This window comes from Neopelma chrysocephalum, unplaced genomic scaffold, assembly GCF_003984885.1.
Source record: "Neopelma chrysocephalum unplaced genomic scaffold, ASM398488v2 Primary Assembly neopelma1_22, whole genome shotgun sequence".
Taxonomy (NCBI): Eukaryota; Metazoa; Chordata; class Aves; order Passeriformes; family Pipridae; genus Neopelma; species Neopelma chrysocephalum.
In genome coordinates this window covers 7,954,895-8,026,983 of record NW_020897689.1, presented here as the reverse complement: position 1 = coordinate 8,026,983, position 72,089 = coordinate 7,954,895, and the positions used below count along the sequence as shown (strand labels likewise).

General features: G+C 37.8%; 1 protein-coding gene across 1 annotated transcript; it reads left to right on the top strand.

Annotated features, from left to right (window-relative positions):
* The first annotated feature begins 41,002 nt into the window (after positions 1–41,002).
* Positions 41,003–61,966, top strand: PI15 (peptidase inhibitor 15). Its single transcript, XM_027681328.1, has 5 exons — positions 41,003–41,275; positions 57,342–57,460; positions 57,652–57,784; positions 57,944–58,059; positions 61,831–61,966. Exons 1-5 carry the CDS (start codon positions 41,003–41,005, stop codon positions 61,964–61,966), a joined length of 777 nt encoding a protein of 258 aa, XP_027537129.1.
* The last annotated feature ends 10,123 nt before the right edge of the window (positions 61,967–72,089 follow it).

Sequence of the window (72,089 nt, the reverse complement as noted above, 5' to 3'; positions counted from 1 at the left end):
TAATGTCAGCTCATGATGTCACTTGTGGCACTAGTTAAATACATGAATAACCACTCTTTGATAGTAATTTATGGGGGTCAGTTGTTTCTTCGATTTTTGTTGTTTTGTCCCTTCCTTTTGGGTACAGTTCCTGCTTTGCTATTCCATGTTTCCTGGCACCTCTTTTGAAATACTCTTTTGACAGTTGCTTACTCATTGCCATACAGAGTTGTACTGTTCTGATTCTTAAATCTGTACTTTAAGTTGAAACTTTTACTTTAGGTCCAGTAAAAGCTTCTGAGCCTCTTGTTGATTTGTATTGTTTCATCAACCTTACCTTTGGAGGTAAATATAAATGTATGGCTCTGATATAGTTAAGCTAGATCTATCTTTACTAAAGGTTTTTTACTTTCTGCTTAGTAATAATTTAAAATTAATGTTCCAATATCAAAACATTTCTTGTATGCTCCTGTGTTTTCTATTCCACCTTGTCAGCATTTTTGTTAGCCTTGTAAACCCAAGTCCCAAATAATAATGGAGTTTAATTTTGCTATAAACCATACAAATGCATTCAGAGGGTTTACAAATTATCCCTTCTGCTGCTTTACAACAAGATCATTTTTTAAAATGGATGTATAAAGCTCTCCACTGCCTTTTTTTTTGGAAAGAACATCTGGGCTGTTGTACAACTTTTAAGAGCAAAGTTAAACAAAAACTGGGCCCAATGCCCAGAGAAACCAACTCAAATAAAACTTGGGCAAAATAAGCTATCCCAAAAAGGAAGAGCTAGATAGAGGCACAAATAATGTATGTGGAACTGCCCAATGATGCAGAAAATGGAGTAGAATAATTTTGCAAAGTTGCCATACATCAGATACCTTCAGCGTAAGAATGAAAAGACGCCTGTAGAAAGGGATGTTAGTGGATTGGGTCCCAATACTTCAAGGCCTGCCTTAAATCAGATTCAACTGCAACAAGAATATTCTCACAGAAACACATGATGTAGACCCTGAAAGCATATTGCTTCAATCCCCAGAGTTCTGGACAGTCTTTCAGTTCACCAGCAAGAGCAGCTTAGGTGAAATGTAGGCTCTTTCTCTTAGGTGAAAGATGTGGGATTAGATTTTTGTCTTTTGTTTTTTACCAACTAAGCAACTGGAAATTGCTTACACAAGGAACTGACACATCAGGCATGACAGCTTTAACCTTTGGAATACACTATGATCCAGATATCATGAGACTGACTTAGAAGAATGAGATTATAATAGCAATATTTTTTAGTTCTTTTCACTAGAAACCTGAACTTTTAAGGTGTCATAGCCTGTTTTATAATATATCCTACATCCTTGAGGCAGGTAAGCTACATTTAAAAGAAATTGAAACCCCAAATTCTCATGGACTAATATGTACATAAATGCCAGGTTTTGCAAAAATTCAGTTGCAAATTCTGGAATCAGCCTTGCTTGAGACTTGATGTGCATGAATAGTATCCATTTTCTGAAGTTCGTAGATGATTTGTGGCTTAATTTACTTGAAAGCCCATTAGATTACTGTCAAAGACATTAAATTGGTGGCATTTTTGTAAAAGTGGTGATGTATTGTCTGAACCTGTAGAATTGTTGTGTCTTTATTGTTGGGTTAAAGAAAAGCCTTGTGACTAGCTACCAGTTTATCATTTTATAATTTTTCATAGGATTGTGGATGAACATAATAGCTAGCAAGTAAAAGCAGAAGGTGCCTCTCCAGTCTCCCTGACACAAGCTAAAGGTTGGGCCCTTCTTCCTGTAGGTTTTCACAATAATTTTTTTGTTTTGTGTCACAAGCATCAATCTCACATGGTACGCCTTCAGCATACAGTTGTTCTACATCTGAGGCAGCTTCCCCTTCCCGCTTTCAGTTGCACCCCTGCATCCTCCTTCCACAATCTCCATTACACCCTCACTCCCTTTGCATCCCATAATTCCCTCTTTCCATCACTTTCCTCTAATTTATATAAATTTGTACTTAGAAGAGGACAGATTATCTGAGTTCCAGTAACTAAAATGACCAGTTGATCATATATTACCAAATTTTCTCTCAGTCTTAATTTTCATTTCATCATCTTTCATGAGGTCCTAGCTATATATGGAGAACATTTATTTGCCCTGTGCTAAGTTTTATCTATGTTTATAGGACACAAAGTGTACTTTTCAGAAGTAACCTCAATTTCCTTGACAGACCGTACTTGTTCTTTTTCTGTATGTCTATTTGTTACACAATGCTTTTCTGTTATACCTTGTTTGTGTGAGTAGTATTCTTTGGGTTTCAAACTGAAATAAGTGAGAATATATAGTAATTTGTATTACTATTTCACTAAGTCAACAGAACTCTATGTATTTGTGATAGATTTCTTTTTTGTAAAATTTTATTAAGTAGCACAAAAATTAATCATAAAACTCCAAACCCTCCATTTCTTGTTACATTTGTTTTATCCAGCAGGCAAACCAAACCATTAATCATTTGGATTTGTATGTGCTGCAAGATCAGGTCCTGGCAACCATGACCTTACGCCTGGACAGTGTTTAAGTGTGTGATTAACTTTGAGCAGATGCTTAGCTCCTATTTTTGACAGTGGAATGTAAGCACATCTGCTTCTTAAGGAGTCTAATTTCTACTGAAGTTAATGCAAGGTTTTCTTTGACTCCAAAATGACCTGGATCAGACTTTAGTTTCCTAAAGATACTAAAGAGTCCTGGAACTCTGTAAAAAATGCTTTTAAAAGAGTTTAATTAGGATGAAAATGACTGATCTTCTCAAAACAGTTATCTAGTTATTTATGTCTCATTTACATCATAGGCCTTAGCATGAATTTGGTTAAGCTCCACAGCTTCAGGGACATTCCATGCTGTGATTTAAGTTGCCATTCAAGTGGGCCTTTAAACTGATGCTTAGTTTCCCCTCACTTCATGTGTTTAATTCAAACATGATCAAAATACTTCTGGAGGATTTTGCTCAATGCCTACGTGTCCTCTTAGAAGTGTTGTGCACATAGAGTTCAATTACTTGGGAGAATTTTTAGACCATCACAAAAGAACATGGTTTCTTCTGAAAAGAACACCTTCTTAGAAGTATAGCATATTTTATTTGTAAACACAGTGTTTTCGGTAAAGTATTTTTTAAAGCAGGTATCTAATAAACCTTCATTTACTGAACAGATAGCAACAAATTTTACTTTTAAAAATAAGGCAAATACACCTGGAATAATAGTTTAAAAATCTATAAGTTCAAGAAAATATTAATTTTTTTCAGCTAAAGGGAAATGTATCATAATGTTGTCTTCATTTCACTCCTAATAAGTAATTAGTAACAGAGCAAACAGAAGTGTATTAATTTTGGGTATTTTCAGTTTAGATTCAGGAGAAAAAGAAGGCCAAATTATTTTTAAATGTTGAGCTGTTTTTTCTTTCCTGGGAGTTGCTATACAATGCAATAATATGCACTTACCTTAAGGTTATTATAAAGCACTTATACACTTTTTTATATATGCTATCATCTGGAACATTGACTTATGTACATTGTCTTACCAGTGGTTATTGCCAGTGAGTACTATAATTTTTTCTTTTTAACTTATGAGCATGCTGGTCTGAGGTCTGACCCTGTTCTTACTAATCCAGGAGTGCAATAAGGGAAAGCAATAAAAATTCCAATTTCAAATATGATTTGGCAAGCTGTTCTTGTTTTAAATAGAATATATTCATGGACTATCCCTTTCAAATTTCTGCTTTTTTAAAGGCCATCTTAAAATGCAACATCCATAATGATTTATCAATCCTAGGAAGCACCTGTTGTCTATATTATGTGGGCAATATTATCTGGATTTGTGTTCTGATATTTGACTTCATATTATGTGGTGAAATATACATATATTCCAGCACGGAAGGTGATAAAACTCCTACACTAATAGGTTTTTTAAAAGCTTAGAGTCATAGAATCATAAGAATATCCTGAGGGAGTCACAAGGATCATTGAGTCCAATTTTGGGCCCCCCATAGGACAATTCCAAGCATCACACCATGTACCTGAGAGTATTGTCCAAATACTTCTTGAACTCTATTAGGTTTGGTGCTGTGACCACTTCCCTGTGGAACCTGTTCCAGTGCCCAACCACCCTCCGGGTGAAGAACCTTTTCCTAATATCCACCCTAAACCTCTTCTGACACAGGACCATGCTTCTTGTCCATCTTGTAAATTGGGATCATGTTCTCTAGTTTCCAGGTAATTGGAACCTCTCCATATTCCCAAGACAATTCAAAAATCATTGAGCGGCCTCAAGGTGACATTTAGGCATCAACATCAACCAGCTCTTTGAGTATTCTTGGATGAATACCATCAGGCCCCATAAATGTATAGGGATCCAACTGGAGCAGCAAATCATGCAAAAGTTCAGGGTTGACGTGGATTTTATCATTCTCACAGTCATAGTCCTTCAGGTTAGAGCTCTGAGATCCCAGAGCCTATCATCAGTTTTGAAGACTGAAGTGAAAAAAGCATTAAACATCTCTGGTTTGTCTTTGGCCATGTTTGTGAGGCAACTGTGTTAATCACATAATGGGCCAATATTATTTCTGGACTTTCTTTTGCTATTAACATATTTAAATAGCTCTTTTTATTGCCCCTCAGAGTACTGGTCAGCCTCAATTGCAGCTGAGCTTCGGTCACACAAATTTTCTCCCTACAATGGTGACTAGCATCTCTGCATTCCTCCCATTTCCCCCACCCTTGCTTTTACCCCAGCCTTACTTTCACTGGGCATATACTTTCTTTTTTTTTTTTTTTTTTTGCCTTAGTTCCAGAAGATTCCTGCTCAACCAAGCTGGTCTTCTGCCTCATCTGCTTGACTTCGGACGTTTTGGAATTGCCTGATCCTGTAGTCGCAGAAGATGGTGGTTAAAAAGTGACTAGCAAGATGGACCCCAGCACCTTCAAAAGCTTTTTCCCAGGGGACCTTACTCACTAGTTCTCTGAGCATTCTGAAGTCTGGTCTCCTCATATTCAGAGTTGATGTTTTGCTAGCACTTTTCCTCCTGACACTAGAGATTTTAAACTCAACTGGATAGTCACTCTGGCCAAGACAGCCACAAATCTTCACTCGCAAGACCCTCTCTCTTAACAAGCAACAAATCAAGGAGGACATCTTTCCTATTTAAATCCCTTAATACCTGAAGTTACCATCCAGGTGTTTTAGGAGTCATCAGGACCTTTTTGTGCGAGCTGTATTGTACAAATATGTTTCCTGTATAGCCTTACCATACAATCTCCTTTTTCAGGAGTTTACTCTTCTTTTTTTTACTATTATTATTTTTCTTCTCAATATGATTTTACTGTAATTTGATGCTGGAACTAAACAGGTTTCTGCCTCCAAAGATTCACAGAAGGAAAATGCATCAGAGTCAGCCATTCTAGGTTGCAGCACTGAAGTCACACAATGAGTGGAGTAGCCAGAACCACTAGAGAGAGCTCTCGTAACAAAACACTGCTCCCCCATGAAGATCACCGCAGTCAGCCCAGGCATTTCGTTGAGTTCCAGCAAGATCTTGCCACTTACCTGTAGCTAGATCCCAAGTTATATATAGTTTTATACAAGGCTTAATCCTGAATTGGCATAAAGCAGACAAAAAGATTATAGACCCATGACCTATTAGCAGTCTGGATTTATGAAGTGAAAACTGCGCAGTACAAATGTTGATTATTTTTTGTGGAACAGTTACAAAAGCAATTGAGAAAGGAAAGAGGATATCATCTGGGGTTTGGTATAGCATTCAATACAATGTCTGACGAAATCTTACTTTTCAAATGAATTCCAATAGGCTTGGATATGAGCTCCATCACATGGACTGAAAACTGACACACAGAACACAAAAAATATTATAATAAACAATAACATATTGAGCTGTATAAGCTGACTATAGGGGTGTCACAAGGCTCTGTTTAAGGTGCTGTCTTCTTTAAAATTCATATAAATGATCTGGAATTGAAACACAACCATAATAATGACATTCACAGATGATGTTAGATTACCGGTTGTGCCAGCAGGAGTCAAGCCAGGCAAACAATAGAGGGTCCTAGAAAAAAATAGAAACATGGGCTGAGAATAACAGAATGAGAGTCAACTTGGAAAACTCAAAATACAACTGCAGAAAATTAATTCAAAACAGCCACTCCACAACAAGGCTAAATCTGAAAAGCAATGATGCTGAAGTATATTCCTGAGGTGACAGAGGATGATCAGTGAGATAATGTGTGAGTCTGCAGTGTAGCAAAAAAGAGTCAATGGGATTTGGAGCAGCCAGTGCAAAACATCTCCTTCTCACAGAGTTGAAAGGACAGTATCTTGAATATTCTGGTTACTACTAGACATTTTACAATCACAAAATGCAAAGTAAAATCTTTATTTTAAAGGAGAATGTCAATTTAGAAGTTGTGTCTAGTCTAGTAAAATTTTCTCATTTCCCTTTATATTCCAGGAAGAGGAAAAAAAAGAGAAAGGAGACAGAAAGCAAGTGACTTACAGAATAGTTCATTTGACTCATCTTAAAAACCTACCTGCTATGGGATAAACATTCATCTCTCTATGATTGCAGAACTTGAACTCTGAGACAATGAACTGCCTGACCTTGAGTAAGTGTAATTATATTTATATTTACTTTATTGTACCAACTCCAGTCCCTTATGTTAGGATTATTCATGCCTTTACACCACTGGATAAAATTGTAGAAGTAATTCAGGTGGAAAGAGCTTCATATGAGTTCTTGCTTCTAAACTACCTAGCCACCAGACATCTTATACCTGAGATCTTGTTGGCCTAGCTACAGGGGTCTGCTACTCTTCCTCATTCCAGTCAAATGGTATGTTTTTTGGATGTAGCAAATAGGAATTTGAATTTGAATCCTGGTCAGACTGCAAAGCTGTAGAAACCAGGTCTCCATTTTCAGTGCACATTCTGCAGCCAAAGGTCCTACTATTGGCTGTGTTCTTGACTGGAAGATGTTGACACTGTGGTACAGCCTCTGGATATCAGAAGTGCTCATGTGCTAGGTTGGAAGGGACCCACAAGGACCATCACATCCAATTCTTGGCCCTGCTCAGGACCATCCCCAAAATTCACACCACGTGCCTGAGAGAATCATCCAAATGCTTCTTAACTCTGTCAGGTTTGGCGCTGTGATCTCTTCCTTGGAGAGCCTGTTCCAGTAGACAACCACCCTCTGGGTGAAGAACTTTTTCTAATATCCAAAGTCATTCCCTAGTCTGTATGTACATCCAGGGCTGCCCCATCCCAGGTGTAGAATTTGGCACTTTCCCTTGTTGTACTTCAAATGGTTGGTGATTGCCCAGTCCTCTAAATTGTCAAGGTCTCTCTGCAGGGCCTCCCTACCTTGAAGGACACTGCCCTGAGTGCACAGATCTGCTTGGAAAATGATTCCTTCAGTACTGAAGAATCTATTCTTTAGTGATGCTCTTCTTTCCATTTCTATATGTAGATTCATTGGATTTTTTAAAATGTGCCTAGAGATCTGCATCCATCCTTGATGGCAAACAACTCAGGATATTAGTGTAAAGTGTTAACTTTTAAATTCTTTGCTTGAAAAATAAATAAATAAAAATAAAAGTCGCACAATTCTTTATGTAAAAGCCTAAGCTCCTATTTTCCCTACCTAGTATTACCATTTATATCTGGGGTCAGTCATTTTAAGTAAATCATGGGGTTTTGTTGGTTTTATTTTACTTTAACTTTCTATGGTTCTAGTTCTCTAGCTTGTCAGATTAAAGCATATTTTCTTGATTGATTTTGTGAGTTTAATATCACTCTAAGAACTCCTATTTAATGAAAGAACAAGATCAAAGCCTTCCTTTTGATCAATGCAAATTTGGCATATGTATGAACTCTGGATATGCAAGACTAAGCCTGGAAGAGAGACTGAGATCACCATAGTGCTGGCAATCTGGCTGCATCAAATGCCTTCCTTGAGGAACAGTCAAATTATAGACTCATAGAATCGCAGAGATGTTGGTTTAAAGTGTTCTAGTCCAACTCCTGCTTGAAACAGGGCTATTACCAACATCAGACTAAGCATTCTTGTTTTGAAAATCTCCAAGGTCAGAGTCCATAACCTTCCTGGACAACCTGTTCCAGTGCTGCACTGGCCCCAGTGAATGTTTTTGACTTGATGTCTAACCACCTCCAGCCACACTTAAAGGAAAGTTTGGTTTCTTCGTCTCTGTCACACCACTTCAAGTAGCTGTATTATCAGATAACCATGTAGCCTCTTTTTTACAAGGCTAAACCAGGGCAGCTCTGAGTCTTTCCTCCTATGTCCTGTGCTCCAGGTTGCTGATGACCATGTTGAATGATATGGGTCCATGTATCCACTGCTGGTGTATTGTACCTGCTGGCCAATTGCTGACCAGAGGCACCATCCATCCAGTGAATTTTCAGTCAATGTAAAAAGGTGCTCTTTCAGGCCACATGTCCTTAGCTTCTAGGCATAATAACAGATAATGTCAAAAGCATTACGAAAGGCAAATTTGTTATTACCCTACCTTTCCAGTTGATTGATAACCTACTCATTTTCCTATTAGAAGGAAAAGTAAAAGTCAAAGGCACATTTTGTCTTGAGGAACCTAAAAAAATTGCCATATTGTTCTCTAGGTGGTGTTGAAAATGAGTATCTTGAAAATGTTTATATTGTCTGCTTTCACTTTTTCAGTCCATTCCTTTTTTTTTTTACATTGACACTTCCTTCAACTTTATGCATGTCGTGTCAGAGAAAACCATATGAAAATATCTGGTAATGATTATGAAATAACCTTATATTTTCAGTGCTGAATAGAAACTTTCACAATAATTACAGTTAAAATGACAAAAAATCAAGTAGCAACTTCAACACTGTGAAAACTGGAAAATAATAAACTGCCCAGCTTAATGTAGAACTGTATTGGTAGATGGTCATTTTATTTCCCAGAATTTTTTGGGCTGGAAAAAATTGGTTATCTGTTCCACTCCTTCATCTCAAATCACATCATAACAGCCAATTCCTTTTATGTAGACACATCTGTTTTTTTTGATCACTAATATCTCCACCATTCAGATCCAGTAAGACATCTTGACAATTTTTATAACTTCCTTGTTGCTTCCTAGTTCCTATAATAAATTATTGATCTTACAATTTCTCTTCTAGCCTGTGAAAACCAGAATTTTTAATACCACATGCTGAATTAGAGAATAAAGCCTTGCATTCCGAATTACTCTGAGTCCTTTTATTTTGCCTTCTGACACCTGCTTTTATAACATTAAGTTGTATTTCTGTAATCTTCTGGAGTTAGCAAAAAGGATCTGGGAAAATAGTATTTTAGGCTCTTCATATGTGCCTTTAAAAGCAGTTCTTTATGTGTTGTGTAGTCCATGTGGAGTAGGTGCTCAAAAGGCTACTCTATAGGTGACGGTAGAATGAGCTAAGCTTCTTCCTATGATTCAAAGGGCAAGTGGCATGGCATAGCTTCCATTCATGTGGTCAGCCTCTCTTCCCCCAAAACAGTATGGTCCTATCCACACTGCCTGTTGGTACAGCTGCAGGTTTCTGCTGCCCTATAAATCATGTCCATGCTTAGTTTGTTTGAGATGTACTTGTGATAAATCCAACTAAGTGTGAGTGTATTAGAAACCTAACAGTGCGGAGGAGTTTAGGTCAGAGCTCAAGCCTGTGCCTGGGTCATCTTTAACAGACTAATGTAGATGGGAGCAGGTGCAGGGTACTAACATTCGCCAGAATGGTTACTGAGACTGATGGTCAGTGCATTGATGTAATCTAGAAAGGAGGCACCAAACACCCATGTAATAAAAAGCCCTTCTGCCTAAATTACAAGTATAGGATAGCCTAAAATATATCTCGAATTCAGACATGGGAAGCTAAATTAGTCATAGATAAGCATTGATATGTAATGAAAAGAAAGATATAAGGGCTCAGGACTTTGTAGAGCTCAGTGCTACAAAGTACAAACCTTTTTAGAAAATAAAAGCACCTTCCAGGATCTGTCATTATGTTGCAGTCTAACCCCAGGGGGCAGCTCAGCCCCACACAGCAACTCCCTCTCCCACAGTGAATGGAGGAGAGAACAAGAGGGCCAAAGTGAGAAAAATCGTGGGTTCAGGTAAAGCAAAAGCTGCATGTGCAAGCAAAGCAAAGTGATCTTGGAGAGACTGGAAGGGTATTATTCCAAGTGTGCATTTGGTAAGAAGGAAAAAGAAGATGGAAGAGAAACACACTAAGCGCCATGCATTTTGACTTGCCTCTCTTTCATGAAATCATAAACTGTAACTCTAAAATGTACCCTTTGATTATATAATATCACCTTCTGTACATTAGAAAACACAGTTATCAATAGCTATCCTGTGTTTTCCTGTGATCTGCATTTCTTTAAAACATATCTTTTAAACCAGTATTTGAATAAATCAAAGGATGCACAATTCTCCATTCTTTGCTTGTTTACTGTATTTTTTTAAAAAAAGCTTTATTGCAAATTAAACATCTCTTATAAAATTACTTTAATTACCTTATGCTGATAGAGCCATCCTGTCAGATTGTCAGATAAAAGGTTGCTAAGAACTATTGCAACATTACAATTCATTTTACTTTTTCTGACAATCTCAGTGTATAAGATATATAAAAGTAAAACAGAAACCTTTGTTCTGTCTTCTTCTACTCTAGAAAAGATTCAGCTCCAGATTCCCTCTGCTACAGCCTTGGGGCGAAAGTCCAAGTCATTTGTTATTTTGCCTGAATATGACTGTCTGTCTCTAGTTAGCTACCACAGAAGCTGCCAGCAAATTCTGCATAGGGTAGGAAGCAAGTAGGTAAAAAAAAATCTGTAAAACAAGTATGGAAGAATTTGAGAAGAAAAAATATCATATAGGGTATAAAGTAGATCCTAAGAAAACCAACCAACTAAACTGTAATAGGAATCTTTTAATTTGAGGTCAGACAGAAATGTTGGGGGAAGTGGAAAAAACTGAACTCAAATTAAGATCCATAACTTGGCACTGCTGCTCTTAATGCAGATGAAAACCTTGTGTAGTAGTGGGCAGCATTTTAATTGTAAACTACACAATTATTACAATTCTGGTCACAAGTAATTTGAGTAACAGCACTTATAAATAATAGTGCTTTGTTGTAATTACCGGTAACATCCTTACACAAATGCACTTATCCTTATTGTTTGTAAAATATTTAAACAGTCATGCTCTTATATGGGAATGGGGGATTAAAGGGAATGCAGATGAAGCTTTGGAGGGTTCATTTCTATCGCAGTTACATCGAGTTTCTCTCAGCAACATCCATAGTAACACTCTTAGTTTTACTGGTTATTAGCATGAATTTAAGGCATGATAATGTAAGAGAGATCTCATCTTGCATCACTGTGCTTTTTCAGAACCTTGTAGAAACTAGTCATTAAGAAGTAGCAGAACTTGGATCTTAGGTTTAAGACCCACTGAAATATAGATTTATAATTTGATCCTTTGAGAGGTGACTAAAAGTATTATAGGAATAATCAGATCTTGCCTAATGGCTTTATATATTTTTTCTACATTCTCACCGGAATAATTATCAGAAAAAATAATGAAAGTCTGGATATCTTGTGTCAGAAAAGACAGATTGGAAGGGAGCAGCTATGGGAATTATCATCCCCTCATCTGCACTTTCTCCATTATTTCTGGCTTCTGATTATACGGTTTGTATACTTCTTGTTAGTCAGAGGACAGGCTGTAGACATCTTTAACACCATGCTTATTTATACAAAGCTTCTTTTGCTACCAGATGATTATCAGTCATTTTCAGAGACTATTGTTTTATTTTAATTTTTTTTGAACTTTTTTTCCACACGTGATAAAAGCTACTAAGACATAAGTGTAAATCAGTACAAAATTCTTTCTAGAAGTCTTCAGAAAAGCTACAGACTCTGCTGAAAAGCTTTTTCTCCCTACTTTATTTGGCTAGAAAGAGAGCTATGTGTAGTTTACTATAAGTCATTCTCACTCAACAGTTCAACACTTTAGGGTCAAAAGTTTGCAAATTTTGCGTATGGTGCCCTGAAAATAGTTTTTAATACTTTTTTTTTTTTATTTAAGAAAAACAAAACACAAAGCAAAACAGAAAGGGCTATGGAAATTTGGAGCCTATAAATTGTGTTTGCAGCAAATGGTTTATCCAGAAACTTCTCCGAGTACATAGGGAGAGTAACAAAAGTATTCTGCATGTTGAATGGATGTAGTAGGGATGTTGCAAGTAGCTAGAATGTGTATTACTATGAATATGAAAAAGACCAACAGAAGACTTAGAGTAAAACTAATGTAAATGTAATGATTAAGAAAAACTCTTACAAAATCAATATATGTGCTTCATAATTATTTCCCCTCTGTGATATGATTTACAATTAGTCTATATTAATTATATTTAGTTTTGAAAAGAGTTCATCTTCTCTGCACATTGCTAAGAAATACATCAATTTGTTCAAAGTTTGATGCTGAAATTTAATAGTAAGAGCATTCCTTAGACAATGCAAGGAATTTCATTTTTGCCTAAGGTTTTGATTTTCCATGGCAACAGCCACCCTCAAAACCAGGGTGAACTGTGAACCACAACAGTGAAATTAGACATTATAATAGCAATGACCAGATTTCCACAAGCATCATTTAAGAACAAAGTCTGATGGGTCAGTTACTTGCTCATTTAGAAAATCCTACTCTAAAGCAAAACAGTGATGATGCTTCAGGAAAAAATGTTCTTCAATGTGTTCAAACACAAAAGTGGGAGATATGAAAATAAAAATCAGGTATTCTGGCAAATATGCATGAGAACCAGATGACAGCCTGGAATACACTTCAAGTTATTGTATGCTTCCATAACTCTGATATTTTCTACATAAAGTTTCTGCAACTGATTTTGCTAAGTTTAACTGGTCAAATTATTTGGTTATCCTTGCTCAGTATAGGTTCCATGATCCATCAGCTTTTGCATCTCTTCTGATTTTAATTTTTGTAGATGCAGACAACTAGACTTTTTTTTAGCATTCCATAAAAGAGGATTATAGGTAACATTATTTCCCTGCTGTCTGATTACTACTTTACTTCCTATATTTCTTCTTCATGATCATGTCTGAAAGCAGTTTCTCCTTAGCATTGTTTTCAGTAACTTGGTACTGGACGTTCTGCAATTTTCTTTGGCCTATTGAATTTTTTTCTTTTCTCCAGTTCTCAAAGTCATCCAATTTTTCATCAGCAACAACATGGCATTACCACACATTTCTTTTTTTCTATCAAGAGCATAAATGAATCAGTCTTGTCCCAACAGCAATCTTTGGGAAAGACTATAATTATTCTGAACTGTCTATTATAGATATTTTCAGTAATTTTAGATATTTTCACTATTTATTTTCTATACTTGATCTTCTCTTTAGTCAAAAATCTTGCCTTCTCTAGTTGTTCAGCAACTTCATTTCAGCTCATAATTTCCTATAAGACATTATATTATATAATTTATGCAAGCATAGTTATGTTTGAGCTACAGTATGTGTTTCATTAAGAATGCAACTTACACCAGCAAAGAAAGATAACAGGAGAATTTATCAAAACATAACTTTCATAAGGTCAATTTTACTTTTTGACCTGAACATATTATTCTATTGTACTTCTGCTTTCCTCTAAACAAATTGACTAATTCCTTACAAAATAATAAAGTTTGACTTACGTGTAGTTGCCTGGATAACACCCTTTTCCCTACCATTCATACAGCTGTGACATTTTCTGTTCTCCATTCTTATGATTTCATTTGCAATCTCATTATTTTGAAATTTCTACACTGCCTAAAATTTTTGAAATGGATGAGTAACCAATTATCTTTTCTTAACTACATTAAGATGTCTGATTTCTAAGTCATGTTCTATTCCAATAATTTTTTATCTTGATTTCTGTTATTCAGTTTGCTTTTTCCATTTTATAGTGAAATAATTATTCTTACAGAAAGCTGAGGCAAACTATTCATTTAGTATGGGGGTCATATCTAGATTATCTTTAATCTCAACCTCGGTCTTCTTCTTTCTTTTTATTTATTCTGTTTTTATTTATATTCACAGAGTGCTTTTCTTTCCTATTTATTTTCATATCCTTTAAAGGTCTAACTCAGCTTGACTTTTCACTATTCTCATTTCATCCTGAACCTTCTTGACCTCTAAGAGATGATTTCTTGGCTGTTCAGTCCTTTTTTCCATTCCTTACAGCTCTCTGCTTACTTCTAATATCTTATTTGTTTATTCATTCAGCTAGGTCTGATGCTCTTCCTTGCACGTTTTTCTTTTCAAATGTTCTAGATAGTTTATGAAACTTTGCCTAAAGCCTTCTTCTATATAAAAGTCTTGAGTTCAGGCCAGATGAGTTAATTAACTAGAATTTCCCTTTTAGTAATGGAGAAATAGAGGTTGCAGGTTTGGGGTTTTTTTTCCACATATTTTAAACTGAATCTGTCAATGAACACACCGTGGTAGGGTTATTTTCTTATTCCATTACATCTAAATGTCTTCAGACTAGGTAGTATGATTTTTAGTTGTCTCAGTAATTACACGCAAACTATCACATTTTTAATGTCTCGTAACGAGTAACAATATTTGTCTTCCAACCCGTATCTGTGAAAGCAAAGTCTCCCACATTATTAGAGCTTACAGAGCCATTGCTCTGTAATAATACTCTAATGATTCCTCTCCATAGCATCCTTCCCTGTTGGCTTCTAAATTTCTATGAGCTTGAAACCAGCAAAACTCCTTTTTCTTCCTCTCTCACTCTCTTTTTTTTTTTTTTTGGTGTTTCTGTTAGTCCCTTTCCAATCCCATTCCATAACTCTGCTCCCTTTATTTTGTTTTCCAAATTGCTTGAACATGTATATAAAATGTTTCTTTTTGTTTCTCTGTGCCACTAATCAGATCAAGTTGCCTACACAGACAACACACAGTCATTGCTTCAGAAGTGAGACAATTTCAACTATTGTTAGTGTTAGTATTTTCTTTCTTAGGTTTACCTATCCTAGAACCAGTGAAACTCCTTTCTCCTTTGCCATATCTTTAAAAATTGATTTTATTACCTCTCTCTAGGAAAACCTAATGCATAGGTTTCATAAATTTCTCAATATGTCTCTTCTCATTGTAAAGATCTTTCAATTTCACCAACTTCAATTCGAAAAAGGGTCTATCCGTATACCCTCAGAAATGTCCTTTTCCTTTCTCCAGCTTTTTTTCTGTTCTCCCTTCAGCAAATAATTTTTCCTGCCTACAGTATCCTTACTTATTGGTTTTCTCACCCATATTTCTTACCCTGCAAATTCTTCACTCCCATTCTCAGACAGATGGGAATGATTATGTTTTGCTGTAGACTTGTTCCAAGTTCACCCACCTAAAACTCCCAGATTTTCTTTACCGTCTCTCTGAATAGAATTCTAGTTCTTTGGCCTAAGTGTGGTAACTTATGTCTTTTGGCAGTATTTCTGAATTTTCTCATGCTATTATATTCTTGTTGTAGACCCTGGCATGAGTAACAGGTCTGGGCTTCAGGCATCCTCCAAGGTGTTCAAGCAGGCAGATGTAATATAAAATTTATAGGCCAAATATAGTACACACAGCTACTCATCTGGCTTCCCAGGGCTAAAAGGCAGGATGAGAAGTTTTTTCCTAATTATTTTTCCTTCCGAGGCAATGACTGAATAATCATAGAATCATAGAGAAGAGGTAGCAGAGGTGCTCCAGCCCTCTGATAATCATCGTGGCCTCCTCTGGACTTGCTGCAATAGCTCCATGTCTTTCTCATGCTGAGGATCCCAGGGCTAGATGCAGTACTCCAAGTGAGGTGTCATGAGACACTTCCTTTCATGCAGTCAAAATCTTCAAACGTCTTGAGTCATCAGGATCTATCGGAAGACATACACTGATGGGTCAAAAAGTACTGGGTCTCTGTGGTACCTCACTGCAATGTTTTACCAAAAAATCAAAGGGAAAACAATGACGAAGGTAAAGTGTGCATACATGGCATTTGTAGACACTGTCCAGCTTTAACTAAACAAGGATTAAAACCGCAGCACCTAGTGGCCTCACCAGCAGTCTGTGCAGTACCAATAAAAAAATCTCAAGTCATGTTTTGTGCCTTTGGGTTGACTTTGCAGGTGATTTTCTAAAGAACCCATCTAACTCCCCATCACAACAATTGGCACGTAAAATGTGCCCTGAGTTGCAGGAACTGTCTCAAATAATCCTTGTTTGTTTAGGGAGGATTCCTTTTCAAAAAATATTTCTTCCACAAAGGGGGGTGATGTGTATTTTTATAAACTTTAAGCAAAAGATATGTTCTGAAAATACATTTTCAATAAAAATAGTTTATTTTGGACTGATACAGCAGTAATGTTTTTTAGCACATTAACGAAATGATCTAGTATTTCTGAGTCCTTGAGTATCCATCTGTTGTTATGTTTTTTCCATTGAAGAGAACATATTAAGTCAAGACCACTAAAAAATACATTTAAGTGACCTGATTGTGAGAAGAATTCATCTCCATGCCCTTATTTTCACTCACAACTCCTTTTTCATTCTCCTCTCCCAAACCAGGAGACACTGGGTCTATGTGATGGCCAATCCACCAGCCCTCTGCATCTTGTTCCCTTACCTACCCCAGGTGGTCCTTTTCACTAGTCCTGAGCCAAAAGTCTATGTCCAGAAATGGCCATCTTCCTGCAGGACTTGGAGAAATGGAAGAGTCACTTGCATATATTACAGCAAGTATAGAATCATAGGATGGTTTGGGTTGGAAGGGACTTCTAAGATCATCTAGTGAGACGCTCAGGGACATCTTCAACTAGAAGATGCTCAGAACCTAACCTTAAAAGTTTCCAGGGATGGGGCATCCATCACCTCTTTGGGAAACCTGTCCCAGTGCTTTAGCACCCTCATTTAAAAAATTTCTTTCTTCTGTCTAATCTAAATTGATTCTTCTTCAGTTACCCCTTGTTCTATTGCAACAGGTTCTGCTAAAAAGATTTTCCCCATTTTTCTTATAGACCCCTTCAAGTACCTGAAAGGCTGCTATAAGGTCTCCCCACAGCCTTCTCTTCTCTAGGCTGAATAACTCCAGCTCTCTCAGCCTTTCCTCAAAGAAGAGGTGTTCCATTCCTCTAATAATCTTCCTGTCCCTCCTCTGGACCATCTTCAACAGGTCTATGTTCTTCCTGTGCTGTATGAGCAATGTAGCACATTTGAGACCTTACACAGAAGTAAAGACACTGCTGCTGACACTGCAGTGAACACCTAGGGCTTCGAAACCTGTGGTTCCTTTGTGGTAAGTGTAACAAAGCTCAAGAAAGAAAGTATAAAGCTCTAGTCTGAAAGCTCAGCTACACTAACTGCTCTGGACACAGGAATACCAATTGCACTGTGAGGAAGTAAGAATGTGATTGGAATAGCAAAAAAATATATACAGATATCAAGATGTTTAATGTTATATTTTGAGGGCATTTATTTTCTTCCAAAGCATTTCCTGAAAACAAAATTAGGCTCTGTTGCAGCCGGCATATTTCTATAATCTATTTTTATCACTGTAGACACTGGGGAAACAGTAAAGCTGTCTGACATTCCCTGCTCTATTGACTTAGCCTGAGCCTTTTGGAACCACTTTATAGACTCATGCAATGGGTGATGCTTGATTTGATGCAATGTTTCTTTTGACCAAGAAATCAGAGATCTAAATCTTGGCTACAGAAAGCAACATGAGCTGTTACTGTTGAGGGCTCAGTTCCTGACCAACAACAGGCCAGGTTGTTTTCTGTGTGAGATATAAAGAGTTTTCTGTGTAACTGAGACATAAACAGTCTATCATGTGGAGCGCATTACATGACTGGTATGTAGGCACTAACTTACCTTCCTGCAAGGTAAGATTTGCTTGATTAATTCTCAGGACTTACTGTATGCCTTAATAAATAAAGCATTTTGAAATTGTCACATAAGATTCATGCATATTTTTTGGGGGGGGTTGGCTTTTTTTTTTTTTGGGGGTGTGTTTGTTTGGTTGGTTTTTTTTATTTTTACAGAGCAGCAATAATTAGTTACAGAACTGTATCAGCAACATTTGAGCACTGATTACTCCCACAATTTATCAGTTTTTACCTGGTAAATTGAGAATGTATTGACAATAAATAAAACACTGAAGCCAATATTTTTTTAACATACATCCTGTGTAGTATTTTGGCAAATACAACCAACCTATTTTATCACATAAAAGGAAGTGCAAAGTATAAAAAGTATAAAAGTAGTTCATTACAGTTTATTTAGCTGCACATTTTTCCTGGGTCTGGTAGTTTTTACAAATGGCATATTCTCATTATTAGATTCTCTTTCATTTGCTTTGGTTTGAAACAGCATATGAACAAAATGGCAGTGTGAGTTAATTAGGCAGGCTTTGTTTCATCAAGCTAAGTCATACATGTGAACTCAAAGAAAGAAAGAAGGCAGGTTCTCCCATTCCCAGTATTGCATGCTTTCATAAGCAAAACTTTGGGAGATGTAATAAAATAAACAGATTGTTTTTTAACAGATGTTCTTGTGCTGGTCTGCATGGGAACAGCTGATATATGAGGAAATAGTCTAAGACACATTACAAAAATAATATTTAAATTGGAACAAGCGCTCTTGTGATTTACACCTAACGTTGCTCTCACTCTGACGGACAGCCAAATGTTACAGAGAAAATATTCAATGCGTGTTCTCATTTTGAAGCAGCACAGAAGATTTGTAGAGAGCAATGCATGAAGGGTGCATGAAACCTTCTAGAGTTAGCTTTAAGGTGCAGTTAAATGAGTTGGATGTAACAGGCATGTTGATTGCAACTTGTAAAAACAGTTACTCTCAAACTTTTTAAAAACCGTATATATTTTTAGTAACTAGTCTGGCTTTAAGACTAGGTATTTCAAAGGTGTCTAGGAGAGATAAATATTTGAGTTTGACTCCTGAGTTACCATTCAAAAAACCCGATCCTGGGAGCTCAGAGCACAGAGCACATTGCTGTACCAAATTTTATATCAGCTTCTAAATGCCTCCCATACTATGCTAACGACTAAAGCTGCACTCCAACAAGAGATCACCTTATCTGCTAAAAGCACTCTTTGAGTGCTCAAAGAGAAAAATTACAATCTACTAGATGGGAAATCAGTGTGGAGGATGTCCCATGGAGTGGTGATAGGGAACACCAGGAACGTGAGAAAAGCTTATCTCACAGAGGACAGAAGCGCAGGTGAGCACAGGATGGGTATGGAACTTTAGAGTGAAAGTAGGATAGCTGTTCCTGTGGGTCTTCTGTTAAACTGGAGGAAGAAAATGTGCTCCAGACAGGGCCATGCTAAATGGAGGGACACACCAGTTCCCCACTGGCTTCAGCCTGTAATGCTGTGGGGCTGACAGTCAGCATGCAGACAACCTTATTCCAGGTAGAAAGTGTGATTTGGCAGAATTATTCAGTCTGGTTCAAAGTGCAGGGGAGTAGGTAGTCAGGAGCTAGTTTCCCCAAAGAGAGTTTCAGTAAGGAATGATCTATAAAATCCCACCCTACAGTTCGTCATTAGAGTACTAGTAAATAAATTAAGGTGTAAGCATGTAAGTATTTATAGATTTTATTTCATTTCAGAAGACCATTTCATATGCCATATGGTACACATGCTCTGTTCATATGTGAGCTCAAGTTTCATGTGATGGGTGGTAATATGAAGGCCTAGAATAAAAAATACAAGAAAAAGTTAAAAATGGTCTGTATTGAAGCAAAGGAAAAGACATCTCAGCTATAGTTTATGAACTCATACATTTCTTAGAGCTCTGCAAGGAGCTTTTGCAGAGGTTGACTTAGAGATCAGGTCTAGTGGCAGGTCCTAGCTGCTGCCAAATCTCTCAGTGGGTCACACAGTACAGTGATGGCTACCCTGGACTCTAAGGAAAATTTTTAATAATACCTCTGGAGTGGCTAGTGCAGTGTATGACGAAAATGCCTGTGCCCCTGCCGGTATGGAGCCAAAACAAATATACACAAGCCTGGGATACCCTAGAGTTGATTTTATGACCAAACTTCCAAATAAAACTCAAAATATAACTACTTACTTTTCCCTTACTTTTTAAAACACTTGAATGAACTTTTTAGAAGAGAGAGGGGAAAATTATAAGTGGAGAAAAAATGTTGTATGATCCCTTAGCTAGAGGTCTGGAAATCAGTCAGCCCTTGAGACAATCTTGGGCTAGAGATCTGATTCCTTTATCTTCTTTATCCACAAGTCTAGTTCATATAAATACAAATCAAAACTCAAACTCTACCTTTGAAGACACAGAAATATATTCCAAATATTTTCTATTGCCTTTGTTGTTTGGCAGGACATGACAACCTTGGATGAATTTATCTTTCCAGCCTGCACTAGTCTGCAGTTCACAACAAAACTGATTTTTGTTTGTTTAGTTTTTCTTTTTAAAGGAGGGATTTCTCTGGAACGTTGGTGATTTAAATGGCAAAACATTTGGGCACATTTTGCTTCCTACTTTTTCCTCCTTAGCCTATAATTCCATAAGATTACCACCAGATGACCAAAGCATCCAAGTGCTCTCTGGATACAGTTCTCCAAAGCCCACTCAAGAATGAGAGAAAAGGTAGAATTTGCCATTTGATCTCTGTCTCATAGGCTTTCTCATAATCTAGGGTAAGATACAGGAGATTTGTCATAATTCTAGCACTCTGGATTTATATGGATTTGTATAATTATTCCATTTCTGAACAGCGAGGACAAAAATGTTAGTAAAGAACTGTATGTTTTCCATATAGACATAATTTTTCCACACTATCCAGAGGACACAAATATGCTACCAACTTCTTATATTTGTTCCCAGTTCTTTCTTTGGCCTAATGTTGTAATCCAAGTGTTGATTGTCATCTCAGGTCAATTAATTTTACATTATTTAACATATTAGGAGGGCTGGTGGGCTTCTGAGTCTCATCCTCAGCTGGGATCAGCAGAAGAACAGAATATGAGTGCTGGGTCACTTGTATTATCACTGGGTGAAAGGCCCATTAAGCGAAGCTTGAAAAAATCTATGTTTCCCTACTGAATATCCTGGGAGACTCAGGAGACTGAGGAGAAAGGGAATTTCCCATAGGTTCCCTCTCAAATTACTTGTGATAAACTAGATTCCTCTTTTGAAAGGCTACTGTCTTTCCATTGACTAGCAATGGAAGACAAGGCAAAGAGCCTGCTATATCCTTCTACATAAACACTGAAATTGGGTCATATAACCACCCCATGTGGATATGCTGATCTGTTGATACATGATATCCTTTCTCATTCTCATTCATCCTTCCCTCACAGTTAAACAATATTTAGAGCTCTATGTTTTCAAGGGCAAAGAGATGTGTCTTGTTCTCCTGAAAGAATTTAGCAAGATGAGTAAAAGACGGTGATGATAAGGTTAGTTCTCAGAGGACTTTTACTCTCATGTTTTACTATTCCCCAAAGAAAACATGGCATCCGGTGCAGATGAAAAATAGCAATGAAGTTTCAATTATAATAATATCTTTCTTTGACTTTAAAAATTGTGCCTTAGTCATAGGTCTGATTCCTGTGTTTGCATTTTGAATCATTTCTACTTGGGTTATTGACAACAATAACATTTTGCTACATTTTATTTTCTCAGAAAAATATGAAAGATAGAACTGCATATTCAGTACCACCTTTTCCTTTCCAAATTTGAGATTGTGAGGAAACTATTTTGTGTCATTATAATAAGCAGGAGTTTTGACATTATTTAAAGACAATCTGAGGTTTTTGCCCCTTGCGTTTCTACAACAAAATTTGAAGTGGTCTCTGGTCACTTAATTTCACATAAGAAGTTTCAATAACAGTGATGATGCTGCAAAAAACCCAGCATAAATTGAAGATACTAGAAGCTAGGGAGTACAAGAGTACCAGATACACTAGAAACAATATTTCTGCTTAGGAAAGTAGTATGCTTGCTTCAGAAGAAATTGATTTTTAATAAGCATGAAGATTCATACTGTTTTTTGCAGCAAAGTTATACCTTAAAAATTGGGAATAATATAATTTTTACTAGAGCGTTTTCTGTTAGGCTGTATAAATGCAACATTTCTGCTACATAGACATAATTCATTACAAATATGATCACTTTTCTGTTCCTCTATGCTTTTTTCTTAAGTTTAAATGACTCAAATCTTTAGGTCCCAAGAAATAGATTTTCATCTGAAGAGAAAAATTAAGAAATTAATATAAGCAGCATAAATCCTAGGGATTTGTGAACCTTCTCTTTGTTGTTCTTCAAAAAGCTTCTCAAAGTCTGGATTTTCCTTACAATTTCAGAAAGCAATAATATCAAAACATTTCAACTGAAATCACTGCAAAGAGCAAAATGTTGAGGAAAACATTCTTGAAATGAAAACACAAAGTGCAGAAAGAATCCTTAGAAATAGGTCTTAGGTTGACTCAGAAGATTAACAAACTGTTTGGTAAATACAATCCCAATTTGAGGATGCATTTCCCACAGGGTATAAAGATCATGCAATGGTGGCTTTTCACAGCTCTGGCTACAATTATCTGTTACATGTATACTCTAAGATGTAGAATAGCAACAAAATTCACCTGAGCTGTATACAGACTTTGACAGTGGTAGTGGTACCCAGTAGTTTCTTCTGTATGGAGCTAACATAACTTTATGTTAGGATGTAGAAATTTTGGGATGACTTCATAATACTAGATGAAAAACCAAAAAGACTGACCGGTTAAATATATACACATGTGGATGAGAGATGTTTCTTCTTTCATAATTCCCTGGGGTTTAATAGGTAATTTTAAATAAGGAACTTCAGACTCCTTTTGCCACTCAGATTCTCCCTGAGGATGGAGTTGGAACATATCAAATTTCCTTCCAGTTGTTACTTGGCAATGTTAGTGTAGTACCATCATTTTTAAATTATTTACTCTACTTAATGTGGGTTTAGTTTACATCTGAATATGGCCTCGAGTATCGGTATTAGTTTGGGATAATTGGATTTTTCAGATTTTAACAAATACATGTGCTAAGTTCATTGCAGAGTGTGTTTGAACTATCTTGTCAAGTAATTTTCAGCTTTTGTAGTGGCGAAGTTGAAATTAAGTACCAAAATAAGAGCAAAACCACCTGTTTCTTACTGGTGCTGCCACAGGTGTGAGAGCAACAGCACTAAACTTCAATAAGGTACACTGATGAGTGGTGAAAGACAGGTTTCCTCTGGTTCAGAGATGAAAACATGAAAGAACAGAAGAAATAATTTTTAGTGCAAACTTTGCTGTGACATAAATTATATTTATCTCTTTTTCCAATTCACTAATACTCTTTTATTGTTTTAAATTACCTATTTAGAAACATTTTAGAATGAAATGACAAGGAGTATTTCCAGTTAATCTTAGTAAAAGGTTGGTGCTTCTTGTTAAGCCAGTTCATGCGTCATATTGCTTTCATTTGTCCAGCTGCTAATATAAATGATGATCTGTTGAAGTGCATCTCTCTTGGCAAGATATAAAACTGGCAAGGATTTCTGGACAGTTGCATGCATTTACTTTACGAACAAATACACCATTCTGTGTACCAGCACTCACTGCATTGCATTAAATGGTCCTGCGAATATAATATGACTTTCTGAGAGATTTAACTAACAAATCTTTTGTTGAGGGGATATAAGATTTACAGTGATTGTGGCTTCTGTTTTGTCAGGGTGCATAAGTTTCTTTAAAAATTTTGAGAGAGAGAAATCAAGCTAATTTGAGCATGAAGAAGGGAATGAGGGGCCTCCACCTCCTTTGCCCTGTACCATATCTAAACTTAGTGCAAACATCTGAAGCAAAATTATGGTCACATTTAAGAACAGACATCTTTCGACTTCAATGTATCCCAGAAGGCATCATTAACATATGGTCTCCTCTGTTCTTAGAGAAAAATTCTGCTAGCACTAGTTATGCTGAGTTAGTAACTAATTTCAGGATAATTTCTTGTGAATATGGCTGGGGGTCAGCAATATATTTTTTGTGGAAAATCTTTTGGAACTACTAATTTACTCTGGCTGATAATTTGCCCCACAGGGTGGAGGTCGATGCAAGATCAGATCCTGACTGACAAAGATTGAGGCCTGTATAAGGGAGAGACTATTTCTATGTGGTTTGTTGTACCTTGCTTTTACTCTGTCTTTTTAATCTTTGTGTTGACTGAAGACTATTCTTAGAAAATTGGACCTTTTTCACGTCTTGGGAGATAAAATGTTACAGCATATATTGGATCAGTCTGTGTTTACTTGTACAGATTATTTTGTTATGGAGAACACTAAAACTGCAAAGAAGGAAAATGCAAAAACTTACTTTTGTGTTCTCAGTGCAGAATTGTCTGCATTGTTTTCAGCATATCCTTTTCTGCACCTAGGCTTCAGCATTTTTACTTTTATAGCTTTAAATAATCATGCTGTACATCTAGGAATTCTTTTTGGGATATGTACATTATTTCAAATGATGCTTTGGAGTGGAAAAGTTTGCAAGAAAAATACTCATAAAATCTCATTTTGTGTGCCACTATATTTATGGCACCACAATTCACTGACGGCACAGTACAGTGATTATAAACACAGCAGTGAGAGCTTCATCATTCCCATCAGCAGTGATTTCACTCATCCTCACATGTCCTCAAATGTACCATATTTAAGCTGACACAGCACAATCTACCAGTGTTGAGAAATTAGGCTCTTGACTCTAAAATGGGCTGCTTGGCAACTTGTAACCCTAGAATTTAAAATAAGTAAAGGAACCTGTGTGGTCACCATATTACTCCTGCTATAAGGCTTTTTCACTGCTAGAGAAAGGGCACAGGCATGAATAAAAATTCAAAGTAAGATTAGGTAGAACATGAAATGGTGATTTAGCTAGTTGCATTTGTTCTGGCAAGTCGGTAAGAATCACTGACCCAGCATCACTTTGGAGGGTCAAATTTTCCTATAAAATTTGAAACTGAATACTTGACTAACTATAGTCAATAAAGATCACACTGAACTCTGCAGAAGAGTGGGGTTAGTTTTCTGGATGTTTTATCTGTATTCTAATTTGGATAGTTGTATTCAGCCTTCTTACATTTCCCCCTCATAACTGAGAGGAAATGCTTTAGTTTTTAATCTATTGGTTTGGGTTTTTTCTGTTTTGCTTTGTTTTCGGTGTTGGGTTTTTTCTGTTTTGTTTTAGTTTGTTTTTTTCTCTGCTGTGATCTGCTATAAGTATTTTGTGATGACAAGAGCACAGCTGGATTTGGCACATGTTGATCAAAAATTGGTTCAAGATAATGGTAGTGGATTGAGTGTACTAGGCTAATGAAAATGAGATACTTATCTTCCTATTTGCATCTGGAGTTTGTGCCTGCCAGTAACAGTTGGCCAATAGCTGACTTTCTAGCAGATCTGGTTGCTCTGATTTACGCTGGTATCTGACTTTGCAGTGTTACTCAGGTGTTGTGGACATCTTTGATGGTCAGTTAGCTGAAATTTCAAACAAAATTGCAGGTGAAATAACTTGCCTGAAGGGTTAAAATATTTGGAACACATCCATTGAGATGGCTCTCAGAGTGAACAAAATGCATTACCTTTGTTCTTCAAAAAACTTCCCTTCATCCCTGTTGGCCAGAATTGTTTTTTTCTACTAGGGTAAGGTGACATAACTCCATTTGTGATCTGTCATGTATTATTGAAAGTCTCTCTCAGTTGAAGTAGCATATGAAATTTGCTTAAATAAAGCATCTATTTCCTCTCTAGGGTATTGACACTGACTGAGATCCATCAGTTTTGTACATTGTGAAGGTAAAGTCGAGTTGTAAAACATTTTTAAGGTGATTTTTTTTAACCTGAGTCTCTCCTTTCCAAGGATTTCTGCTAAAAAGTTCTTAATTTACTTTGGGATAGACCATATCATCCTAACTTCAGTGTTCCTTCTTTGTCTTAAACAACTCTTGAGAGTGAAAGTAGATGAAAAGACAACGTTTGTTTTATATAGGTACAAATTAAGTTACGATTTCAGCTATCCTTGGAGCTGTGTTGGAACATTTTGAGATCATGTATGGTGCCTATGGCTTTAGCCTTCTCCTTTTGTATAAGATGAACAAGTGCTGTCTCTCAGCAGGAGACTCATCACTAATTCTTTAACTTCTGCCTCAGCCATTCTCATTTATTTTTTTCTACAAAATACTTGCTCTAATTTTCCTTTTAGAAGAAAAAAGTGTTCTGCAAGACATAACAAGTGTATAAAAGTATATCATGGAAGGGTTATAACTGTTGTAATCAAAGAAATTCAAGGTGTAGCCCCAGGTACAAATGGAAGCTGTTGTTATATATGGATTATACTGCCTCAGTTATTTAATATGCCAGAAGAACTTTCAGCCTTGCTTAGACAGTCTAGGTGCACCCTTACAACTTTCCTTATATTACTGTGTTAAACATATCCAGTGCTGACTATTAAAACCCTAGAATTTTGCAGTCAGTGGAAATACCTGACTTCAGGGACCAAAAATGTCAACAGGAGGAGGACTGAAACAAGAGTCGCAGCTTTTCAGTGCTGAGAGAAACTATTCATGTATGTGGCTCATAAAACACTTGATAATATTCCTGGTTTAGGGTCATTATGCAGTATAAAACAGTTATTAGCAAATTATTAAAAAGAACACACACAGAAACCATGCAAACAGAGTCCAAATGAAACCCCAGTGTAATCAGTGGACCCTAATTCATTTCATATGAGCTATTTCTACCTGCACATTTGTTCAATGTCAAGTAATTTATGTGAGTGCTTAAAATAATTTTGTGAAATCACTCTGATTAGCACTGTATCAAGATGTCTGATAAAACAATGAATTCATTTTACTAAATTAAAAGGATTTTAACATCAGAATTTATTATATTTTACGAACCTGACCTTTGATGAAGAAAGGAATGTCATTTTCTTACCAAAAGATCAGCATTGTTGTATACAGCTGGAAAAAAACATTCAGAAGGGCATCAAAGAAAAATATTGTGCTCTGTCTATTGTTAATACAGAATGTGGAATTCCAATTTGCATTTGCATCACTTGGCAAACCTGCTGTAAAAACAAACTCAACACCGCCATTCCTCTTTTTTAAAATATTTTGTCTGGTTGTATTACCAGAGATCTTTGTCAGAGATTTTTGCTTGAGGTCAAAGAGGCCATTGTATTGCCTGTATTCATAAAAGTGTAAATAATCTAACAGGACATAGAAGATTGACATGAGTTGAAGGTGTCTCCTTTAGCCTTTGCCAGTTCTTTATGAATTGAATGCACATGTGTTTAGGGGAAAACTACTGGTGACAGGAATGATCTCAAAATGAAACAGAGAAAGAGTTGCCCTTCCAGTGACAATATTTTTAATCCAGGTGATATAAATAACTGAAACACATCTCTCTTCAAATCTTTTAGCCCCAAGGGATAAGTGTCACAAAATTAGTTGAAACAGATTAACAGTAATAAACCTTTTCCCAAGTCCAAGGTTTTAATTCAGGAACAAGATTGATAAAACTGTTGCCACCGTTACATTCAGAAGTAGGAAATTACTTTTACCTATCCTGTCTGCCTCATAAGGTATGGTTTCTCCAAAATCCTTTCAGTCAGTGGTTCAGTGACAAATAAAAAGTGCCATGTATCCTTCTTCCCAAGTGAATGTTCACATCAAGATGCTGCAAATTTTTTTAAAAGCTAGTGAGTCCCACATGCTTTACCTAAACTGGAAGTAGTTCATCACAGTTTTTTAAGTAGATCACAGGACTGAGATTTCTTTTATCAATTTTAAAGAGAAACATAGAAAGAGAGATGAAAGTTCTTTAATATGAAAGGACTCTAAGTTCAAATGCAATGCTATGCATTGCTTGCTTTCTATATGGTGTACTTTCCACCTCTTTGTTGAAAGTAAGGCTTTTATATATTGTTTAAGAAAATATTTTGTGAACCACATTTGGTCCAGGGGCTGCATGTTTTGGTTTATATAGAAAATATAAAGCAAATGAAAAAAGTTGATATACCCAGGATTCAAAGTGATTGGGGTATCTGCACCAAAAATGTCAACGGTCAGGAACAAACTCATGTAAGGCAAAAATTCCAGAGGTAACTGATATCTAAAATTTGCCTGATGCTAGTGGCTTTCTCTTTGTCTCCATGTCATTAGGGTTGGACTTGTTTCAAAGTCTTATAACAGCACTTCTTAACAGAAGACAATATTTAACCATAAGCAGGGAAAGGAAAATATGAGTTGTTTCTTCTCATGTAAATCTGACATTTTGCTGAATATTGTTACATTTTTCACATCACAGTGGCAGTTGAGCCATAGGAAAGCAGATGAAATGAAAAAGTACATAGAGCACAAGCTGCAGACAGCTTCACACATCTACAAAGGAGAATTCCTCATCTGAAATGCCTATGAATGCCTATCCTTATACAAGAATGACAAACGCAGGGACAATATCACCTCAGAATTGGACAGAAAATTGAAAACTTTTTGATTACTAATCTTTCTTTGGAAGAAAAATTACCCAGTTTACATGAATCTGCTCTTTATCACAGGGCATAAAGTACTCTGTAAAAGGTAAGTGTTCACATTTGTCCCCTTTTTTGTTTTAAGCGCACCAGGCAAAACTAGAGTCGCAGGAGTCAAATAGAAACTGCAGATTTGCTTTTTCCTCTATGAAAAAGTCGTTTAGATGGCGACTTCACATAATATAATTGTATCTGTGTAAGTACTCTCAATTTTCCTACTGACAACTAGTAAATGGGAGTGGTGTTTTAAATTTAGAGTGGTTCAAATGAACGGTTTTTAATGTCATTTGACTATGCCTTTGAACAAAACAAAACTATACCCCATTGTGAGCACATTATTTTAGTCAGTCTAAAGCATAGCACTGAAAGCATAGCATTGCAGGCTTTTCAAAGGTTTTGGGAACCAAAACATGAAATCATGTTCAGAGTAACTTGACCTAAGTACAAGAGAGTTAACAAGACCTTCCTAAAATGGAAAGAAGCCTTCTGTAGATAGAGGGTTCTTTCCCCTGGGTTCTAGTGTCACAGGGTTGAGATGAAGTTCAAAGTCAGACAAAGTCAATATCTTTGACCTTCTCTCAGCAAAACAAACACTAGTGGTGAGTGTCAGTAACAGTTCAATAGCAGTGAATGTTTTTCTTAAAGGACACAGTAGAGTCAGGGACTTTGCTCTCCCTTTCTGAGGGCAAGCTTGTTCCACTGCCGGAAAACCGAACTTTAAGTCAGCTCAGAAACTGAATGATGACAACGTATTAGTGTGGCAAGAGCAGCTCCATGGACATGGAAGATGAAGAAGGAAGAATTTGGATCTCTTAAGTCTTGCAGTTACTGAATACAAAAGACAAGTTCTTCCTTTATGACTGTACATCATGAAGGAGGAGAATCTTTTGAGAAGTTATCATTCCACAGTGATTCCCCATCTACCTTTTCTTTATCATGTGCTTAAATAAATATTTCTTAATGGTGACTTTTTTCTGAGTTTGTAAAAAGGTTTAACTGATATTTTTGTAGAATTTCTTCTATGCCATCTATCCTTTTTGCTTTTCAATTGCTATCTTTAGTCAATTTTACTTGCCTTTAATTGCACTTTTTGCTCCCTATTTCCTTGATTTTTTATAATAAACATTTCAGGTAGATCTTCTGAAACAATTATGAGCCTTGTTTTTCTAAGATTTTGATTTACCTTTACATTTAGTAAGGACAAGTCACCCTTGTCTACCAAAGCCTCAGGGCCTTTTCCATAGAGCTGCTCCCTGTTAGTATCCTAGTAGGCCCAGCTTGCATCAGTGGTTTCTTCCAGCTGAAGGATTTGGCATCTGTCCTTGACAGAGTTCCTGTTGGCTCATTCCTCCACCTTTCTATCATTTTTCCCACCATTTTCAGCTTCTACACTTCCAATCAGTCAAACATCATAGAGCTTCCCCACCTTCCGTGCAATTGGGGTTCAGCCTCTCATGGTCTCTATTCCCTTCACAGATGCTGTGTATTCTGATTGTTGTTCTGCACCTCCTCAGCGTGGCGACCAGACTCCTCAATAGCACATGGCTGCTGCAAGCGAGGACATGGTCTCTGCCATGTCAGCCTGTGGCTCCCTCCAGAGTCCTGCTTGGGTCAAGGCCTTCTCTGTGCCAGAGGCAGCTGCTCCAGACAGAGCTGGGGACAGTGCCCTATGTTTGCCAGTGCCATACTGTGCTCACTTCCAGCCTTCCTCCACTCCCAGAGCTGCACAAATTGCGTCTCTTTCTAGTGCTAGTTGAATGGCTGCTTGACATTCCCAAATCAAGAGGTAGACAAGACAAAAGATGTATGCACCTTTTAGCACAAACAGCTGAAAAAAGTATTTAGCAGCTGCTAGATTTGGTAGAATAAAAATTGTGGAGTAGCTACCCTTTCCCAGCAACAGTCACTCCAAAGTTTCTAGAAGACTTCCTTGAAGTCCCCAAAGATGTCAGAAGAAAGTCTCAGAAGATACAAAAGAGTCTGGAAACTACTCTGTAAACTATTGTGTCTGTTAGCTCCAATTTTATATATTTTAGCAGGGGTTTTTTATGTTAAAGTCACATTCTCCTAGGAATCTCATTCTCCATTTTGAGTTTCTGATTCTTATTACAATTCAGTCTTGAATTAGGGATTCCATAAAACCTCAAAATTACATGTTTAACTCTACGGTCTCAAATCTGTTGTAAACGTTTGAAAAATTTCATCCACTCTTTAAGTTTTTATAGGAAACTGATATCTTTCAAAAGGTTCTTTCTCTCTAGGAGTTTTGTTTTCCCAAAATATCTGTAGTAAAGGCTGATAACTGCCTTATGACATTTCATTTTTCTGGAATAATAAATAGTTCTCATACTTCTGGCCCATGAGTATATATATAAAAAATAAAATACCTCCAGCTTACCTTTTTTTAATTTTTAAGTTAATTTATTCATCTTTATGAAGAGATGAAATACATTCTGAACTTTTCTGCTGCATTTTCTAAGTAACTTTTACTGCATTTAATTGTTTAGCTTATTAGCTACTAGGCATTTAACAACTCACCACTTCAACTTTCATGTTTTGAGAAACTGTTTCTTCCTCCATTTCCTCAGAGAGGGGTCTATGGGATACTTGTGTCAGATTATGTGACAATGTGATACTGAGCAAGTTAGGAACATAAAAATAAAAATGTTGTGAAGGTGAGAAATAGGCATCTAAGCAGACCACTATCACAAGAAAAAAAAATTGCAATACTCTCACAGTACTATATTCTACCCCAGGCCTCAAAAGGTTACCTGTTCAGTGCAAATAGATGAGATAGAAAAAAAGACAGAAGGACAACTTTCCTGAAGTTGTAAGCAATAAACTACATAGCCCAGAGGCACAAATAAGGCTAGCAGCTGATCCAGAAACTGATGTGACATTTTCTGCTTTGAATACAGTGAACTAGTCACTAAATCCTATTGTCTTCAAAGTAATTATTTAGAAACTTTCTCAGTTTTAAGTTTGGTTTCCTTAAGCAAAGTTCATTTGGGCATATTCAGGTCAAACATAATTTACAAGGTTGTTTTGCTTGCAGAATTTTCATATGAAGGAAGAAGGAGAACGGCTTTCCAGGTTCCTGAAGGGTGTGTAAGATAGGTTCCTGACACAGTTGGTGAGGGAGTCAACTGGGGAAGGTTCCCCAGTGGACCTGTTTCTTTTGAGCAGAGAAGGACTGGTGGGTGACGTTATTATCAGAGACCGTCTTGGGCACAGCAATCACTAAACGATAGTTTTGTGTTCACAGGGAAGCAAGAAGGGGGATCAGCAGACTGTCACCCTGTACTTCTACAGGCCAGACTTCCACCTGTGCAGGAGACTGGTTTACAGAGTCCCTTGGAAGGCAGTCCCAAAGGGCTTAGGAGTCCAGGAAAACTGGATATTCTTCAAGAGGAAATACTAGAAGTACAGAAGGAGGCCATCCTCATGTGCTGAGTGACGAGACGGTGGAGAAGATGACTGGACTGACTGAACAGAGAGTTTTGGCTGGAAATCAGGAAAATAAGGAGAGTTTATGACTTTTGAAAGAAGGAGTAGGTAACTCAGGAGGACTACAAGGACATTGGGAAGTTAAGCAGACAGGAAATCAGAAGGGACAAAGCTCAACTAGAACTTAATCTCACTAGGGTCATAAAAAAATAAAAAATGATTCTATAAATATTATTTATAGAAGGCAACAAAAGGAAGGCTAAGGAGAATCCCTTCTTAATGCCTTCTTTAACTCAGTCTTTAATAACAAGACCAGTTGTTCTCTGGGTACCCAGAGAGGTGGAAGACAGAGATGAGGAGCAGAATGAAGCCCCCATAATCCATGGGGAAATGGTCAGTGAACTGCTACACCTCTTAGACACACATAGCTTTATGGGGCCAGATGGATCTACGCAAAACTACTGAGGGAGGGGGTGGAAGTGTTCACCAGGTCACTTTCAATCATTTACCAGCAATCCTGGCTAACTGGGGAGGTCCCAGCTAACTGGAAGTTGAAAAATGTGACACCTATCTACAAGAAGGGCTGGTAGGACGATCTGGCAACTACAGACCTGTCAGCCCGAGCTCAGTGCCAGGAAAGGTCATGGAGTAGATCAGGTCATCTTGAGTGCCATCATGTGACAACAAGGGGATCAGGTGCAGTCAGCCTGGGTTTATGAAAGGTCCTACTTGACCAACGTGATCTCCTATTATGAGATCCACTTAGTGGATGAGGGAAAGGCTGTGCTTGTTGTCTATCCAGGCATCAGTAAAGCCTTTGACACCATTTCCCATGGCATTCTTCTGGATAAACTGGCTGCTCATGGCTGGACTCTTCACTGGGTAAAAAATTGGCTAGATGGCCAGATCCAGAGGGTGGTGGTAAATGGGATTGAATCCAGCTGATGTCTGGTTATGAATGGTGTTTCCGAGGCCCAGTGTTGGGGCCAGTTCTGTTTAATATCTTCATTGATGACCTGGATGAGGGAATCAAGAGCACCTTCAGTCAGTTTTCAGATGACACCAGGCTGGGCAAGAGTGTTGATCTGCTGGAGGCTTCTTGCTGATCTGCAAAGGGCCTGCAGAGGGATCTGGACAGGCTGGATTGATGGGCTGTGGCCAGTTCTATGAGGTTCAACAAGGCCAAGTGCTGAGTCCTGCACTTGGGTTACAACAACCCCAGGCAGCACTACAGGCTTGAGCAGAGTGGCTGAAAAGATGCCTGGAGGAAAAGGACCCCGGGGTGCTGGTTGACAGGCAGCTGAACGTGAGCCAGTAGTGTGCCCAGGTGGCCAAGAATGCCAATGGAATCCTGGCCTGGATCAGAAATAGCGTGGACAGCAGGACCAGGGAAGTGATTGTTGCCCTGTACTCAGCACTGGTGAGGCAACACCTTGAATCCTGTTTTAAGTTTTGGGCTCCTCACTACAAGGACTTTGAGGTGCTGGATTGTCCAGAGAAGGGCAACAAAGCTGAGGAAGGGTCTAGAGCACAAGTCTGATGAGGAGCAGCTGAGGGAGATGGGGCTGTTCAGCCTGTAGAAAAGAAGCCTCAGGGGGGACCTTATTGCTCTCTACAACTACCTGAAATGAGGTTGTAGTGAAGTGGGGATTGGTCTCTTCTCCCAAGTAACAAATGACAGGGTAAGAGGAAATGTCCTCAAATTGTGTTGAGGAGGTTTAGATTGGATATTAGGAAAAATTTCTTCACCAAAAAGGTGGACAAGCACTGAAACAGGCTGCTAGGGGATGTGGTTGAGTCACCATCCCTGGAGGTATTTAAAAGACGTCTAGATGTAGCACTTAGGGACACAGTTTAGTGGTGGACTTGGCAGTACTGGGTTAATGGTTGGACTTAATTATGTTAGAGGTCTTTTCCAATTTAAATGATTCTATGATCTTGTGATTCTAAGATGAATCCTCCAAAGGTCAGGAGAAATACTGCAGAATATACAAACCCATTCTTCAAAACTGGTGCCAAGTTGATATGTGTCTTTCCATTACAAAAAAAAAAAGAAATATTTGAAGTGTTGAAAGTGACACAAGACTAGAATAAATACCTGACTGGTAGCTGACAAATGTTGAAGATCCACCCAAATATTCTTTTTCGCTTCAGTACTCTTCAAAGTTCTAAAAACCATGCTTCAATCTCGCAGAAATGAAACATGAACTTCTGCACTTTGAGTGAATGTTGACTTTTTTAGTATTGGTATAAACTGGAATTTTCAACTCCATTTTCAGTTACAGAGATGCTTAAAACACCACCTGAAGGGACTATAACATCAAGGAGCTATGAGAGAAACAAACAAACAAAAAAGCTTAGGTTTTGTTATGATGAGCCCACAAGACAAGCACCGAAGACACTATTCTGATGCTTAGGGAGATTTTTGTTTTATAATTTCTCTATTCAAAGAAATTAAGCACTGATGCATTCATTTATTCATCTGTTTTCATTATGCTGGTTATGATAAGATTCCTAAGTGATACCCAGACTACTGAAATGTGACACAGTAACCAAAGTCTGGAAAATGTATGCTTAATATGACAAGTACACTTAGCCTAGTAAATTCTTAACCCTTCTGCTTCTCTTCTCTGTGACCAGTGATTTCTGCTGATGTCTCAGTGAGAAGAATACTAATTTTATCAGTGCCTCAAAGTGTGCTAATTAGCTCATTTATAAGGAATGTTATATTATGACTGGCACAGCTCTTTAGCATCCACTCTACCCCGCAATAATTTTTTAGCAAAGCAGAGTTCTTGATATATGTAATTAGCATTTTCTCCCATTATAAATAATTGTTCCTCATTTTCCACTAATTCTTTTCTAGGCTGTTGATATACTTACAGTAACAATAGACAAACCTGAGCAAATAGGGGTCTGTAGCATCTCTTATGAGGAGAGACTGCAGGAGCTGGGCCTGTTTAGTCTAGGAAGAGAAGACTGAGAGGGTAATCTCATTAATGCAAATAAATATCTCAAAGGTGGGTGTTGAGACTATGGTGCCAGACACTTTTCAGTGCTGCCCAGTGACAGGACAAGGAGTTATGGCCATAAACTAAACCACAAGAAGTTACACCTCAACATGAGGAAGAACTTTACATTTAGGGTGGCAGAGCACTGGAACAGCCTGTCCAGGGAGGTCGTGGAATCTCCCTCTGTGGAGACATTCAAACTCCATAAACCCAGTTGGATGCGTTCTTGAGTAACCTGCTCTAGGTGACCCTGCCTTGGCAGAGGGTTGGACTAGATGATCTCCAGAGGCCCCTTCCGGCCTTAACAATTCTGTGATTCTGTGAAATTGTTTCACGAGCCTTCCATGTGCGAATTTTGTTACTGTTGCCACACAATCCTGTGCCATTGGCTCCAAAGTATATAAGGAATATTAATGCTTGTGGTTGATGGAAGTTATATTTTAAACTTGTTTCAAAAAATTTATAATGCTGAGAACATGATTGTCCGTATTGTACTCGTTCTATCTTCTTTGTTTGAGGTTTTGGTCTCTGGCAGAAATTTGATCTAGTACATTTTGATATACTGGATAGGATTCAATTCAAAATGAAGACACCAAAAGTAGTGTCTATATATAAGCTAAGTGCTTAAGTCCTCTGTGTAAGCAACAAAGATATGGTCAATACAGTCAATGATGTTGAAAGAGTTAGTCAAGCAACTTTCCAGGGTGTGTGTCTGATGCAATTTGAGATTTCATCATCTTGTCACCTGCTGTACTTCAAAAAGGCACAGCTATTCTTACATCCCAAGGCTTCTTAAGCCCTTCATATCTGTGAAGTAGGCATCTCAAGTGTCTGAGTATATTAAATGAATCTAGAAGTCTATGTCAAGGCAATAGAAAATCTACCTCAGTAAGCTGAAATTGTCTCTAGGCTACGCTTTTCCGCATCTGTGATTATTTTTTCAGGAGCTTAGATAGCTCTTTGGCAATTACAGTTAGTTGTTATAATCTTAGACTTAAAACTATCGCTATACGTCTGACTGGCTTGTGATTTCAAACTCCATCTTCGCCACTGCTATAGTTGATGACATTTCTGTCACCATACTGCCAAATGGCCAAAGCATTCTTGAATGAATAATTTGCTTCCTATTCTGACTTCTCTCTGTGCTACAAATGCCTTTTTTTGGTCTTTGAAACACAAGACAGCAGGAAACTTGTCTTCTTTCCCAGGATGATCCAGAGGTAGGAGTAGATCTGTAGTCTAGGATCTGCTAGAGCTCAGGTTAAGGTGCTGCTCTCCATATGATTTTTGAGTAACTACAGGTATGCTACTTAGCTTCTCAATGCTTCATTGTCTCTGTATGATGGTTATCAGTATGATGCAGTATCAAAAAAACAAGGGAGAAATATGAATGTGTGAGGTTTTTTAAACTTTACTATGCCCAGAGACACAGAACAGGAAAAAAATGCATTTTAGATTTCAATTTTATTAATTAATTGTCTGCCACTACAGTTATAATATCAAAAGTATCTCAAGTATTTTACTTAGTCACAAGTAAAATAAATTATATTAAATATTTCAAGCTTAACTGTCTGATATTAGCAATCAGCATAACGTTATTTTGGTGTAAATACACTATTCTTAAATTACACCAACTCAACTTTTTTACATTTATAATTTATTTACTAAAATAAATGTTACTCAACATAATAAAGTTCATCCTACTTTGTTGAGCAGTGGGTAATCACCCATTACTCAGTGTTGCATTCCAAAATATGAATTCTGCAGAAAGAAATTTGAGTGGTCTCTGCAGAAGGCCCTGGGGAACAGAAGCTGGGAAAGCCCCTTTCCCCTGACCTCATCTCTATGGACTCTTCCAGCCGCCTTCAGGGGAAACTCCTTACATGATGTTATCACCTGTCCTGCCAGCCAGAGAATCCACATCCTGATCTCATCAGACCTCTGCATAAACCCATTGTGTTCTCTCCTTTTGCATGTGTATACTCTGTAACCTGTTGCATATGTATATCCTATACCTAATCCCCCTGTAATTCCAAGATAAAACAGGGTTTTTCCTATGAGGTAATTCCTAAGACCCCAAAAATGCTAACCTGGGTTTTTTTCCCTTACCTCATCCTTGTGAAACCCCCTAATGTTAATACCATAAATATGTAGAACCCCCTGTTGAATATGTAAACCCTGAACCCTTTAAATATGAAGTTATATGTCCAATAAAGGATTTCAGTTTTCTGATAGTGTATTTCATAAACTTACAACCTGTTCTTTTTGATCCATGTCTCTGTACAGCCTACCCCCCCGATAAAATCTAGATCTTATGATAATATGTTGCATTACCATTTCTGCTTTTTTCCTATGTGTGAACGCTATTTCTGTGAAAATGTTATTTTCAGGTGAAACCTTGACATCTAATGCATATCCTAGAACTGAGTCTTTCAGAAGATAAACTGATTTATTTTTCTTTCTCAGTTTCTTCAACATTCTTTCTCATTCTTGATCATATAACTTTTCTAATATCAGTAACATTTGCCAATATTAAGTACAAGAATTATCGTCTTTTTTTTTTTTCAGGCTGCTCAGTAAATGATTTGTGGCTTCCTACACTGCACATTCTGTTCTTAATTAGGTTTGCAGATATTTTAACTCGTTTACGGTCTCATTAATGTCTCTGGCTTGTAATGGTCTTTTGTCACTGGTCTGATTATTCCTTTTGTCTTTTCTGAGTGGGCTGAAGAGTCGGGAAATAGTTCTTTTTTGTGTATGTTGCAGATGGTTCCATCTATCTCTTATTTTTCTCCTTGCAAACATCTCTGATGTTTGGTTTTTTCTCTTTGTTCTTCTTCATTTTGGACATTCCTCTCCTTGGCATTGACCTTCATGAGGTCTTTAGTGTGGCTTCATTGGTCTTGCTTGCTAAATTTCACTGCATGTCAGGTGATTAACTCTTTCAGAAGAAAACTGAAGGCACATGGGTGTCTGATTGTCTATGCTCTTACCTGTCAAGCTTAAGAGTTAGTATTGCTCTTTCACTATTTGCAACTGCTTCTTATTTGACAACTTACCAGTACAACAGGCTTGGGTCAAGACTCTCATGTTCTAAAGGCCTTTCACGTTCACAATATACTTTTTGCGATAATGCTTGTTAATAATACCATTTCTTCTACATTTAGATGACTAGTTACACTGTCTGTTGACATGGAAACAAATAATCAGGTGGCAAGGGAAATAAAATAATTCTCTCATAAGCTGGTCTGTTCATATGGAAGTACAGCTCAATTTTACAGCTGTGAATACTATGGCTATTTTACATTTGCTTGTATATCCTATCTGTTCTGTATAGTGCCCTGTATCATAACAGCCTCCAGGTATTGCCACAGTGTGAGTATGAGGAAATAATTACTGCAATCTAAAATGTGACTAACTAGTAAAATCTACCCTCTGAATTTCCTGACATGTTAAGCTGGTGTCTTCCCTTTTATAACTTATTGCAGCTCAGATGAAATCAAAGGACCTGTGGCAATTCAAAGGAGCTGAGAATTCTTATTGTATTCAAACAATGGGAAGACAGTTCTTGACTTTAACATAAAAAAATATGCACTTCATTTCAGAAGAAAGAAAACTGGATGAAATGAGTCATCCAACATCTAGTCCTGCAAAGACAAATGATATGTTCAAGTTTCTTGTATAATCATGTAAAGAAATACCTGCAGCTATAAGTAGCAGTTTTGGACAGGCTGGGTATACATAGTAATGTAACTAGCGATGATACTATATACTTACTTAACACCTTTCATCACAAAGTACATTATCAAACACTAGTTGTTTGAGCCTTACAACATGTCTCTAGAAGACTATTATACAGCTGTAGAGATTGCACACAGAGATTAAATGGTTTGGGTTAGGCCACACAGCAAGTAAGTAGCAGAGCCAAAAGGAGAGCGTGAGTGTTGGCTACCGGCCCTGTGCTCCAACTACTGGACTGCACTTCCTTACTACTTAATTCCCATATTGCTTCTCTAATAGAGCTACTGAAACTTTTGAACACTCTGTAAGTTTTGGTGTAATATCAAACCTGTTGTGTTTCTCTCTCCCAGCTCCTTTATGATGTCACAAAATAGTGTAATTACACTTTGAAGGGTCTCATTTTACGGGTTGCCCCAAGTCGTCCAACCCTGGTGGGGGATCAGCCTGACATTGTATAGCTCCCATCCGCTGTCCCCAGGACACAATTGCTGGCTGTTGCTGCTTCTCTCTGCTTGCTTTCGTCATGGTCTCGGTGTTATGCCCTTAGCTCTGCTGTGTGAGTGGCTGGACCCTTCTGTGCTTAAATAATTCCAGCTATAGGCTAGTTAATGGGAAACACATGTCTCCCAGGCACTGGCGTGAGCTTTCGGTCCTGCTGCTCCCGTAGCTTCTCCCGAGCAGGCGTTCAGGTAACCGCAATGGGACAGCCACGACCTGACCGGAGCTCTGCCTGTGCCTCGGAGGGTGAGCTGGCGAGGGAGGAGGAGAAGGGGGCGAGCGGCGGTGGGAGCGGCGGCTCGGGGAGCTGCCGTGCCCGGCGATGAATGGAATGGGGCCGCTCGCCCGCGCTGCCCCTCGCCCGCCTCCGCTGCCCGGCGGGATCCGGGGACATCCCCGCCGCGCTGCCCGCGGGCCAGGACGGGTCGGGCCGGGCCGGGGGGACGGCGTTGCGCGGTTCCATTTCCTGTGGCTGGGACAACAAACTCAGGTTTGCGAACTGCGCCGTGCGGGCTCGTGCTCGTGGAGCTGCGTAAAACATCGTTTACCGAGCTAGCATGATGCTCGGGAAATGAGGAAAGAAACAAACACGGAGGGGGAAAAAAAAAAAAAAAGGAAAAAAGGTAGGAAGTAGCGAAAAAGGAGTCCTGCACATTGCCTCTTTGTGCTCCGGTAGCCGGGGGTGTGACTGAGTTCCCAAAGCCCCCACCCTCCGGGGTGCCACCCAATGGCTGCCGCGTGCTCGCAAAGCCCCTCCCGCCCGCCTTGGCTGAGAGGGATCCTCCGAGAGGCTGCCCGTACTGGCTCTCGCAGGCTGTAACATATAAAAGCTGTTAGCAGCGCCCCTGGCCAGAAGCTTCACAACTAGCAGAGTTTAGTCCTTTGGGGCGTTGTAATAAGAGACACTCCTTCACAAAGGTTCATATCATCACATAGGGGAGTGCTATATATACTGGGAGAACAATAGGCTCAGTTCTTTTTTTTTCTTGGTATTATCCAGAGGTAAGCCATTCAGCTCCATAAGTTTGCTTTGCATGCAGTTTTTTCAATGCTCATCACATTTTGCTGAACTTAAGTTTTGAATGCTATTTCTAAGATGTCCTGCTTGTATGCTTTATATGTTTTCTTTTGCCTATGAGTTTATCTCTGCCACATTGTGTCAAAACAATCCATGCCTATGGGATTGGCATAGGCTAGGATGTATTTTTTCACTTTCAGTGGAAAACATGATATGAGGTTTCTTGCAGTCTCCCCATTTCAGATTTATAGTGTGATGTATGGACTGATCTGGTGTGATAGCACTATCACTATTTCAGGAATTCTACTAGCCTTGATCATATAATTAATGGTATAATGATACTTCATTTGGTGTGTTTAGTAAGAATAGTATTCTCACTTAATACAGTTATTGAAAATTGCCTAGCAACACATGTTCTGACTGGATTGTTTTTATGATTGAGCTGGAAGACAGAGTAATTTTTCTGGTCACAGCCTGCCAGTTCACTTTGTCTTGTTACCCAGATATACAGAATCACATCTTTGACATCTTCTCTTCTACAGATCTGTTTTCTGCTGCCCTGACTTAAAGCAGAGCTCATCTGTGGCCTATCTCTCTCCTTTGGCCCCAAAATGACAGTAATTGCTGCAATCAGTTGTACTCTCTTATTTTCCGTTCTCTGTGAAACAAGTGCATTAGTGTTGCCCAACTCCACTGACCTATTCCTGTCAGACAATAATTTCACTGACATTGAGACGGCTTTGGCAGCCCATCTGGACTCTGCAAAAATTCCCAAAGCCAGGCGGAAGCGCTACATTTCACAGAATGACATGATTGCCATTCTTGATTATCATAATCAAGTCAGAGGCAAAGTCTTCCCACCTGCTTCCAACATGGAATATATGGTAAGTGAAATTTGTTTATTTCAGAGTAAAACAAACTGTAAGTCAGTGATTTAATTTTCTTAAACAGATTTCAAGGGTTCAGTTAAGTAGATAAATGGTTTTTTATCTATTATTGCTTACTAAAATGTCCTGTCCTTAAATTTTAAAGCCACATTAACTTAAGAAAGCAAAAGCTAAATACTGAACTCTGAACCTCTTACTTGCCCTGTTCAATTTTCATTTCCATATGTAGTCCCAGTGAAGGTTCTAAGACCCAAGTAAATGAAGTGGTGAGTTAACTGCTTGTTGGCTTGAGGAACAGTATACAATCACAACCTGTGATCACAAGTGTTTAAAGTTCTCATCATTAGTAGCCCTGTTGTTTTTGTGGACTACACTGAAAATCATTGCCCTGATGTGGGCAAAAAAGTAGCTAATGACCATTTCTAATTTCTTTCACGCATAATATTTTTGGAAGGAATATGGTAAGACTGCATTTGCAGAGTAATTCATCTGATGCACTGTTTGTCTCCTGTTCATATGTTTTACTTACTGCATATTGTTTGCGAACACCTAATACCTTTATTTTTCCATCAAATACAATGTTGCTTTCAAATGTTTCACTAATATGTAGGATTTCAGTGTGCTCATTTTCCCCCTTATGGCCAAATACTTATTATATGAATTATCTGTTCCTGCAGGTATGATAGAAGTTTTTCATTCATTGTGATTTCATACTTAGCTCTGCTAGCTAAAGCAATGTGTTTGCTACTTTGTGTTCCAACTTTGAATGCATGCATACTGGACCTCTAGTGTTAAATATAGGATGGTCAACCAAAATTTTTTTTATTTTCTAAGTAAGATATTCACATTGTTTTGAAAGCCCAGACACATTGTGTCAGCACCATAATAAATGCTTTAAGTCACAGAGTTTCTCATGTGACAACAGATGGTTAACTGGTTTGAGAAACAAGATACCATCAACTTGACATAAAAAGATGATAACAGTAATAGCAATTCCTCCTTTTTAGCAGCTAAGGAGTAACAATTTGGACATGGTTTCTATCACAGACATTACCTAAATCTGGATTTGATAATATAATCTGTTCAACACATCCCAGCAGCACCTCAAAATGCTGAGTGCACTCAAAATATTGCAGAATGAAGACCATAGGCTGAGTTTGAAGTCTGTTTAAGTGGAAAGGTCAGAGACAGAAAAAACAAGAGGTCAGAAGTCAAGCTCAGTCATCATTTTCATTGCTGTGCTCTCCACTGACGTTTCCTTTGATTCTGCATAAATAAACTTTGTTGTAATGTCTGAGGGAATGGCAGCCTACCATGCCCTTCCTTGGCTTGTGTGTTTTAGAAATGTGCTTCTGCAGTTTGCTTAAGTGAAGCCAGCACCCTGTCATACTCCCAAGGGGTTTGTAGAGTACGGTGTAGAGTACGGAAAATAGAAATCAAGCTTCCTTGATTAAATCTATTTAACCCTATATATAAACTGCAAAGATTTTATCTATATTGGTTGGGTATTCTGCTGCAGCTTTGCTGCAGCACTGATACAAAATCCAGATTGAAGGCATGGTCTTTACAGTTTCCATGCTATTCTTTTCCTTGCCTTTCTTACTATTGCTTTTACCAGTACCAGCCAGTTGTAGGATGTACTTGTGTTCCTGTCAGCATCAGCCCCATCAGTAGTCTCATGTGCAAGGTCTAAGGCTTGCTTTCACATTTGGTTTTCCAGTCTGGAAGTACTTTGTGACTTCATGCTGCAAAATTCAAAGCAGGACTGCAGGCTACATAGGTGATGATCCAGAGTGCAGCTTGAGCTTTGATCCCTAAGTGACACACAACCACTTTGCCACCGATTCTCCTTCAAAATTGAGTAAGTCTATGTATGTCCCATGTACCTACAGAGCAAAAAAAGCCCAGTGAGCAGCATCACACGTGGTGTGCTCTGCCATCTGTATTGAAGTCATGGCAGCATCTGTGTAACTTTTTACCTCTGTGACTACAGAAAGTTTTGGTAGGAAGGCCTTGAAGATGGCATGGTGCTGGTAAGCCATACCAAGACTGGAGACTAATGCCCATTTGAGTTTGCTTTGTCCATTCTTTGCTCTCTGAATAATTTCAGTATGTGGCACAGCACCTGTTGAATCTTATAGGGACACGAGGTTGCTGCTGCTATATATAAAAGATGTTGTGTCGCTCAATACTCATTTTCATTAATAAGACAGCAAACACATTGTCATTACCAGCAGAGAACGTTCACTGTACTTGAAAGAACCTTACAGAGTGTGTGTTCTTGTCCTGAATACTATGGAAAAGTGCAGGGGTAATGAAGTAAATGGCCTTTCCCATTTTCCCTAACAATGATTAAAACGGATGTCACATGTTAGAGAGCTGGAATTGCTTACAGATGCAGTAGATTGTGGAAATCTTTTGTAAGTGTGTTAAGGTAGAGAAAAACTAAGCAGTTTAGAAGCACAAGAAAAATATATTTTCTCATATTTTCTCTCTTCGTAGTCATATTAAATCGTGTTTTGTTGTTTTTTCCTAATTCTGTTAGGAACTGTTCTCATGAATTACTGTGTCACATTCTCACTTCTGTACAGTTCCATTTGCTTTTAATTCCACCTTGGTAACAACTCAGGATTTAGTTGTATGGGTTGGTTCTTGGGATTCCAGTTCTCCACACCCAACCTTTTTGGCTGTTTTTTTTCTTGGCACATTCTGTTCCTTCCCCGATACAGTCTGCTTCTTGCATGTTCAGTGCATTTATAGATATGCTGCACTCCCTTGGCATTATTCTTACTGCCCTTACTGTCTAGAAAGTTTATGTGCTGTAGGGCTCTGGATGAGAGGTCTTGAAGAAGAGCTTTGAATTCACATGCATTGGGTAGGGGAAGGTCAGATAAACACTGCAGTAACAGCTGGGGTAGTGTTTTAATTCTCTTTGGGAGAGGTGTGTCTTAGTGCTGCTCCAGCCTGTTGTTGTATGCAGTCCCCAAGGAAGCTGAACAACTGAGGAGTGAAAAACTGTGATGGGAGGCATTGTTTTATTATCAGTCCTCAGTGAAAGAAACTGGTGTGTCTTAATGCCAGTTATACTTCGGTAAACCTTTCTGTTGAGACATTGGCATCCTATGTGTTAGACTTCAAAGTAGTCCTCCTTTTGGTTCTGATTCTGGTGTTACTGATCCCTTCAACTGGACGTTTTTTCTACAGGTGCAAATTTAGTCATCGTATATGTGAAGGAAAGTAAAAGAGAACAAGAACTTCTAGGCCGATAATATAGAATTAATGAGTCCTTATTTTAATTTGGATCTTTCTTCATCATCCTAAGACTGTTTTTCTTTATTCTGCTTGTGCTCTAAAAGCTGAGGGTGTACCTGCGGAAAGAAAGATGACACCATACTTTTGACCTGGCAAAGGGTGAAAATCATCTACTTGGCTTTGCATATTTTTTCTGGAGAAAGCAGAATAATTCCATAAAATTCATGATTCAGAAAAAGTGAGGTGTAGATTTGCCAGCAGCTGTCTTGTGTGCTAAGTATGTAAATCTGTAGATACAGTGGAAGCTTGGGAACAAACAAATCCCTTTCTCTGAATGCTAATTCTGTACTATAGAGGTCTGTTTTGCCTCTCTGGAACATCTCAGCTACTTTGTAGGCCAGTAAATATTTGCAACATACTGCCAGCTGAAATTTGAGTCTCATAAAACATGTCTTTTAGTGTGCATTGATACTACCTTTAGGCTCCCAAAACATTCATTAATGAAATATCTGATTCTCATAGGATCAGATGTTATTTTTACCTTCCTTACAGTCATCCCCACTTGAGGTCACTTTCTTCATAGTCCATATGGTCTTTGTTGCAACCCATGTCACTGTGCGTGCTGGCTGAGAAGGTGCTTACACACAGGCATGCTCTTTTCAGTGTTGCATGCAGAAGTAGTAACTGGTAGAACAGGACCTTAATGAGCGTTGAACACCATCCTCCATGGAATTCCCATAGGCAAAGTGGGTTTTACTTAAGAGTAGTCTAAGGTGATCTGAATAACTTGTTGAAAAGCCATAACAAAAAACAAGCTGTGAGTATTTCACTGCTGGTTCTGCAAGGATGAGTCCTGAGCCCAGTATAGATCAACATAGTCATTAGTAGAATGGGAGTAGCATGTCTGAAGTATAATAGAGGGGACAGGACTGCATACTCAAAAGTGTGTTTGTGAAATTATGCTTGAAGATTTAAGATTTTAGGAGAAAAAAGTGCTCTAAATAAACCTGAGCCTGCTAATGAACAGAAGATGTTCAGATATTCAGATGTTCAATTTTAATTCTTTTTTGTTCAGTGATGTGTAACTGCACTTTTGTATTTGGGAAAATCTGCCCCTTGTTGAACATGTCACTTTGTAGGACTCAAAATAGTAAAAGATTTACAGACTAGCCAAAACTGAGTTTAGCTTAGTTGGTTAGAGCATGGTGCTAATAATGCTATGGTTGCAGGTTTGATCCCCTTACGTGACATTAACTTAAGAGTTGGACTGGATGATCCTTGTGGGTCTCTTACAACTTAAAATACTCTGTGATTTTGGCTACCTAGGAGTTATTTTATGTTTCTCATCAGCAGGTGGCAGGGGAACTGGAAAGGAATGGAGAATATGAGCCTATTAATTTCTAGTAAATCCGCATAAAAGACCGTGATAACAAATGAAATTACCTATTATTCTAAAAGAAAAGTAATTGTGTTCCAAAAGAAGTTCCTGTAGTCCTGTGAAAGAGCCCATGTGTGTCATGCTGGAAATCTGTGTACTCTGTATGCTTCAGGAAAGACCCTCTTTGCTGAGGTGAAGAATTTGGATACTTAGCTTCCTGTCCCAGAAAATTTGCAGAAGAGACAAAGTCAGGTCAGAGAAGCAAGAAAATAACCCACTTAGTGGTCACAAATGTAAATAAGTGCATTATTATGTCACTTCTAAATCTGAAAGTCTTGATAAAAATCTCTTGCTGTCAAGGTGATCTTAAAGATGTTCTGTGAATATGCAGTAGGTGATGGGTAAGACAAAATAAAAAAAAAAACCAACAAACCTACTTCAAGTTTTCCAAAGTCCTATTTAATACCTTTTATATGGGCATGGAAAGACTGCGTTAATTTGGTTTTCTCTTTTTCTGATAAATAAGCTTCTCAACTTGTTTACTTTACTTTTTTTTTTTTTTTTTTTTTTTTTTTCTGTTGTCAGTGTGGTTTCTTACAGACCATTCTAAACTTTAAAGGACATTTTGTTCTTGAGTCATTTGCTCTGGTTTATCTGTATGGTCCCACTGAAATCATACATGTCTGTGAGTAAGGGTTACAGGGCTAGTTCCTTCAAGATTTATGTCTAATGAGTTGGATAGGATCTCTTAATTCATGTAGTTTATCCCTGGCCTGCCGCAGGACTTCCTTCTGCATTGCATACATATGGTTTTCATCTTGTCTATTCCTGAACACATACAGTGATGCTGTCTCAGTCACATCTCTTGGCAAATATTTTACCTTAGGACTAGAAATGATTTCCAAATGTCTAACTTAAATATTTCCCTTTAAAACTCAGATAATTAATCTTTATATGCATTTTCAACTTCCAATAGTATTGCTATACTTTTTCATTTCAATCATTACCCTTTACATATTTACTGACAGTTTTCTTGGCATTAAGATGCATGTATGCATATTATTGTTCTTTAATTTCCATGTGTATGTCGTTACAATACTTCTGCATATTGGATCAAATGACAGTTGCACTCCATTTACAGCTCCTTTGTTAAATTAGTGAACACACCCTTAAATGTCAAAGAAGATTAGGCCCATCATTTTAGCTATGCATGTTCAAGGACACAAGTGCCGTAATGCATTAAAGAATTTACCGTAGAAGTTACTGGCAACCTACTTTTTCCATTGAGCAGCCCTGTTCTCTTAAATCCCATATTATACATGGTGAAAGTTGAAATAAAGTAATCAGATGATGAATCAGGGTACAAAGATCTTAATATACTTTTCATCATGCCAGAGCAAAAAGCAAAACCCTAAACGTAAGTGTAGTCCACCCCAGTCTTCTGGGAGGAGAGAAATCAAGATGCTTGGAGCTTCCCCAGTGTGGTCCACCTATCCCAGTTTGCCATAGCTTTTAGCTTGCTCTATGCTGGGAATTCACAAGTGATGTAAGAACAAATGAGAAGGGGTGTAATGGTGGAATGTGTTCACTGGTTCCAGTTTCTGCCTCTTACTACTTGTGCTTATGTTCACCTAGTTGATTATGTCCCTCCTGCCTAGTACCATAACCCAGCACCAGGAGTGTCTGAAGATCACGGGCTAATGAATTCTGGAATATTGATCCTCTCAGCAAGTTAGAATAGTACAGAACAAAGTGATGCGATTTACATGGTTACAGTTAAGAGTGTTTGTCTGCATCACAGCTTGGAAAGGAAGCAGTTATTTAACAGCAGACTCAGTCTTTTTCTTCAGTAGAGGCACAGCATGCCAACTGACAGTGAGCTGAAAGAAAGCAAGAGTAGATGGAGCTTACTTTCCACTAATTTTGGTGCAATAGAGCTACCTACCTCTCTTTTGTCTCACAGGTGAGTTTAGCCACTTATTTGTTTCCTAGTGCACCATTGTCAATAATGCAGCATTTGGCTATCACTGAGATGTAGGATCCTGCCCATTTTACTAGCAGTTTCATCTACAGAAAGCTAGGAAAGCCTGTTCAGTCTCAGTAACTGGTGTTCATCTGGGGTCAAATACAAGTGGATGCTAGCTATATGAAGTACAAAAGCCATCTGTTATGTTCAGAGTGAATGATAGAAGACCTGTTCAAAAGCTGAGTGGAAAAGACTCTTCCTGGAAAGTGCTCCTTGAAAAATCTGAAAATACTCCCCAAAAATGCTGTTGTTGATAAGTATTATGAAAAAGAATGACTGTGCTAAACTTGCGTTGGTACTAGAGCTCCATTCCAAGGTTTTATGCATAACATCCATCTTGATGGTGTTTTAGAAGAGAATATTCACATTATTTAAATTTAGTATTAGCACAAAACCTTCTAGGAGTTTAAACAAACAAACAACAACATAGTAGAGTCTCAGATAAAAAAGCAGGCTGCCCAGAGCCCTCAGATTTAGACATTCCTTTATTATTAAATGTAGCACCTCTTGAACTCCTTGGCTAAAAACAGAGACAGGGCATTTTTCACAAGAATCTTGATCCAAAGTACACAGTACTTTGTTCCATACATGAATGGAGATGATAGTAACTTTAAACCTCTCAACATTTTTATCCTCTTTCCATACCTGAAAAGAGAAATAATCTATCAAGGTCTGTGAAAATGTGTATCCTGAAGACAGCAAAAGATGGAAATCTCAGGATAGTCCCTTGTTTGCTTTTTGTACACAGAACAGTATCTTCAGCTCAGGCACCTCCACGTACGAATGTATTTGCAGGTGCCCTCAGATGGGGTTTGGGGTCTGTTTTAACACAACTGAGAATGAATGGGTTTTGCACCTATATCGATTTTTGTGATATCTGTTAATCTGTATCAAGAGAAAAAAATCTTAAATTGAGCTTTCTTCTTCTGAGAATAAAGAACTATTGTTCTTAATCTTTATTCTGCAGAAAGAAGAAGCTTCTATGTGTTTTCTTTTGCTTCATGCTGCTATGTCTTTCAGCTAGAGCTACTTAGAATATTGTAAGTATTTTCTTTGAAAACTTTTGAAGAAATTAGGAACATTTTTATCTTCTAAAAAAAACTTAAGTGGTTAGTAACAAAAAAAAGTAGAGAAAATGTGGGGTTTTTTCATATAGATGAGAAACAAAACAATACAAACCATACATTTTTCATTCACATTTTGTGTTGCTAAGAAAAGAAAATTTACTCTAATCATATATAAAATAATAGAGGTCAGACACTCTCCTGTTCAGACTTATGACCAATTGTCAGGGTGACATGGAGCTAGACAAAATTTGGTCCTTTTTGTTACCACTTCTAAGATAAGTTTTTGCCAACTAAAATATGTCTTGCAGTAGGTTAGAAAAGCACTGAATATTTTAAGATATGTAGCTCTGATATTTTACTTTTCCAAGAACTAAACAAATAATAGCATAGCAGGGAAGCTTATTGTTATTAAATCTGACAGCCTACCAATTTTCTTTTTTTCTTGTTGTTTAAAAGTCTGGTGCCAAATATGAAAAGAAATGCAGACAACTTTTAGAAGAAACAAAGTGACTATTTACAGTGATCAGGCTTAAATGATAGCCCTTTTTATTTGCACAAAATAGACACCCAGGAACATAAACTCCTGTGTAAAATATAGACTTGAATTTTCATAAGAGGAGTGTTTCTGGCAATGAGATTTCTTGGACATCTGTCTGGTGATGTACTGATTAAGACAGACCTTCTAATACTGAGCCCTTCAGAAGTGTGAATCAGATGTTTGGAGGTTTGGTTATATGAGAGTAAATTTACCATAAAACATTGCACAGTTTTACTTTGAGTTGCAGTGGAGTATTGGACAAGCAGCTTGATGTATTAACCCTCTATTTATTTGCAAAGGAATGACGTATGGAGCTGCGATTCCCATGAAGATGTTTTTCTCTAGAGGGGCAGACTGGCATTTTCTGTGTAAGCTTTATTACCTAATGCATGTGAGAAAGGACCTACATGTGTGGTAGGCACCAATTACAATAAGCACAGAAAAATTTCTAACAGGTGGAAGTTGAGATTAAAAAATATACGTATTCCTAGAGAGAGAACCTAGAGTCCAAATGATCTCAAGGCCAAATAAATACATAAAGTTTGCCAAATCTGTCTAAGTTCCAATGAGCTCATATGTTTTCACCACACAGTATGTATTGAGAAAAAGTGAAGGCAAAGAGACAAGGTTCCTTCAGTCACTTTGCTGAAAAAGCATGCAGGCAGAAGGGCTGTTGGATTGTTTTATTAAGCTTTGTGCCAGATTTGTGGTAGTAAACGTGGAAGGGGGGGGGTCCTACAGAAAGTTTCTAGACCTAAAAATGCTACAGGTTTGACTGTATGAAAATGAAAGGGAGAAGTTGTACCCTGCATCCCACTGTGGGATTTCGGAGAAACAGCCTATGCATGTGCAAGTGGTGTGGCTGGTGCAAGGCTGAGTGACCCGTGAGGACAAGACCTGCATGTTGGAGGGTAGCAGCCTACATGTGCTAATCCACTCTGGGACTTGCACTAGCAGCTGTGGAATGCAGCTGCACAGATGGACTGGACATGTCGGACTTCATCCCTTGGCTTCACAGTGTTTTTCCCAGAGGAAGAAATTGCTTGAATCAAGGTCTTCTTCTTTCTCACTTGCTGCCATTCTGGAAGTAAGAACTTTTGATCTTCAACTGGGCAAACAAACAGAAGCACAGGGCTGCTGGAGAGTAAAAAAAAAAGGTCTGAGGTGAAAAGGCTAATTTTTTGACTGATCACTGCTAAAAGGTCCTACTGGCTATCTTTCTGAGGTGCCTAGGAACCACCATGGATTTGTTTGTGCAAAATAACAATCTGAATATCACTAATGTGAGTCCACATTAGTTGCCATGCAACTCTATTCAAATTCCATATCCCAGCATTTCATTTGCCATCTCATCACCTAACTGCAGTCGTGTAAAAAAGCTGTTGTAGAGGGGACTGATTAAAACAGCATAATTCACCTGTTTGCTCTGGATTTGTACCTGGTACTTGTCACTCCAGCTGTACAGCTGGAGGCAGCCATCTGAGGGTCTAGTCATGCCACAACTGTTCTGTCATTATGGTCAGCAGCCCTCACCCTATGGGCACTTGGGGAATTCCTAGGAAGGTAGTGGGTGACTATGTTTTGCCTAAGGTACTTGTTTTATCATTGAGAAATATGCATAATACTGTCTTAGCTGATGTGTCATATTAAAAAAAACACAACAAACTAAACCCAAACAGTTAAGTATTGAAGATTGCTTCTGGTATTTAACACTCAGAGGAGTGCTCTGATGAGGTTCCCTTGTACTCTTGTGCAAGTGAGGAGAGCTTCCTTGCTTCTGGCAATAAAACGGAGCCAAGAAAGATCAAGGATCATGATGGCAAAAGAAAAATGAAAGCACAGGTTTGGATCCCTTGAGGGCTTTAAAATGGTCATTAACAGACCCCCTAGGCTACGAGGTTGAAAACATATCTTGACGGATTCCCCAGCTAGCCCATGTGTTCTATCTTGCAGTCTCAGGGAAAGAACACTACTATGTACCTAATTTTTTTTATATTTAAACACTTCTAAAAGCTTCCAGTTTACACACAGATACTTACACAGAATGAAAAAAAATCATTAATACAGTGTATCACTGTGTATTCTGCTCCCATTGTATTTAGATCACAAGTTCTTGCTACCTGTTGCCATTAATAACCATTTCAGAGTACTTGCAGAGAAGAGGAGAGTTCATTGTCACTTGATTTGGTAGTGATGTCTCTCTCATACAACAAGGCCTGCATAGAGATATAACAATATTAAGTCAGGTTTGCTAAGAACATCTGAAAATGATGGATATGTGAAGTCACAGTTCAATTACACTGACTAAAGCAAAGCAGAGATTAAAAGCATAATTTTCAGGGTATGAAGCCCATCACTGGTGCTCTGGAAGTATTGGGCCTTGGGATTTTATTGATATCAAGGAAACATGTCATTTTGGGTCTGGTACCTTTATTAAAGCAGGGGGCATATATTCATTATAGGCCTTCAGTATGACTAGGTGAAAGAGTTAATGTCAGATGCTCCTTAAGAACCTTCTGCTTTCATGGAACACTTCTCAGTTTTGCCACACAAAAGGTTGTAGTCCTCTTAGTCTTCCCTGTAAGTACTCATTTAAATGGAATAGCTTTCTCCTTCTGTTGCAGAAATAGGAGGTAAAGCTGAAAGCAGCAAGGTGACCTCACTACTTTTTCTGTAAGTAGATGATGTTGAACAAGTTTACCAAAACAAATACATGGAACACTTCTAATCACTTCTTCAGGCTCTGCTAACAGATGTTGCAGTAGTGCATTTAAAACTAGGAATTTAAAACTTTTTTCTTTACAAATGTATCCAGCATATTTTTAATAATACATCAGTCCTTTAGAAAGTTTACAGTAAGAACAAGTGATTATGTTTGCCTCCCAAGCTATGTGTTGAACAGAGTGTCAAGAGAAAGCTACTGCATTTAAATGATTGATATTTGGAGTACAATTCTGCCTACAATGAAAATGAGCAGAACCGTTCAAGTTATAGTTAGTAATGGTGATGTACACAATTCCTCAAATTAAAACATAGCCATTAGTGTAGGAAAGAAACAGCCAATTATTTTTCAACAAATGTTGTGGACAGATCTTTGCAATATTGTAGTGGTTTCTTTTTCATCATCAGATTGTTTATTCAGCTTCATCATTATTTTAATACCTAAGAGCATAGTTGTGACCAGCACCTCCTGTTCCAACAAAGCTATTCCAACAAAGAACAAAAGGGCAACTTCATCCTTCTACATATAAATGATCTAAGAATGAGTGAGAGACAGCTATAGAAACAGCTATAAAAAGGGAGGGTACGAGGCAACTGTGACCCACAAAATTAAAAGGCTTCTCTTGGGGAAGGAAGTTCACTTTTTGGGCTTCAAGAAATTTCATTCAACAAGAAGGAGATTTTGTTGTACACTCTATTGCTTATTACACACTCTATGGATTAAATATTTTACTATTTGTTTATATAGGGGAAATAAAAAAACAAACAAACAAAAACTTGGATGAAATTCTGGCTTGCTGGCAAAATTCCTGCTGACTATATTAATGCTAAGATTTTATTCCTAACTCTCAAGATGCATGTGCTGTGTGAGTGCAGAGAACAACCCAGAGCTGCCTCACAAAGTGGTCTCTGGTGTTGAAATACCCTGTGTAGAAGCACTGTCTTGTTCCTTGTGTTCAGTCCTCTTGAGAATTTTCAGGTGATGTGTAGTTTTAAAGTGTTGTTTTGCAGGGAGCAGTGCAGAGAGTACAGTCAGAAAGCTTTCTAGGAAATTAGTCTTTGGCTCAAGAAAGAAAAATAAATTGGCCAAAGGATGTTAATTTCAAGTTGCCAGTGGAAGTGTGGTGACACACTTTAACTCTGTTGCAGCTCAGTTAGACCCAGTTGAGGAGTGGGAGGGTTTCCATGATGGACCAAATCAGTGATATGGAGCTTTGAGCAGATCTTTATACTGTATGGAAGGAAGGTGATTTCTTCCCCAACTACTTACAACCTGGCAAATGAAGATTTGCTATCTCCAGGGAGAGAATAAGCATAGTTTGGCAGTGGGAGTTTGCATGATCAGCATTTAAGGATGAGTCACCTTCTCAGACCCACTGAGTATGGAAGTCTCTCCTTTTTCCCTTTTACAATTTTGTGTTCATGTCAAGCAGCTTTCTCTGATGTGTTTAATAGGAACACTGGATTGTCCATAATTTCAGAGTTTATAGTTTTGTTTATCACTTTGGGTTTTTTTTAATCTTTGCTAATTACCTTGAACTTTTTAATTTCTCCTCATACAAAAACTTTCCCTCTTGCTTTCTAGTTACTTCAGTTTCTCTTTTTAGAGTATTTTTGTATTTCTTTATGTGCTATTTATCTATGTACAATAACGAAGCCTCGTGGGTTCAAAAATCTAAATGTCTTTGCCCTGTTCTCTTGCATGCCCAAAACAGGGGACTGAACTGAGACACAAATTATTACAAGTGTGGACTCAAGATTAGACTTCTTTTGAGAGGGCTGAACTAATGGCACATTCTCTGACAATTTATAAGACTTTAGGTCATTATGAGATAAGTTTTTCTACTTCAGCTTATATTAGTTGCTTGCATTTTTATAGAATCATAGGATCATTTGGGTTATACAGGACCTTAAAGATCATCTACGCCTGCCATGTGCAGAGACATCTTAGTACCAGATTAATCAGAGTCCCATCCAACCCGGCCTTGAACGCTTCCAGAGATGGGGCATCAACAATTTCTCTCAGCAACCTATTTCAGTGTCTCACCATCCTCTCAGTAAATAACTTCTTCCCAATATCTAATCTAAACCTTCCCACTTTCAGCTTAGAGCCATTCCCCCTTGTCCTATCACTTCATCCCAGTGCAAAAAGTCTCTCTCCATCTTTCTTGCAGGCTCACTTCAGGTACTGAAAGACCCTATAAAGTCTCTCTAATGCCTTCTCTTCTTCTGTTGTTAATCTAGAGCTAGTCCACCTTTTCTTCTAGGAATGTAAAATATAATAAAATAAGGAAGGTGAACCACTTCGACTTCTTCATTGAAATACAAATGATTTACATAGCAGTAGGGGACACTGTACAAAGGCTTTTCATCAGCCTGCTAATGAAGAAATAGAGGAAATTTAATTTAATGCTGCATATGCTCACCTGCCCTTTATTTCTTAGCCAGTAGTTATTTTCTTTCTCTTTGTCTCTATTTTTTTATGTTTGCCGAAAATTTATTCTGTCCAGAAAGTGGTCAAGAGTAAAAAGATAACAGAAAGCAGAGTGTACTATACATGACAAACCCATGACATTTTAACTGAGTTTGAAAGAACACTCTGAAACTTTACCAATCAAATGCTTCAGATGATTCCTGATAACCAGAAAATGAAGCTGAGAAGAAGTGAAAGTGAACTAGAAATACTCTCAATGTCCAAGGCAGGGGCTGTGCCTCATTTGAGAGGTTTTTAATAGTGAAAACCTAATCCAGTCTTCACATTTCTTTCAAACACCTAGTATGCTATTTTGCAAGGCAATTTAGTACACAAAAATATGCTGTGTGGAAATCAGGATCTCGGCACTGTTTGTGCAAATACAGTACACATTTAGATTATTGCGGGAGTGCAGCCAGGTCACTTGGGAGCAAGCATGCAAACCTCATGTTCAGCCTCCTGGCAGGAGCACTCATGCCAGAAGCATGATTAATCCCAGCAAAGGAGGGTGTTTATAGGGTGTCACAGTCCTGGCGGAGCAGCCCCTTATGGATACACACCAGGCAGCTGTGTTTGGACCCACATGCTGGATCCATGTGCTCCTCTGCTCCCCTGGGCCTGGGCAGGCTCTAAATGCTGACTGTGGCCCCAGCCTTTCAGCCCACTCCCCTGGCAGACTTTTATGCTTGTACCTGCTCTTTAAGCCCTCTTTTTGGGACCACTGCTGTACCACAGGGATTATAAAGGTTTTTTTGTACACTGGCCACATGCAGCTAGTTAACTAAATGGCAGAGATTCAAAGCAGAAGAAATATCTATGCACTGCTTTCTTCACGTTGGGCCCTGGAGACTATCCTGAGTTTTGGATGGTGCCATATCAGTCCTGTGTCCCCTCTCTTGCACCCTCATGCACCCTAGCTTAGCCTTATCTTCCCTAGTTATACACTTATCTCTAACTCCTCCAAGAAACTCCATTAATTTTTCAGAGCTGAAGTCTAAGTGTTCTTTGGCTTGAAAACCATTCCTTCATAGCATGCTTCGTCTCTCTTTCGTCCTCATACTGGCATGCTTTGACTTTGTTCTGGGAGCTTTTCTGAACAGGTGTAAAATAGATCTTCTCTGTGTTAAGTATCACCTATCTTTCTGTCCCTAAGGTGGTTCCACTTGAATGGAGGATGATTTGTGTTAAGGGTTCTTATTGGTCTCTGTTGCACTTCTTCATCTTCAATCTTGGAAGTACCTCACCCACTCCACATTCACAAAAGCTTGGTTCAGTAGTCTGGCAATTTCATAAAATTTACTAAATTTTGTCCTTCTCACTAAGAGAAATTTCTCAAACTACCAGAGTCAGGGCACGAATTACTGTCCTAGTCAATGGTTAGCCTTTTCACTCTGCAGGTTAGTGAAATTAAAACTGAATTAAGTGTTAGAAATCATTATTAGCATGTAATTCAGAAAATATTTGTGACATGGGCCACCTTATGCTTTGATAAGTTTATTTTTGACTTTGCTTGTTATTTCATACCTCTATTTCACAGCCACTTGAGATTTATGAGTTTGAGTTTGCGTTTGTCTTTAAAGAGCTGTGATGGGCTGCGTGGGCAATTTTACCACATTCTGTTCCTGCCTTTATATCTACAAGTCACTACAACTATCCTGCACCTAAACACTCCACACAGGGTATTCAAAATATACATCTAATTCCAGAATCTACAGCCTACTTGGGTATCCCTTAAGCACTAAGATATACCAGGATTTGTGTGCACTTATAACATAGCAGTGAGATAGTCTTTATCTGGAGCTCCAGTAGGTTATATTGTCGGTGTCTCCATTATTGCTGAGGCAAGCTTGTTTTGCTATTTTGCTGCAGAGAAAGCAGCAGTTACAAATCAGGCATGTAATTGAGCAGGCAAGGTATATAAAGCAGATAGTGTTTAAGTTCATTTGTCATGTTCCAAACATTGCAGAACTTAAGAATTGAAATTGTCTCTTCTTACAGAGCTGTTATCCTTTTAGTCCGGGCAGTGAACAATGTCAGCTCCTGTGCAGAATAAAGTAATGAAACTCATACTGCACCTGGAAACTATTCATAGTCTTTGCCTTTGTGTAAACCCTTTTATTGACCTTGTGACCTCAAATATGAAGAGCTGCCACACACATTCACTCTGGCTATAGGCACTCCTGAGGTCCTATTTCAAAATTTTTGGTGTTTTTGTGGGCTGTGTAATACCTATGCTGAATTGTTCTTCCCCATGTTCCTCTCCTTCACTTTCTGTCTGAGTCTCAGCCAATATTTCACTCCTCTCCACACATGGATCTCATCAACACAGGAGGGAAAATGGTAGGAGAATGTCTGTAGGTGAAGGGCTTTTCCAGAAAAAAAAGGGAGAGATCTGAATACTTGGCTTCCTCTAATGATGTGGGCAGGAATTCTGTCCAGCAATAGGGCAAATCCTGCTGGATACTGTACATGCTACCTCACATCTTTCCAGATCTGATGTGTTACAATAGTATATTTGTGAGTTAAGATACTTGTTTCTTGTGTTCTAGTATTATGATTGGTATTTGTTTTTTTCTGTTCTACTGCTAAGGATATTTTATTTTGTTAGGTCTGGGATGAAACGCTTGCCAAATCTGCAGAGGCTTGGGCTGCTACATGCATTTGGGACCATGGACCTTCCTACCTACTGAGATTCTTGGGCCAGAACCTGTCTGTAAGAACTGGAAGGTAAAAGGATACCCTACAAAACAATTATTTTGCCAACCTTTGAACAACCTTTGAGATCCAGATTTTGGACTGATGCTAGTGTCATCTGCTCTTCTATAGTCTACATCCATCTATTTTCATTTGGCTTAAGAATATTATTGCTTAATACTGTGCCCCTAGTGTTACTCTTTCTGTATTTTAAACAAACACAGGTATCGATCTATTCTCCAGCTGGTAAAGCCATGGTACGATGAGGTGAAGGATTATGCTTTCCCTTATCCTCAAGATTGCAATCCCAGATGCCCCATGCGATGTTATGGACCCATGTGCACCCATTACACACAGGTTGTATAAATTACTTTCCTCTATTCAAAATATACTGTCCAAAGCTGAATTTTTCCATGATGTATCTATACGTCCCTCTCTCAAATAAATGTGTATATATATATATATATGTATATTTCTTTTCAATTTGGACTTCACCAATAATAAATATTTATTCAGATGGTTTGGGCCACTTCCAATCGTATAGGCTGCGCAATCCACACGTGCCACAATATGAACGTCTGGGGATCTGTTTGGCGACGAGCTGTTTACTTGGTATGCAACTATGCCCCAAAGTGAGTTACTTTCTTTTATTTTTGATTATTTTTATAGTTTGTGCATGTTTTGTTCCTCTCATTGGACTGCTTAATCCTTTTTCTGCAGCATGACCTCTATTTGTGCCTTTGATTCGGGCTGTTCCTTTATTCAAACTTTTCATCTGAACATACAGAAATGTATGACTTCGTTTACAGGAAAGAAAAGGAATCAACTTGATGTGTACGAAACAAAACCAAAACCTTGTTTTCTGTTGTTGCTGTTTATATTATTATAAAAACTTTGTCTTCCTTCTTTGCCTGACTCCACTTTACTTTGAATTCCCTATTTCTTCACTCTTTTATATATATGCACATATGAATTAGACTTCCTCAGGGAAGTAATTCCTCTGTATATCAAGCATTTGATTTACCGAGAGGTGGGCCTGTGCGAACCTCATGAAATTCAGTAAGGCCAGATGCACCTGGGTCGAGGCAATCCCAAGCACAAATACAGGCTGAGTAGTGAGTGAATTGAGAGCACCCCTGAGGAGAAGGACTTGTGGGTGTTTGTGGATGAAAAGCTCAATATGACTCAGCAAGACATGCTTGCAGCCCAGAAGGCCAACCATACCCTGGGCTGCATCAAAAGAGGCATGACCAGCAGGTCAAGGGAGGTGATTCTCCCCTCTGCTCTGTTCTCCACTTGGAGTGCTGCATCCAGGTCTGGGGTCCTCAGCACAATAAAAATGTGGATCTGTTAGGGCAGGTCCACAGGAAAACCCCTAAGTTGATCACAGGGCTGGAACACCTCTCTTATGAAGACAGGCTGAGAGAATTGGGGCTGTTCAGCCTGAAGAAGAGAAAGCTCCAGGGAGACCTTGTATCAGTCTTCCAGTACCTGAATGGGGCTTGCAAGAAGTCTGAAGAGAGACTTATCAGTAGGGCATGTAGTGATAGGACAAGAGGAAATGCCCTTAAGCTGAAGGAGGACAGGTTTAGGTTAGGCATTAGGAAGAAATTCTTTACTATAAGGGTGGTGAGGCACTGGAACAGGTTGCCCAGAGAGGTTGTGGGCTCCCCATCGCTGGAGCTGTTCAAGATGGGACTCTGATCAACCTGGTTTAGTGAAGGGTTCCCTGCCTGTGGCAGTGGGATTGGAACTAGATGATCTTTAAAGTCACTTCCAACCCAAACCATTCTATGATTCATGAACAGTGATGGTACTTGTTGTTGTCCACAGGATACCTTTGCATATGACCATGCTGCATGAATAGCATCCTTAACATTGGTTCCACATAAAGTCCATCAACCTAAGGCCCATGTCTACAAATCCATCTCATCTTGCCTTCCATATTAGGGTCTGTTAAAGTACAGGTCATAGATACACACAGGTGGCCCTATATCCAGTAGCTTGCAGAGGTTGGTGTTAGGTTGAAATAAAGAAATTAATTTTCTCCCAGCATTTCCTAGACGTCATCCCAAGCTTACTCTGGGTGCAGAATGAGTCAGTAAAGTATAGCTCTGAGACATGTTTGATTTGCGGTCTGGTTTGGACCACTATTTCAAAAGTAGCATGGACAGTGTTAAGTGACTGGTTTCTCTGACTGTATATTAGGCAAAGACATAGTTCTGTGTAGGAATCTAAGTATAATTAATTGAGCATGTTTTCCATAAACTTGGTGGCACAGGTCCATTTGTGGTAAAGACTATGCAAGAATATGTCATTATTCTAGCTGTTATATGAGTAAAAGAATTTTTAAAGATTTTGCAAGATAGGATTTAGTAAGAAAACTTACTTGGGGAAAAAACCAGCTTTAGAAATCAAGGAGATTTCTCTGTCCTTTTCTTTTTAATATTTACTAGAAAAGGATGGTAAGAAATGAGTGTGAGGGAGCAAAGATTAGGCAGCAAAACTATATCTGACTTCTAGTTCTGCAGTATGGACAGGGTGAAATCAAAGTTTACAAGAAAAACCCAAATATTATTTGAAAAAAATATTAAAAATTGCAAACTTGGTAGAATACTTCTCTCATTTTCATATATAAGAAGAAAATGGTTTTATGCATTAGGTATTATTGAAAGCTGATGTATTGTTGTGTATCAGTTACCAATGAATTGTGAAATTTTGTATTTTGCAAGTCTAAAAATCCCACTGCTTCTGAAACACCAAACCAAAGCCTGGAGTTATGAGTTTTTTCTCGGAGTGAGATTGTGAATAGACCTTTAATTCATAAGTAGTGGAATAATTATTTTCACATCTACTTCTTGCAAAGTCACAAAAATTATATTGAGTAGTCTTGCCGGGATTAAGTTTGTATTTCTAAGATTTAATTAGGTTGAGTTAAGGACGTTGGGCTTAGAGTCCTTGGTCACACACACATAGGTCTCTTTGCCAGTTGGTAGTCTGTGTCCGAGTAACCAGCACATCAGAAACTCCTCTACAGAATAATGGAGTGAATATTACAGCCCCAACTTGAGTTACTAAGATTGGAATTTGGCAAAGATTTAGGATTTAGAACTCAAGTAATTTTCACTGATGCCATGCTGTAACACTTAAAAATATTTGTGCTTCTGAAATGAGGGGGAGAAAAATAAAGTTAAGCAGGATAATTGCAAAGTTTACAAAGGCCCTGCCCCAGTTTATCTAACAGTCTGACACAAATCAGCCGTGTGTTGCATAGAAAATGAAGCAGAAATCAGTTTTCAGCAAATTCTTTCTAGATTTCCATATCTGTTATCAAGGTAAATATATTTCCTGAGCACTTAATCTGCTGTACCCATTTGGAAGAGAAGTAGGAATGAGCAAATTATTTGAGATTCCTATTTTCTTCCAAGGCACAGCCCAGACCAGGGCTTTTGATCCAGTGTTATTGGCTAGGAGGTGAGGGCTGACAAAATGTTTCATAAATAATTGCATTACTCACTGCTATTACACGTCACATGCAAACTAAAGGAAAGTTCTCTGCTCTGTGAGACATAACATTTAAATAAAAATCTAATTTTAACTTTCTGCCTACAATCATGAGTGTTAGATGAATTTCTAAAAGCTTGTGGTTTATATAAACTCCTTAAAGTCTGGATGCGTTTTTCAGATGTTCATGGATGTTTCAGAGTTACCTCTTTTCATATCATCACTCTCCAGACTTTTTACCCCTTTCATCCTAGGGTATGCTATGCAGCTCTGTTCACCAAACAGGAGTCCTTCTCCTTTCATTAGCATCTATGAGACCCTTGGAAATACCCAAATTCAGTTCTTTTTAATACATTACTGGTGCAAATAGTTTTTATCTTCCCTTTTCTTGAATGATGAATTCAGCATCAGAGCTTCACAGTGTGGACCTAGGGTAGTGCAACCTAAGAGTAAGATTTAACTAGTTTGTTTTTCTGTCTTCCAAGTACAAGCTTTTAAGATAACTGCTAGACAAAAAGGTGCTCAAGGAAAACCTTGCACCAATGCTTATTTTGCTAATTTTTCATAAATATAGCCCTCCAGTAAAAAGTACTCTTGCCCCAGGATCAGAGAATCAAAAATTGCTTGGCTGTAGCAAAAGCAAAAAGTCTAGGACTTCACAGAGATGAAAGGACATGGCATGGATGTCACTGGCCTTGGGTGACATGGTCATTCTCCTGCTGTTTTTTGGTTTGCTTCTCAGTAAAATACAGAAATAAATTAATAGTGTGTTTTTAGTAACAGACAATTTATAGGATATCAATGGATGTGAACTTTAGTCACTCAAAACAAGTATGTTTAATGAATTTTTTTCTTCCACTCTGAAATTACTAAGCATTCTTTTTCTTTTTTGTTTTCAGGGGAAACTGGATTGGAGAAGCACCATATAAAGTAGGAGTCCCATGTTCAGCTTGTCCTCCAAGCTATGGAGGTTCTTGTACCGACAATCTTTGTTTCCCAGGAGTAACATCAAACTACTTATACTGGTTTAAATAAGTTAAGGTTTACATTATTTTGAAGAAAGCCCACAGATGAGTAACAAGAAGCTTGTATATTGAATTTTGCACATATTATATATAGAGAGATACTGTAATAATACTCTGATGTTTTCTTTTTGTATGCTGTTGTATAATTAGCTTTCAAAGTATAGTATAATTTGGTTTTAACACTTTAGGATTTAAGACTCACATTATCCCTTTTAGATTAGCCTTTTGTTACAGGAGAGAAAATTTTCACCTTAGCGAGTGTAGCTTCCTGAAGGTTAGTTTATATTAAAAACGCATCAAAATATAGAATATTACTTCATTTTTAAAAATAATAGCTCCAGAAAGAGAAGGGTCATTGTTTAATACTGTGCTTTAAAAATGGAGTGTGACATGCAAAGCAACAAATGATCCTCACACTCCCAGTAATTCCTCCCATTTACACCTGTGCTTCCACCTGCAATGTCAATGGGACACTGAGCAGACAAACACATATGTGCAAGAGAAACTGCAGGTTATTACCTACCTCATGCACAGCGTCAATTGGTTTATGGTATTTCAAGAGTTTAGCACATGGCTGCTGATATCATCAACAATGTCTGTGTGCAGACAGGAATATTAGGGAGAATGGGGAACCACATTGGCCAAGATGCAGTGGCTGTTAACTCACAAGCCTAAAGTCTTATCTAGATAGAAAGCTACATAGTTTTAAATATACTGGCATAAGAGCTCAGCTTGAATCTACATTCTTGTATTTCTGAACACAGTCATAATGCTTATAATGGTGCTTTGCAGGAGTATATTTATTCTTGTACAGAAAAGCAAGGAAATATATTGCTACAAAGCAACATCCATCAATACATGACATCCATACTGGTTTTTACACTATCAGTTTGCCAGTATATGTGTTATCCCCCCTGACTGAAACATAGTCAAGAACCAGGAAAGATCAGAGCTAAAAGTAGATAAGAAGATCTGTAAATAAAAGTCATCAGGAAATTTTAAAAGTTCGTATAAATTTCTTACATAAATTCCAAATTTCTAAAGCAATTGGCAGTGTCCTTTAAAATATATTTTGCTGTTTCCTGAAAATATCTGTGTGAATTATTAAAAACCGAATCTGCCAAAAACTTTCCTCCTAAAACCTGAACACCTTATGGGTGCTTGCTAAAATATTTATAAAGAGGGTCTACACATCAAGCTAGAATATCATACAGGTACTTGACTAGAAAAACAGATTATGGAAAGGAAGAAACCGAATACCAGCCAAAACTACTCTGTCATTGAAATAGCCTTGAGGTTTGGGTTTGTATTACAGGGCAGAATGTACTCCACTTTAAATATACATGTTTAGTAGCATGTAGTGTGTTTACTGCTTGCATTGCTACATTTAGACCTCTGAAATTTATGAACTTTGAAAAGCAACACTGAGTGGAGCAAGTGGAACAACAGAGGGTAATTTCAGTAGTGCTACATATGTATGCATCTTTAAGTCACTAATTCAGTCTTTTAAGGGTATTCAAAACAGTCTGTCACCAGAGTAGGAAGTAACATATTGATGATACAAAAGAAAGATCAGAGTTTGAATTCTTCACATTAGTTATTCTTTTTCTCGAGCAAGATATCTGGGATGGGGGGAACAGGCTGTATAGTGTATGAAACGTAGCAGCCCCTCTCTATCTTTCTATAATCTGATCCCTCAGAGAACGTCAGCAGCTGAGCTATAGCTCTTCAGACATTTCTGGTTAGAGACACTTCTGTATCTGACAGGACAATAACTAGACAGGTATATTGCATTTCAATGTGTCCATGTTGTAAAAGAATAACACTTCTAATATTCTACTAACATTTATCCTAACAGTTACAGTATAAACATTTTTCCTTATGTTTTCAAAGGGGTTTGGACTTGGACAGTGCTCAATCAGTCAAGTACTTTGGCTGAGTAAAATCCAGTCCTGTTTTGGGAGTGAAAGACAATCTCTTTGTATCATCTATGTACACACTGAAATAATTCAGTGAAACAGAACTACTTGGTGGGTCACTAGCCCTCAGCCAGCACAATTTTTGACAAAATGCATGTGACAAATGCATTTTTGTTCTGCATCAGGAATCTTCTATAGAGGTAAAGTCAGCACAGTTAAAGCAGTGCATCTAGCCATTTTCAGTATTTTTATTAATTTTTTTAAAAAGATACAAAATAGGAAGCAGAGCATAAGAAAAAGTTCAGGTTAAGCCGTGGAGCCTACAACAGTAGGTCTAACAATAAATGACTATGCACTTTGAAACTTGCAACTTGTATGTTGTATGGTACACTTTCCAAACAGGACTAGACATTGTAAATTAATTTATAATTCTGTAATTCAACTGAAATTATTATCACGGGTATATATGTTATCGTTTCTGTTACTTTTTAAGTTGCTACAAATACCTTGATTTTGTGTAATATTTTGTTTTCTGTGGATATAGAAAACTTTGCTTTTAACAAACAGGTATGCAGGTTTGTCACAACATCCCATAATGGTGCTAGGGATTAACTATCATAAATCACACTGTAATTGACAGCAGCAAAAAATGATCTGGATATAAGCTATTTCATGCGAGCAGCTCCTGATAAAACCAGTCACAAGCACTCAAGCATTAACTTAATATTTTTCATTGAACAGAGAGGATTACAACTCATCAGATATTTGATTAACACATGAAATTTCACCTTCCACTTTAAAGAAGGTGGCCTTTCTGTATTGCCTATTTGAATTGCCCCAATTTATATTATCTTTTTTTCTCTTGGGCCAGGTAATGACAATGCCAGTAAAGCTCTACTTAGATTATCAGTGCCAGTGCTGCCTGATTGACTACCTGACACCATGTGCTGCTACAAAAAAAGTACTAAAATGTGCAGAAGACTTCAGTTGTCTTTGGCAGCTCTAATACACGCTGAGAAAAATGCTTGATGAGTTCAAGGCCATGCTAGGCAAACTACCCCAGTAGCTATTCTGATGGCCCTGAAATACTAATTTCTTCTCAGCAGAGGGGTGTGCCTTTAAAGACGGAGAAATCTAGCTCAGACTTCTGTTCTGAATGTAAAATTATAAAAGTATATATAAACTAAAGGCAAAAAATATTTTTGGTCAAAATACTATGAGAGGCATAAGAGTAAAAAAATGGAGAAATTGATACAGTTAATTACTGAGTGCAGCTGTTTATAATGTCTGCTTGTGACTTTCTGCCTCATTTAAACATCTAAGATGATGGGTAGCAATTGATACCTTTTGGTGCTAACCTTTATGTTCTGGTGCTGAAGATACAGATTTTTTTTTTTAGTGGAAGATGGGGTTCTCTTCCAATATTACCATATGCACTCCAGTGTTTGTGAGATCTTTTTCAGCTAAGCATATAATTTACCACTAGGCCAGATCTCCTTTCGAAGTTCCTTTTTGTGGTTGTTTCAGGCTCTAATAAGAGTTTTATGTGCATCAGATAGGAAAATGTATTCGAGTTCAAAACCAAAACAAACAACACTCTCCCCTCATCACAACAGGAAAGTGCCCATGGAACAAATTATTGACAGAGTAAGACCTCTGACAGTCATGACTTCATATTGATGCTGAACAAGTTTTAGTGATTCCAGATCCTCTCTGTAGAAAATAAATGACTTCAGAAAATCTGGGCTTGACCTTGGACACTTATCCTTGGGATCTGTTCTCTGAGATCAGTTTGTTTCCCTCTGAATTTTAGATGAGTTGGATCAGGTCTCAGTGAAAATCATAGAAGGTTTAATATAACTTTTGCAGGAATTAAAAAGTTGGATTCCATGAGAGCTTTATGAACAGCAAAATTAGACTTCATGTGCCATCCGCTATCAACATTGGAAAATACCATGAGGCTCTGAAAGAGGAAACTTCCCAGGGCAGAACTGCTGTGTACCTCAGCTGTGACCTAACAGAACGAAATATATCTGTATCTATATCCACGTCTATGTCTATAGATAGATGGATCGATATGTCAATATATCTGTTAATATAGTCTCTCCGAAGACCAGGTTGAAAGCATGGATGCCCTCTTGTGGTCGAGAATGCTGCTATGTCGGCTTGATTACGTTGGAATCCAAGAGGTTTTAGGATTTTTTAAAAACAAATGCAAATTTAAATTTTTTGGCCTTGATTTTAAAGACACATGACTTAGTGTGTCTGTTTCCTTTGAGAAATGAGGTGCAGTGCATAACTCCTCCATTTCTTAGCTTTACGTGTTTTGTAAGTACGGAACTCAATCACAGTTGTATTTGCTGTTGGTTTCCTATTGTACAAAGTTTTATGACTATGAGGTAAAACAGAGGTATTCAGATGTCAGAAGAATTTTTAGAAGCATTAAATCAGATATAGTTCTTAAAAAACAGGGTGTGGAAACCCTCATTATGCAGATACTAAATTATAACAGTCTCTAATAAAATTTTAAAGGCCCAAATTACTGTTGCAATCTTCCCATAATTGCTGAGTTTTCAAGACAAAACTCTTGTTTTCCTTTTCTGGAATGAAATGATCTTGGAATCCAAGCACGAAGCATTTTTATGGTGCTTTTTAAAACTATGCAAAATAGGAAATTTTTATGCTCTGGTTCTCAGCTCATACATTGGTTTGATGGTCTCAAAGTGCACAAACCTTGTTTAAATTCATAAGTAGAATGTTGAACTTCTGACAATAGTAGCCTTAAATAACAACAGCCTTCTCAAACTGCCTTCTTTCAATAGGAAATAATTGAAAAATCAGGAAAAAAAAAGCAATGACCTATCTGACTAATTCAACAAACGGGCAACAGCCTATCTGGTTGATTCAAAAAATGATAAACAAAATTGATTACTATTGGTAATTCTAATACTTCCTTGCTGCTTATTCGTCATTTACCAAGTTTCCCTCAGGATAGAGTTATTTTCTGTTAGAGAAGATTTTTTGCTCATATTACAAGGCAATACATTTTTAAATTGACACAAGCCAGTGGAACAGATAGAAACTTTCGATTGTTATCCACACTCTACAGAGCCCTTCCGAGTGCGATGTGTGAGAAATCCAGATTGAAATGGCTGCAATTGAGTATTATCTCCTCGTCTTCTCCCAAAAGACAACATTCAGTGTGAAAAATGTTACAGGTTACATGTTTAGCTCACAAAAGGAATTGTCATTCAAATCACTGGGCTGTTCACGCTGCTAACTCACTACAGCTTCAATAGATCATCATGTAAGTCAGGAAGTATCTCAGATGTGATGTTTAAAGTAATAAAATTGTTCCTTAAGAGTGAATGGTAATATTGGAATCTAGTAGCTCTGAGGAGTTAAACAGCTTTGTTTCATGTAGGGTGCTCTTATGTAATTGAAATGGTGCTTAAAGGCAAGTTTCATTTAAGAAGCAAAAGATGCTGAGGATTGGCAAATTATTATATTTCTATGCTTTTTTATCTGAACCCATGTGAAAAAAAATGTTCAGAGTTTATAGAGTGAAATGCCCTTCCCCTCCTCTCATTATGTATTTTCATTTTTCTTGTTTAGATTTTTTGATAATTTTGTGGATGGGGTTGTATCTGGTTTTTTGGAGAAGAAAGCTTGTTGTCTAACACGTTTCAGTGACTTTATCAATGTATCATTTCTTTCATATCGTCATATGATGCTATATACATGTTATTCCTGAGATATAAATTTGTATCCCTGTTTCAACTTCTAATGCTATGAAATTATAAAGAAATGTACATCATTTTGATCTATTTTGTAACATCTATGCATTTAAATAAACAAGTAAAACTATCAATATTTACATTTGATGTTCTTCTGAGGCATTTTTTGTTGTTTCTTTTGTTGATTTGTTCCCTGAAGAAGAGGTTTTCAGGACAGATATAAACTGAATTTTAATTCAGTTTGAATATATTTATATAAGTGCATATGTTTTATACCTGAGCTGCATTACGTACTTGAAATACGTCTGCCTGTAACCACCTATATGGACAGGAGCCTGCGTTTTGGTATTGAGAGGCAGAACTCTTCATCAGAATTAGTGGTCAGGGGGTGTTTTCTTATGTTTCTTATGTTTCTTATGTTCCTCTGGCCAAGAGGAATAATCTGAACTGTAAACAAAGGAGATACCGTCAGAAAATGAGGGAGGTACAATGGTGAATTGGCCAAGTTCTCTTCCATGGAAGGAACCATGCTGCAGTCAGAAAAAGAGTAGGTCTTTGTTCCTGAATAACTGTTCTTCCTGCCAAGGTGGTACCAAAGCTGTAAAAGCTAGATTTGAAAACAAAAAACCCAGAAACTTAAATGTAAAAGAAAAAAGGAAGCTATATCATGAGGACAAGGAAGAACAGAGGGAGGAAGATAAAGCATTTTTAAAACGTTAAGACTTAGCATTGCAAAAGCTATTCAAACTCAATGTGTAAATCTTTTGTTCTCTTTGGTTTATCCTTCACAAGCTGGACACAACAAAAACTACTTTTCTTAAAATTCACCATGACACAAAGTTATTTTATATATAATTTATAGATTCAGCTAGGAGGACACAATCTCACAGAAACTAGGAAGGAATACAAAGAAGAGCAGATTCTTTCAGAATGCCACCATGCATTTTCTCTGGTATACTATTTTTTTGTTTAATGACATTCTATGATTTTTATCATACCTCTTTCTTATGTAGAAGTTCAAAGAAATTTGGAATTAATATTATCAATAATTATGAATAAATACAGCACAAACTGTTGGCAGTCTCTGGGCAATTGTAATAGGATTATGTCAAATGTCAGTATCTCACCAACAGTATTCAGTGCTGCTAGCCTCTTCCTGATCTGAGCCCAGTATTGTTTGGACTACAACAAAAAGAACAGTGGTTTTGCCTAATTTCTTATTTCTTGATGGACTTAGTTTTTTTCGTTTTCTCTCTTCCTATCTTGCTTCTCTCCCATCTTTCTCATCATCTATGAATTGATCTGCAGTTTTTGTAAAGTCAATGCTAAAGCACATCAATCCTCTATATTATTTTTCATTTTCTCTATGTTGTCCTTTTGTCTGGATCTGAGAATGGAACAGAACTGATCAGTGAAAATTCCCACTTAGTGCCCTGTCTGAGTCTCACAGTTTACTAATCATGGTTTCCACCTTGATTTGTCACCTACAGAAACCAGAACATGGAGAAGCTGATGTGTGTGTAGCTCTCACCGTGATATGGAGAGCAGATGTAGTTGGGGTGTGTGATCTCAGGTGTGGGAGCTTGAAAGCAGTCATGGAGTCCATCCACAGTTCAGTCAGCACGAGGTGCTGTAAGCTGTGATTTCAACAGGAGGAATGACATCGCTGTTGTCAGCAGACAGCAAGTCCACATGTTATTGTAGTACCATGGTTTGGTGTACATTTATGTTATTGCACAATGGTTATTGCCAGGCTGAGAACCCCTCATGTAAATTAGTAGATAGTGTTTTCTTTATTTTTTTGAGAAAATGTCTACCATGGCAACAGAGTATATGTCCACAGGGTGACAACCCCATATATCACAGATAGTCAATGGAGTATCCTAGCCATTTACAACCTAGGAGAGAGGGCAGACAACTTCCTTCTCATGAAATCATGCAGTGCCTGAGAGCCCTGTTAAACCAGGTTTTTGAATTTGCCTTAATCTCTAATTCTCCAATCCCTAGGGACTTTGACATCAGATATGTTAATTAGTTATAATTTGACTTTGTTTTTCCTGTTTGTTTTTTTTTCTTTCATGTTAGTAACACAATAAGCTGAAAATTATTTGGTCACCCAGACAGATTTTTTCTGTCCCTTAACATATTCCTTTATGTTTGACTGGGGGCCATTATAGTAATTGCATTCCTTACACATATGACAGGCCTTTACAGAAACATCATGAAAATATTTCATGGAAAACAACATAAATAGTTCTTAACAGATAATAGAGATATGTTTTCTCAACTTGGCAGTGCTTATAGCTTTTTTTACTTTGTGGGATTTCATCCTGAGCTCTAGCTCCATTGTTTTAAATCCCCTTTTCAGCTGAGGCAGGAGAGGTTTATTTGATTTTGTCTGTGAAATTTAGCACTGGACTTGCTCCACTGCATTCTTTTGTTAAAAAAATTTGAAAGTATGTCTGTAAGTCCAAAACTCACTGAGATCTTGGTCAATTTGCAGTCCATACCTCTGCAGCTACAGCCTTAGAGAGCTGTTTTACAGTATTTTGTAGACACTGGCAACACTGAGGTGACAGTAGTTTCAACCAGCAAGAACCTTGAATAATGGGAGTTTTTTCACCCAGATCACATCCAAAGTGACCTCTTTAACTGGATATATTGAAATTCACTTTATTAGCAATCATAGCATCCGAGTCTACACTTGACCATACTATTGTACTAGAACATAGAATAGAGCACAGAGAGACATGTGCTAATATCCATGTAGAAGGTGAATAAATAATTTGCATTATTTAAGTCAGTACCATTCTGTCTTCTAAACTTTTAATATCTCTGTGTCTGTTTAGTCACTGTAGGACCCTTGGCTTGCTGCTTTATTTGGATTTTATTTTGGCAACATTTTTTCTGCATCATTCTTCAAAGAGTGTTTGTATTTCCTCCTTGTTTGCAGGATCAGATGTGTTAATAAATTATTCATACTTACTGTGATCTACCTGCCATATCAACTTCTCTCCATCTTCCCTATTTTCATTACACAGATTTGATTTTTCCTTTTTTTATCTTTTCTCAAAATCTTCAGCTTTTTCCATAGCTGCATGAGCTTCTATTCATTCTCATTCTCCTCCCAGTAGAAAGCGTACTGTTTAGTATGCTGTATACCACCAACATTTTCTATTTTCCAATGAAAAACATATGTGCCAAACATAACTGAGATGGCAGTCTGCAAAAAACAGTGTCTCCCTATCGGTGTGTTGAATGTGCACAGACATGTGGGGTTTTTTCCTATGGGCAATGCCAGAATCCTGCTGATATATCAGCCATGGAAAAATATTTGTCACTAGCCATCTCCTGAAGGATTTTTCCCCTTGCAGGTAGTGGAAAATATTCCTCTTCTACATATCTGTTTGATTATTTTGGGTATGTCCAAAAGCAAAAATAAGCACACTGGTTTTTAGCGAGTGTGTTTATTTTATCCATTGTTCTAACTCCAGTGCAGTCACCTGAAGCTGTATACCACAATGTAATACCTGGGAACAGTATAGCTCAGTGAGCTGAGGGCAAGGAATGCTCCAAAAGTGGCTCAGAAACAGAAGATGTCTTTGACAGTCCTAGAATACTTTTATTTCCTTGCTGAACAAGGTCACATGGGCCCCGCAGCTGGACCTCATGATGACGTTGTGACATTTACATCTCCAGAGTCTGTTTCACTTCCTTCCATAAGCCATATCATCAAACTGTCACACCAAAGTAGCCTTGATGGTTGTATGACAGAGCTCCAGCTAAAGGTCTAAATGTAATTCCTATGGCAACTCAGGAATCATAGGTGGGAAACGTTTCATTGCTGGGACAGCCTGACTGGATAATGAACAGCAGTTAAGATCTTCCTCTCCTTTGAAAATAGTGTCAAATTCCTTACCTGCTTTACTTCTCTTCTTTCTAAAGCATGAACTTTCTTCATAAGACCAATGGAATGACATACTGTTAATTAAAAAAAAAATACAGTCTTTACTCAGTTTTTTATTACAGTTTCCATATTGCCATTATTTAGTCACCCAGGCATGTAATTCCTCTACTCTTTTGTGGGCATAAACTCAACCTGAACTGTATCCACTCATCTTCTATTACTTGTAGCTTCTCTGAGAAAAATGAGAGGAATATTTTAGGGAAAATCAAAGCTAACTTTTTAAATTATCTTTCCTTTTATTTGTATCCATTTATTATCTTTCCATGTCAATGTTTTAACTACAGTCTGCAATCATTGATATATGCATAGATTTTCAACTTTTCTGGCTCTTTTCAGCTTTTTATTCCTCCCATACAAGACATTTTAATTTCTTTTTATCTTTGTTCCACTCTCTTCTTCAGGTGTTTTCCAGAGGTTTATGGTGGACAATACAGCTTTTGATGCAGATAATTCCCCTCTCTCACAACCAGGTGAGACAAGATGACATCTTGCCCTCCAATGTCATCTCTC

What these genes read in the sequence shown, in the direction of transcription:
- PI15 (XM_027681328.1), top strand. Translation starts at nt 41,003, where the DNA reads ATGACAGTAATTGCTGCAATCAGTTGTACTCTCTTATTTTCCGTTCTC. An exon ending in CTTCCAACATGGAATATATG is followed by an intron (nt 41,276 to 57,341) that starts GTAAGTGAAATT and finishes TTATTTTGTTAG; the next exon opens with GTCTGGGATGAAACGCTTGC. An exon ending in CTGTCTGTAAGAACTGGAAG is followed by an intron (nt 57,461 to 57,651) that starts GTAAAAGGATAC and finishes AAACAAACACAG; the next exon opens with GTATCGATCTATTCTCCAGC.